Raw genomic sequence first — 72,089 nt, 5'->3', positions numbered from 1 at the left:
GAGAAGGCGGAAGGAAGCGGGGCACGGCTCACCTAGGGTGCCGAGGAGAGGAACCCGTCGTGGAGGAAGAAGGGCTCGATGGAGAGGTGCTGCAGAAGGGCTACAGTAGTGGAAGAATAGAACGAAGTCGAGGTCGCCGATGTAGTCGATCCCGTCGTCCGATCTTGCCGGGAATGGAACTCCTACTGCCTCCGCTTGCTCCTGGACTGGTCGGGGAAGAAGACGGGGCGCTGCACTGCTGGCGACGAGATCACGAGGAGCCTGCCATGGCGGTGGCTCTGCTCGGGAACGCACCCGACATCGCCAGGGAGGAGAGGAGGGGGAAAACGGGATGCCCTAGGGTTGGAGAGGGCGACGAGCTCCTTAAATGGCCTCGGGCCGCGTGCTTGGAGCCGCAAGATCGAGAGGGGGGAGGATGTGTGGCTGTGCTATGGTCGTACAGGAGGGTGACGACAACAAGGAGGAAGACGGTCGCCGAGCGGGGTGCGCATGAGAGGAGAGGAGGAAATGGGCCTGAGGGAAGGAGGAAGCCCACCCACTGGCGCGAGACACGAAAGGAAATAATCAAGGGTTTTCCTATTTTGTAATTAAACCAAACAGAAAGCAAAAAACCCAGTGCTCCACAGTGTTTGGAAAAATAAAACTAAGGCACATAGGGCATAAGGGAATTCTGCCCTATTTGTTAAAAATAAAACCCATATTTTTAGAGCAAATAATTTAAATGCAAAAACAGAAAACCTATGTTGTTTTTATATTTAAACTCTCAATCATTTAAGTTTTGAAAACCCCAAAATAGTACCCCTCAAACACAAGATAAAACTACAAAAGGAACAACATTTTTAAAACAGGTTTGGAGCAAGTTAAACATGAGCTCAAATAAATGAAGAAGAAGGGGTTTGAAACCTAATTTGAAAACTATCAAAGTTTGAAACCCAAGGTTTGCAATCACCACATCATCACCCACACATATCACATGCACTCATCATGGACCCAACAACAACAACACAAAGGAGAATACACGAATGCAATGAATGGCATGATGCAAAGGTGACCACATGGAATGACAACATGAAATGATAACTCCATAGCATTGACATCATGACCCAAATAGGAAAGGGTTCCACAAAAGGCAAGGGTTACATCTGGGGCATTACATGTCATGTGTATTGCTATTCTTTTTTCGGACCACCAAGATGTATGTGACATGGAAGAGTAACCCATGATCCTAATCGATTGTGCATTTGCATTCAAACGCATATTTTAAATAATGCACAAATTTAGGGGGGGCTCTTGATTTTTACATACTTCTCCAAGCATCGATGCTAATCATTGATTATATCTTTTGTCGAACCTTTGATCTATATGTTGTCATCAATTACCCAAAAGCGGGAGATTAAAAGCACAATTGCTCCCTAGGGTGGTTTTGATAATTGATCACAACATATGCATCATTGGACTAATGTGTTTTCCAAGTATATTTGGGAAAAGTTCAAAAGATGCTATAGCTTAAGGTTTATGTGGAGATGCCCCCGGATGCAAGAAATGAATAATATTGGCTAAAGCTTCAAGCTAGGAGACTCTTCATTTTATATTTGTGAGAAATCACTTTTGAGTCCATAGGAAAGCCGATACTATTAAAAGGGGGTGAGGTAGTAAAATGAACTAATTCACCACAAAGCCGATGCTCAAAGTTAGCCACCAAAACACTGAGTAATTTTCCCACATATCCACTATGTCAAGTTCCACATATACAAATTCGATGTCACCAACATTGCCACATCGGACCCATGGAGTTTGAACCTAAGACAGAACCCTAGCCATCCCCACAAAATCGGTACAACCGAAACTGCATCGGTGCTACCGATTTTGGGTGACCAACAGTCTATTGCCAAGATACACAAAGTCGGAATTTCCGAGTTTGAGTATCGGTGCCACCGAGTTTGGCCATCTGACTATTAGTCACCTTTTCGGTGCCACTGAGTTCTATATATCGGTCTCATCGAGATTCAAAAGTTCACACCTTTGATCTAATAGGTAGCACCGAGTTGTCCACTTCGGTGTCACCGAGTTTGCACTTTTGTGTTTAATGGTGGGATTTTGGATGATGCCTATATATACCCCTTCACCCACCTCTCATTTGTGGGAGAAGCACTCGGAACACACACTTCATTTCCAAATCCATTTTCTGAGAGAGAACTACCTACTCATGTGTTGATACCAAGATAGTCAAATCCAATCGTTTACAACTTAATCTCTAGCCTCCTCAAACTGCTTTCCACGATATCAACCTCTCCTACCCATTCATATCCTGTCAGAGAGAGATTTATGTTCAAGAGACTATCTTTAGAAGCACAAGACAAAGGATTTCATTGATCTACCCCATTTATTACCTTTTGGAGGGTGGTGCCTCCCAGATTGGTTAGGCGTCACTTGGGAGCCTCCTACTTCGTGTTGTGGAGTAAGGCTAGTCATCCATGGACGTAAGCCGTGGGGGGACAGACAAGGTCGTTCTTTGTGGACCCTCTGTGGGTGAAGCCCTCCGTGGATTCTCGCAGCCGTTACCCTCCGTGGGTTGAAGTCTCCACTAACATGAACATACGATAGGGCCACCTATCAGAACCATGCCAAAAATCACCGTGTCAACCTCATGCGTTTGATCTCTTTACCTTACTCCTCTATTTTAGACTTGTATGTTTTACTTTCCGTTGCAATACTATTAGAACTCCACGTGTAAAATTTCTATAACTGTCGTAGCTGTCACTCAAGTAAAATTGAGAAAAGTTAAAAAAATCTATCTTGTCAAGTAGTCTAATCACCCCCGTCTAGACATACTTTCGATCCTAAACAAGGCTCAAGAGTTCCTAGCCTCAGCCTTCTGGCGGGTTGCGCCTCATCCTTAGCGCGTCAATGTACTCGCGGGACCTCCAACACGTAGAAGGGGGAAACATGCGCCAGGTGACCGTCGCTCGGTCACTGCACAAAGGAACTAGGCACCAAGGACCCCAGGTACAAGCGCAAGCCCTTCATTGGTGTTGTATTCTGATGATCTCCTATCAATGGACAGTCAAGAGTAGTTGTGCATTTGTATTCATCGATGCATATTATTCTTGTGGTCCCTCAAATAATTCTAATTCAGAATATCTAGGATAAACAAACTCCAGTACCTTATCCATTTCTCGGATTAGGTCGAAGTAGTTGTATCCTGCAGATTGAAATGACAATCTAGATTTTGTTTTGTTCTACCTTGGAGTGTTACTGCAGGGACCCCGACTCATAAGTCGAAATCAATAAATGAATGTGTACAGTGATGACAGAGATCAATGCTCACTGAACGCGCGTTAATTGAAGAACAAGAGTCTTACGTCCATTATGTACCGTTTTACGCCATTACGACCATTTCGGTCAAGTTTTCATAAGTAGGGTCGGGAAGGCAAATCATCAACTCGCAGCCGAATTCTTCGACGAAAGCTTGGACACAAGCCATCTACATTAACATAGAGGCGTTTGACTCGGAAGCGTCCTAGCTCGCATGTTCGTGACCAACATACTCTTCATCATATGAGGTTCTTTCATTTCTGGACAATTAAATAACTAGTGGCAAGCCAATGAGTACTTTGAATGTACTCGTAAGCAAATGTTTTGGACAAGGTAAAACAATGTATGGTTTAACAGTAAGTATGTAGTTTGGTGAAGAGCTAGTTTTGAATGCAATATCATGCCCTACCATTTTTAAAGTATGCACAACAGGTTATCAATATCCATATGAACACGTTACACATATCAATATAACAGGGTATGAACAAATCCAGTTTAATAATCTCATCAAGTCATCCGCCTTAGCTCAAGTACCACTTAGTCACACACACGCCAAGTTTTGCGAAAACATTTAGACATAGTTTAAGAAGGACTTCTGATGTGTCGTTGACCGTGGACATGGCTATTCGAATAGTTTTACACTCTACATAGATTGTACACTTTGCCCACAAGACTCAGGGAACTTGCATGTCATCCATGACTCATTGTACCTTACATACCCGAGGTAAGCACCCGAACGATGCCTTTCCCTTGATGATACTAAAAAAGAGTCCATTCATTGGGCCACTTCCTCATGATGTAAATAACAAGTACCATCCAAGAGGGGACACAACGGTGTTCCCGGTGTTTGTAAAAACATCAACGATCGCCCTACCTGGCACGACCTCGTATTGCAAGAGTGACTATGTCCCTCTCGCCACAAGTAATGCAGGCTCTTTGCTACCATCAACCAAAGTAATCAACAAAGCCATTCCCCATAAAGGGGTATCGTGGTTGTACATGTAAGGTTTGGACAATCACAAAGTCTTAAATCTAATTCATTTTTGGAACACACACACAAGTTACTCCGGTACACCACTTCTTTCTCAAGCGGTTACCTAGCTCATCTTCTCCCTGAGGCATTAGCGTCACCCGATGAGGTTTTCGAGAACTCTTTGAAAATACTTTCCTTACCTCATCATGCAAATCCCCATCCCACTTGCGTAGTAACTACTTTAGCAGCATATCTACTTCCCAACCACAAAACTATAAATGGAAAGTGGAGTCATGGCAATGCAATTGTAAATGAGGAATATATCGAAGATAACCCACCAAGGTGGTCACAATATCATCATTGTTGTCCTAGTGGGACCCAGGGGAACATGGACCGCTTGTTGTCGGCCTTGAATCCGACCCATGGGTCGGCCAAGGTAGACACCCCTACCTGGGACGCTCCAGAGGAAGCTGCCATGCAAGGGGTGTGCCTTGTCAGGCCGCCTTTTGAGGCGCCTCCCGCAGGGCGACCTCGCGATGCCTGGCTCGCGGTACCCGCCGTCCGACCTCCCGCTCATTACTTGGGTAGTAGACCCCCTAGGAGGAAGGTAACACAGGCTGTACTAGCAGACGCGGCCTGGTAAGATTTACGTTCTTATGATTGAGGGGCGGAGGCTGCTGCTCATGCGAGGGTAGGTCGCAGGGGTTACCATTTCGGTGATAGAGGATCAGAATGGATTGGTGTTGTAGGACGGAGGTTATCACCGATCCCATAGGAGCATCACGAAACTACATTATCAAGCGAAGACCACCTTTAGTCAGGATAGGCCTGGCTCCTGTCCCCCTTCGAATTGCTGCTCTGTAGCACCCTTTCCTGCCGATATTTTCGGGGAAGAGGACCAAGCAACTACAAAGGGATCGAGCATTACTTCCCCAACGCCCCGTGTACTGGAGTCTCAAACTCCTCCTTTTCCAAGGGAACCAAATTACAAGCAGGAGTAGGATTTTGAACCATCGGCGGCCCGAATCTGGGTAGCTCATGTGTCCTCATCGTTTCCCGTGAGGAGGAGTGGGTTCACCATCAACCTTGTTGTGTTTGTCATCGTGTTGTAGGTCACAAGCCAAGCCCCCCAATGTTCGAACCTCGTTCTTGGAGAAGCTCGTGGATGCTGATCCAGACTCTAACATTTGGCGCTCTCGATAGGGGACCTTGCGGTCTTCGCGCCCTCGACATCGACACGAGAATCGACATGGAAGAAGCCGCCGCCTGCCGGGAGTGTGCCGCGTGCTGAGCTGCTGCCAGGGCACTTGTGGCACCCGCCACCCATGGCTTCCCGGGGCGGAGCACTTGGGCCGCCTTGGAGCCTATTGGGGAGTGGATAGCGTCCTCCGTCCACCCATTCGTGAACGAGTAGGAACGTGGCCAGTCTGCCACCATCTCCTCTCTCGTGCGCCACGACCCTTCTACTTCGTGCGCCAGAATGCTCATGGCACATGTGCTTCTGTGCTACCGCCCCGCCAATGTTGCGCATCACCGAGCTCGTCGATGTTGCACGCACCGCTTCGAGCCACCACGATTAGGTGCCCTCCCGCTCCATGCTCCATCCACCGTAGTGCACCGACCAATCCGAGCACGAGGCTCCTCCTCATCCTCCATCGCACATGACAGAGCTGCCCCATGGGTTGTCGGTGCCAACAGGCAACGATGACAGTTGCCAGATCATCCACCGTGCGCCCCACGATGCGCTTGTGGACCATGAGAAGGCACGCGACCTCAACAATTGCATTCTCCAGGACGTCGCCGTGACTGGGAGCCAGAAACGCGTGCCCTCGATGGAGGCGTATCCAACATCAGGGGCTACCTGTCCCTCGCCTCCGAGCTATGCCGCGTGATGTGGCCCGACTAGTTCAAGTCAGAGATTCCTCATTGCTTTGATGGCAACGCCAACCCCATGGAGTTCCTCTTGATCTACACCATGAACATCTAGGCCGTGAGGGGAGACGACCGGGTCATGGAAAACTTGTTCCCCATGGCCCTCAAGGACGCTGCTCGTGCATGGTTCCTGAATCTCCTCACTCATCCATCTCTTCATGGGAGGACATGTGCAAGCAGTTCGTCGCCAACTTCATGGGCACAAGCGACCGCCCCATCACGTTCAACAACAAGCTGGCCGTGCGCCAGTGCCTCAACGAGCTCCTTCACAAGTTCGTCCAACGCTTCAGGAAAGTGCGCAACAGGATCCCGAGAGCCTATGATGTAGAAATCGTCTCCGCCTTCACCATCTATGTCATCGACAAAAAGATGTGCGATAAGATCTCTGTCAAGGACGAGTTGGAGTCTGCATGAGAGATTTTCATCCACACCAACGCTGCGCCAAGGCCAAAGAGGGACATATTTTCATCCACAACGACCCTAACGCTGAACTTGGCGCCCGAAGTCCAATGGCAAGGACCCCAAGAGTAAGGGCCCTACCGTCTTTGCGACAGAGCTGGACTTCAAGCGTGGCCATGACTGCAGCAATGTCAAGAAGCATGACCATCCTTTTTTACATACCACAACGTGAACTCCCACAACACTAAAGACAACTACGAACTCGAGATGCTTTGTGAGGGCCACAGTGAGCGGTGTGGCAGCCACAAGGAGCTCGACAAGGGCTGTGGTGGCAGCAACGGAGGTGTTCACTGGGTTAACAACAACAACAACAACCGCCAGGGCTCGCAGAACCAGCTGCGGCAGGGTGACCGTCAGGCCAATGCCGCCAGCCACGTGCAAACAACTCCCCTCCCGCTGAGAATGTTAGGGGCTACCAAGAACCCTAGAGGGTGGCCTACATCCTTGGATGGCCTAGACCCCTACATCCAACCGCCACTTCAAGCATTTCTTTCATGAGGTAAACGCGTCCATCCCGGTGTTCGGGTCCACCAGCCACCACAAGTGGTCCAGCTCCCCGTCGCTTTTGATGTCAGCGACCACTCCAAGTCCATGAAGGTTGTGGTTGGAATCCCCCTGCTAAGCACTCCCACCATCAGTATCATGTCCATCACCAAGACATTCATCGACGGTGGGGTGGGGCTCAACGTACTCTTTGTGGTGACCCTCGAGACGCTTCAGGTGCCCTATGAGCGCATGATGCCCACCAGGACTTTCTTCGGCGACATCGACGACTCCACCATTCCCCTACGGCAGGTGTGCCTTCACGTCACCTTTGGCACCCCACCAGAACTACCGCATGGAGTTCATCGACTTTGATGTATCACACATTGGCCTATCCTACGACGCCATCTTGGGCTACCCAATGCTCTACAAGTTAATGGTCATGACCCACCAAGCCAACAGCCTCATCAAGGTGCCCGGCTACGATGGCACTATCATCGTCCGCTGTAGCGAGAATGACGCGGTGCACAACCTCGATCACGCCTACAAGGCCGCCGACACCACTTACCCCACCGAGTAGGACATCCTTGGGTCTCCCGAAGAGGTGCCCGCAAATAAGAAGCCCCCATCTCTCTCAGGAGCGGATTGGGCTCGAGAGGTTGTCGTCAGAAAGGTACAGAGCAAGCCCCTCTCGCACCATTGGCAGTTCTCCCTCCCTCAAATAGGAAGGTGTGCTCGTCACCTCCCTACGACCAAGCTCGGGTGCATCATCATGGATGGCGCAAGGCATGCCCGTCTTGTCGAGGGAGGTGATCGAGCACAACTTAGCCGTGCACCAGAGAGGCAAGCCCCAAGATGTCGGAATGGCCCATGAAGCACCCTGCCCCCACGTGGATCGTCAACACCACACCCATCTCCATGACGCACGGCGGCAGGCCCATCTGCATCGACTTCATCTCCCTCAACATGGCTCTTCTCGCGAGGCTCGTCTCTCCTCCATCTCCACTCATGGTAATGCCCCTAGCCATGGCGAAAGGCACATTCATCTTGGTGAGGCTGGCACACATGATATGTCTCAAACGTATCTATAATTTTTGATGGTTTCATGTTGTTATCTTGTCAACTTTGGATGTTTTGCGTACCTTTTATATATTTTTTGGGACTAACTTATTAATTCAGTGCCAAGTGCCAGTTCCTGTTTTTCTGTGTTTTTGACTCTTTTCGGATCTGATTTTGGAACGGAGTCCAAACGGAATAAAATCCCCAAAATAAATTTTTCCCGAACGGAAGAAGATCAAGGAACTTTAGGGCCAAGGCAGGAGAGCCACAGGGGGCCCACAAGCCCTGTAGCCGCCACCAGGGGGCGGGGGCTACCAGGCTTGTGGACTCCCTGGCGCCCCCCTGACCTAGCTCCTTCGCCTATATATTCCCTAAAATACAGAAAAAATAGGGGAATCCACGAAAACACTTTTCCGCCGCCGCAAGCTTTCGTTTCCGTGAGATCTCATGTGGAGACCCTTCCCGGTGCCCTGCCGGAGGGGACTTTGGAGTTGGAGGGCTTCTACATCAACATCATCGCCCCTCCAATGACTCGTGGGTAGTTCACTTCAGACCTATGGGTCCGTAGTTAGTAGCTAGATGGCTTCTTCTCTCTCTTGGATCTTCAATACAAAGTTCTCCATGATCTTCACGGAGATCTATCCGATGTAATCCTCTTTGGCGGTGTGTTTGTCGAGATCCGATGAATTGTGGATTTGTGATCAGATTCTCTACGATATATATTTGAGTCTTTGCTGATTTCTTATATGCATGATTTGATATCCTTGTAAGTATCTTCAAGTCTTGGGTTTTGTTTGGCCAACTAGATTTATGATTCTCGCAATGGGAGAAGTGCTTGGTTTTGGGTTCATACCGTGTGGTGACCTTTCCCAGTGACAGAAGGGGCATCAAGGCACGCATCGTGTTGTTGCCATCAAGGGTAACAATATGGGCTTTCATCGTAGATATGAGATTGTCCATCTACATCATGCCATCTTGCTTAAGGCGTTACTCTGTTCTCATGAACTTAATACACTAGATGCATGCTGGATAGCGGTCGACGTGTGGAGTAATAGTAGTAGATGCAGAAAATATCGGTCTACTTGTTTTGGACGTGATGCCTATAGATATAATCATTGCCATAGATAACGTCACGACTTTGCGCGGTTTTATCAATTGCTCGACAGTAATTCGTTCACACACTGTCAATTTGCTTTCATGAGAGAAGCCACTAGTGAACACTACGGCCCTCGGGTCTACTCACACCTATCGTTTCCACTTTTCCTTTTACTTTGCTTTGTTTCTTTTTGCTTTAAGTTCTCACTTGGGAAAAAATCTATAAGGTATTGACAACCCCTTCATAGCATTGGGTGCAAGCTCTTTGTGTTTGTGTAGGTACTTGTGACAATCCTTCACTGGATCGATACCTTGGTTCTCAAAACTGAGGGAAATACTTACCACCGCTTTGCTACATCACCCTATCCGCTTCGAGGGAACACCAACGCAAGGCTCCAAGGCCACGGGGGAATCCTTTGCATATTTGCCAAGGAAGTCCCTAAAGGCGTAGCCATAGCAGAAGGATTCCTGGTGCCGTTGCTGAGGAGTATCAAGACAAGAATAGTCTCCCGTCAGCACGCTTGTTTCTGGCGCCGTTGGAAGGTCTTTTGTTGCAGTAGCAGAAGTATTTCTGGCGTCGTTGTCGGGGAAGGAGAGATCTATCCATGTAGGTCTCACAAACTCATCTCTTGCATTTACGTTTTTTGCCAGTTGCCTCTCGTTTTCCTCTCCTCCACTTCACATTTGCCGTTTTCATTTGCCTTTCTCCTTTGCCGTTTTCTTTTGCCTTTTGCCTTTTTGCCGTTTTCCTTTGCCGGTTTTCTTTCTTGCTTGTGTGCTTGTTTGTTTGTTGAAGTCATCATGGCTGAAAACACCAAACTTTGCGACTTCTCGAGTACCAATAATAATGATTTTATTAGTACTCCGATTGCTCCCGCCACTAGTGCGGAATCGTATGAAATCAACGCAGCTTTGCTGAATCTTGTTATGAAAGAGCAATTCTCTGGCCTTCGTAGTGAAGATGCCACATCCCATCTCAATAGCTTCACTGAGCTTTGCGATATGCAAAAGAAAAGAGATGCGGATAATGACGTGATTAAGTTGAAGCTTTTTCCTTTCTCGTTGCGAGATCGCGCAAAAACTTGGTTTTCTTCTTTGCCTAAAAATAGTATCCATTCTTGGGACAAGTGCAAAGATGCTTACATATACAAGTATTTTCCGCCGGCTAAGATTATCTCCTTACGTAACGATATCATGAATTTCAATCAACTTGATCATGAACACGTTGCACAATCTTGGGAGAGGATGAAGTTAATGATTAGAAATTGTCCAGCTCATGGCTTGAATTTGTGGATGATTATACAAATCTTTTACGATGGCTTAAATTTTGCCTCTCGCAATATCTTGGACTCCGCCTCAGGTGGAACGTTCATGGAAATCACATTAGGAGACGCTACAAAACTCCTTGACAATATCATGACCAACTACTCTCAGTTGCACACTGAAAGGTCACTTGCTAGCAAAAAGGTACACGCTATAGAAGAAATTAACTCGCTTAGTGCTAAGATGGACGAGTTGATGAATTTGGTTGCTAGTAGAAATGCTCCTTTAGATCCTAATTACATGCCACTATCTTCCTTGATTGAGAGTAGCAACGCTAGTTTGGACGTTAATTTTGTTGGTAGGAACAATTTTGGCAACAACAATGCTTTTAGAGGAAACTATGTTCCTAGGCCTTTTGCTAGTAACTCCTATAACAATTATGGCAATTCCTACAACAACACTTATGGAAATCACAACAAATTACCCTCTAATTTAGAGAGTAATATCAAAGAGTTCATCTACTCTCAAAAGATTTTCAATGCGTCCATAGAGGAAAAACTACTCAAAATTGACGATTTGGCTAAGAGCTTTGATAGGATGTCTTGTGATATTGATGCTTTGATAGTTAGATGTGCTTCTCCAAAGGTCAACTTGGATGAAACTTTAAAAGCTATCCGTGTCTCCATGAATGAGAGCAAAGAAAGAACCGCCCAAATTCGCGCTAGGCATGAATGGTTTAAAAGGGTGCGTTCTAGTGATGTAGATCACGAAGATCTTAAAGTGCTTGGTGTGACTCCTCTTGAATATTTGTTTTCGCGTGTCAAAGCTATTGATGAAGGGGCTGGATATTAATCCACTTTGGTTGAAAAATGCCCCAATGATTCAGAGTCCACCTATCTTGATGATAAAGGTGTGGAGAGTGGAGTAGAAGAAATCAAAATTTTGGGTAGTAATGAAACTCCCACTTTGGATTTCAAGGAATTCAATTATGATAGTTGCTCCTTGTTTGAATGCATTTCTTCGATGCAATCCATTGCAAACTCTCCACATGCTTATAGCCAAAACAAAGCCTTTACCGCTCATATCGTAGATGCTATGATGAAATCTCTTGAAGAGAAGCTCAAACTAGAAGTCTCTATACCTAGAGAACTTCATGATGAGTGGTAACGTACTATCAAAATCAAAATAAAAACTATGAATGCAATGCTTTCTGTGATTTGGGTGCTAGTGTTTCCGCGATTCCAAAGTATTTATGTGATATTCTTGGTTTTCATGAGATTGAAGAGTATTCTCTTAATTTGCATCTTGCGGATTCTACTGTCAAGAAACCCATGGGAAGGATCGATGATGCTCTTATTGTTGCAAATAAGAACTATGTACCCGTGGATTTCATTGTACTTGACATAGATTGCAATCCTTCATGTCCCATTATTCCTGGTAGACCCTTCCTAAGGAGTATTGGTGCTATCATCGATATGAAGGAAGCGAATATTAGATTTCAATTTCCTCTAAAGAAGGGCATTGAGCACTTTCCTAGAAAGAAAATAAGATTGCCTTATGACTCTATGATGAGGGCTACTTATGGTTTGAGCACCAAAGATGACTATACGTGATTCCTTCACCTTTTGCCTAGCTAAGGGCGTTAAACAATAGCGCTTGTTGGGAGGGAACCCAACAAATCTATCCTTTTACTTTATGTTTTGTGTTTTTCGCACTTTCATAATTCTGTTATGATTGTGTTTTTTTGTGTTTCATTTTGCGTTTGTGCCAAGCAAAACCTTTATGATTAGTCTTGGGGATGATCGTTTGGTCATGCTGGAAAAGACAGAAACTTTCTGCTCACGAAACGAATTTTCAATTTTTTTCTGTAAGAGCTTTTGAGTTGATTCTTTTTTCTGCTGATTTCTACGCAAATTCTTCAGACTAGCGTAATTATTCAGAAGTTTTGAAGTACCATAAGTATACGAAGTATACAGATTGCTACAGACTGGTGTGCCGTTAACAGATTCTGTTTTTGTTGAGTTGGTTGCTTATTTTGATGAAACTATTGATAGTATCGGGGGGTATTAGCCATGGAAGAGTGAAAAAATAGTAACCCAACATCAACATAAGTAGAATTTAAGTTTGCTACAGTACCTAAGGAAGTGGTGGTTTGCTTTCTTATACTAATGTTATCACGAGTTTCTGTTTAAGTTTTGTGTTGTGAAGTTTTTAAGTTTTGGGTGAAGTTCTTATGGACAAAAAGATAAAGAGTGGCAAGATCTCAAGCTTGGGGATGCCCAAGGCACCCCAAGATGATTCAAGGATGCCGTAAAATCCTAAGCTTGGGGATGCCCTGGGAAGGCATCCCCTCTCTCGTCTTCAATCCATCGGTAACGTTACTTGGGGCTATATTTTTATTCACCACATGTTATGTGTTTTGCTTAGAGCATCTTGTATCATAGGAGTCTTTTATTTTTGTTGTGTCACAATCATCCTTTCTGCACACCTAGAGAGAGAGACATGCACTCACCGTGATTTTGTCGAGCTTCACTTATATCCTTTGGTAGACAATTTAGCTCATATGTGCTTCACTTATATCTTTTGAGCTAGTTGATTTTGCTCTATGTGCTTCACTTATATCTTTTAGAGCACGGCGGTGCGTGGTTTGATAGTTGATCTATGCTCTGAAAGTAGTCTCAAAAGGGGTAGTTAGCCAAAGGGATATGAAAACTTCCACCTTCATGTGCATTGAATAGTTAGAGAAGTTTGATTCATCTCAATTAGTTTTGAGTTGTGGTTGTGGTAATATTGAAGTTATGCTAGTAAGGTGTTGTGGATCTAGAAATACTTGTGTTGAAGTTAGTGATTCCCGTAGCATGCACGTATGGCGAACCGCTATGTGATGAAGTCTGAGCATGATTAGTCTATTGATTGTCATCCTTTGTGTGGCGGTCGGGATCGCGCGATGGTTTATACCTACCAACCCTTCCCCTAGGAGTATGCGTTGAATGCTTTGTTTCGATTACTACTAAAACTTTTGCAACAAGTATATGCGTTCTTCATGACTAATGTTGAGTCCACGGTTTATATGCACTTTCACCTTCCACCATCACTATCTTCTTTGTGCCGTTCAACTTTCGCCGGTGCACAAAACCCACCATTAGCCTCCCTCAAAACAGCCACCATACCTACCTACTATGGCCTTTTCAAAGTCATTCTGAGATATAATGCCATGCAACTACCACCATGACATGTGCCACCACGTCTACATTGCCATTGCATGATCATAAGATAGCTAGCATGATGTTTCCATTAAGGTCTATGCCATGCTAGATCATTGTCACGGTACACTACCGAAGGCATTCCATCTAGAGTCATCGTTGTTCTAAGTTTTGAGTTGTAAGTGTGATGATCATCATTGATGGAGCATTGTCCCATGTTAGGAAATAAAAGAGGCCAGCGAAGACCATATACAAAAAGAGGCCAAAGATGCCCACCAAAATAAAAAAAATAAGAAAAAGAGGCCAAAGAGCCCACCAAAAAAAATGAGAGAAAAAGAGAGAAGGGACAATGCTACTATCCTTCCACACTTGTGCTTATTAAGCACCATGATCTTCATGATTGACAGTCTCCCGTTTTGTCACCACCATATAGCTAGTGGGAAATTTTCATTATATAACTTGGCTTGTATATTCCAATGATAGGCTTCCACAAATTTTCCTTAGGTCTTCGTGAGCAAGCAAGTTGGACGCACGCCCACTAGTATTCTTTAAGAGCTTTCACATACTCTTAGCTCTAGTGCATCATTTGTATGGCATTCCCTACTCATTCACATTGATATCTATTGATGAGCATCTCCACAGCTCATTGATATGCCTATTTAATGTGACCTTCTTCTCCTTGTTTGTCTTGCAACCTCCACCACACTCCACACCACTTATAGTGCTAAAACAATGGCTCACGCTCATGTATTGCGTGAGAGTTGAAAAGGTTTGAGAAAGTAAATGTGTGAAAACAATTACTTGGCCAATACCGGGGTTGTGCATGATTTAAATTCGTTGTGCAATGATGATAGAGCATAGCCAGACTATATGCTTCTGTAGGGATAACTTTCTTTCAGCCTTGTTATTTTGAAAGTTCATGATTACCTTACTAGTTTGCTTGAAGTATTATTGTTTCCACGTCAATAGCAAACTATTGTTTTGAATCTAATGGATCTGAACATTCACATCACATAAGAGGAGTAACAAAGGACATCTATGCTAGGTAGCATGAAAGCATCAAAAATTCATTCTTTATCACTTCCCTACTCGAGGACGAGCAGGAGTTAAGCTTGGGGATGCTTGATACGTCTCAAACGTATCTATAATTTTTGATGGTTTCATGTTGTTATCTTGTCAACTTTGGATGTTTTATGTACCTTTTATATCTTTTTGGGACTAACTTATTAATTCAGTACCAAGTGCCAGTTCCTGTTTTTTTGTGTTTTTGACTCTTTTCAGATCTGATTTTGGAACGGAGTCCAAACGGAATAAAATCCCCGAAATAAATTTTCCCGAACGGAAGAAGATCAGGGGACTTGAGGACCAAGGCAGGAGAGCCACCGGGGGCCCACAAGCCCTATAGCCGCCACCAGTGGGCGGCGGCTACCAGGCTTGTGGCCTCCCTGGCGCCCCCTGACCTAGCTCCTTCGCCAATATATTCCCTGAAATACAGAAAAAATAGGGTAATCCACGAAAATACTTTTCCGCCGCCGCAAGCTTCCGTTTCCGCGAGATCTCATCTGGAGACCCTTCCCGGTGCCCTGCCGGAGGAGACTTTTGGAGTTGGAGGGCTTCTACATCAACATCATAGCCCCTCCAATGACTCGTGAGTAGTTCACTTCAGATCTATGGGTCCGTAGTTAGTAGCTAGATGTGTTCTTCTCTCTCTTGGATCTTCAATACAAAGTTCTCCATGATCTTCATCGAGATCTATCAGATGTAATCCTCTTTGGCAGTGTGTTTGTCGAGATCTGATGAATTGTGGATTTGTGATCAGATTATCTATGATATATATTTGAGTCTTTGCTGATTTCTTATATGCATGATTTGATATCCTTGGAAGTCTCTCCGAGTCTTGGGTTTTGTTTGGCCAACTAGATCTATGATTCTTGCAATGGGAGAAGTGCTTGGTTTTGGGTTCATACCGTGTGGTGACCTTTCCCAGTGACAGAAGGGGCAGCAAGGCACGCATCGTGTTGTTTCCATCAAGGGTAACAAGATGGGCTTTTATCGTAGATATGAGATTGTCCATCTACATCATGTCATCTTGCTTAAGGCGTTACTCTGTTCTCATGAACTTAATACACTAGATGCATGCTGGATAGCGGTCGACGTGTGGAGTAATAGTAGTAGATGCAGAAAGTATCGGTCTACTTGTTTTGGACGTGATGCCTATAGATATAATCATTGCCATAGATGACGTCACGACTTTGCGCGGTTCTATCAATTGCTCGACAGTAATTCGTTCCCCCACCGTTTACTTGCTTTCATGAGAGAAGCCACTAGTGAACACTACGGCCCCCCGGGTCTATTCACACCTATCGTTTCCACTTTCACTTTTACTTTGCTTTGTTTCTTTTTTGCTTTCAGTTCTCACTAGGCAAACAATCTATAAGGGATTGACAACCCCTTCATAGCGTTGGGTGCAAGCTCTTTGTGTTTGTGCGGGTACTTGTGACAATCCTTCACTGGATCGATACCTTGGTTCTCAAAACTAAGCGAAATACTTACCACCGCTGTGCTACATCACCCTTTCCGCTTCGAGGGAACACCAACGCAAGGCTCCAAGGCCACGGGGAAATCCTTTGCATATTTTCCAAGGAAGTCCCTAAAGGCGTAGCCGTAGCAGAAGGATTCCTGGTGCCGTTGCGGAGGAGGATCAACACAAGAATCGTCTCCTGTCAGCACGCTTCTTTCTGGCGCCGTTGGAAGGTCTTTTGTTGTAGTAGCATCCCACATCTTGGATCTGGTGAACAATGGCCAACCGGCCCATCGCGGCCCTAAGAATGATAATGGAGGGTGTTCTGGTATGAAACGCATGCCCTCCATCACCATAAGTTTTGTCCATGTTCCACGGATATGAGTGGGACGGAGATGTACACGCTCCAGGGCTCTCTCTACCCCTGCTGCCCTAGGCACGTGAGAGCGCCTTCCCACTCTTGTGGAAGCCCCGTGCTCAGCGCTGGCAGATACCTCATTCTTAGACATGGCAGACTTTTGGACAATGAGGGCGCTTATCAGCTGCACAAACCATAGTCAGACCCATGTCCAACACAGCAACATTTCTGTCACCATTTGAGGGGTCATTTCAGCTACATAAACCTCAAGCTAACCCGTGTCGGTCACGATAACATTTTTGTCACCATTTGAGGGCGCTTTTCAGCTGCGTAAACCTCAGGTTGATCTATGTCTGTCATGGCAGCATGTCTATCATCCTTTGATGGCGCTTTTCATCTGTACAAAACCTCATGCTGGCCCGCATTGAATGAGGCAACATGTATCTTTCTGTTATGTAATGAACCTACTTCATGCATTGGTAAAGTTCACTTCTTTCACAATTCTGCATGCTCGCGGCTGAGAAGGCCTCCGGAAGGGCGTGCGCTCGTTCTCTCCCCCGTGTATGTCACGCGAGCGGTGACTAGGCATGGTGCATGTGCTCGGGTCACTTCTTGTAACAGTTCAAAAGCCAAGCGACTGAGCTCTGGCTCATGGGCATGCTCCCATGTATGTCACCTCCCCAAGTCCTTGGTGCCTTTGTCCCCTTGCGTGACACCCACATGTGACCTCGTAAGTGTGCCCATTGAACTCCTTGCAAAACTCATAAGTTTCTCTGGTGCAGGAGATCGAAGGCTTCATGTGCTCCACCTCAGGAGGCCCTATGGAAAACACCCAACTGGCAAAACGCTTCACCAGCTATGTTTGAACGCACCCCTCGGGTCCCTTCCGTCTCGTTTCCTTCTCAAGGCATTCTGGTTTGCTTGGCACAAGTCGTCTGCGCGTCAAGGGGGGACTCTGAGCACCATGCCTCAGGGTCTCTCACCAGCCCTAAGAGACCTACACACTTTGAACTTGTTGATCCCTTGCTCCAAGCATCCCAACTATGGTGTAGCTTTCCTCAAGATCTAGGTCCCAGCAACGCAGGGCACAAAAGCGACGTAAAAAGGGAATAAGGGCCTTGAGAGGAAAGCTAAATGGATAAACCATTAGGTACTTAATAAAGAAGTATCATAAAGACTTCTTCCCATTCCCGCAGGGCCGTGCCTACTTCATTATAGGGGTGAGCCAGGAAAAAGCTAGGTGCACTAGTCATGGTTGTCGCTGCTCTCACCATCATTGCAGGTGGATCGTTATCGTTGTTGCTGGCCTTGGCCACGAAGGGTTACCGCTCAACGAAGTCAGCCATGTGCTCCTTCGTGGCCTCATCGAGGCCACCAAGGAGTTCCTCCAGAATGGAGTTCACCACTCGCATGAAGGTTGTCAAAGAGTCGCGTTGTGGCTTGGCTCAGCAGCTTACGACACGTGTTCTCCACGACGTTGTCAGCATCCAGTAGCTGCTTCTAGAGAATGTCGACCCTGTCCTAGAGATGGCCCCTCTGTGTCGAGCTCGCGCTCCTTCGCTAGAAGGCACCCACCCTCTGCCTCCTGCATGGACGTGTAGGACGCTAGCTCCTGCTCTTGGGTTCCGACCTTTGCCTCGCGAGCGGCGATCTCTGCCTTGCGCTTCGAGAGGTCAGATTCACGGGACGTGAGTTAGTGTTCGTGAGCCACCGCGGCCTACTCCCGTGTTTGGAGCCGACTCTCCCACGAAGCAGATATCTCCTGGAGCGTCATCTCGTGGATTTTGGCTGACCCCAGTGTCACCTGGCCTCCAGAGCGTCTTTGAGGGCATCCGCAAGGGACACCCAGACCTGTTCGATGAGTCGTTCTTGTTGTGCCTAGGCCTCCTCGCCTGTTCTACGGTCGAGCTCCTTCGCCTCCCGAAGATGGTTCCACTCCTTCGCGTGGAGCCACCGCTCCATTGCAGAGAGCTCGACCTCCTTCGTGAGCTCGCCCTCGAGGGCGTCGGTGGCCGCCCTGACACTATTGGGTGCATCAGCCTAGCGGGAGGCACCGCTCTCCCGCAGCATTAGGGCTTGACTCGCCAGCATCATCGCGTCCTCCGCGAGCGCTGCAATGCGAAAGTGCCCGAGCTCAGATCCTTTCAGTAGCTCGGTTTGGTCACCACCAGCAGGGGCCTTGCTTGTTGTCCAGTGCACACGGCTCGAGGTCACCCTCTAGAGTCGGTGGTTCGCCCCATCCCCTCATGACGCCGGGGATGCCTCGAGGGCTGGGAGCTCGGGCCTGAAGTCAGCTCCCTTTTGAGACCCGACAGCTATTTCTGTTGAGGGTGTGGCACACTAAGAGCAAGTACAACAGTATAGCCAGCTGTTGGCTATAAACCATTGTCATGTCATCTATTACCCATCTTATTGCCAACATGTACAATAGTTCATTGTAAATGTGTATTACTTTTTTATTATATGATCTATCTTTCATACTCATAAAATGTCTAGGAGCACGTGCTAGAGCTGGCTCTTAGCTAAGAGCCCGTTTACCTTCTCTCTCCTCTTCTCTTTCCTCTAACTAACCAAAAATAGATTAGTTTATTCCTTATAGCCAGCTAACTCAGTTTTATTGTACTTTCTCTAAGGGGAGGCCGGCGCGTTGCTCCCCTCTTCCCCTGGCTCCACCCTCGTGGCTGGATCTTCGTGTGGAGGAGTCACCAATGCGGGTCCAGGGAGCATCGCTCCACTCGGGCAACCTGTCTTTGCCCACCCCTCTAGGAGCAAAAGAAAGATAAAGGGGTGATTGCACGAGGAGGGGCGATGGTGTGACCGCGTCCCCGCGCACATGCTTTAACTTCCGAGTAACGATTCCTAGGCGCCATGGGGAGGGGGTGCATTCTGCCCCCTTAAGCCTGCCATGTGCCGCCGCAAGGCATCACAATTCAATGGACATGTGTCCTTTTGTCCTTATAGGTGGTGGGTGCCCTCCACGGGACCGGAAGCTACTGTCGACCCACTGGTACCATGTTACCATGGCCCGCGTGTTGTTGGCTTTGAGGGCGACCCGTGGGCCGGCCCAGGTCAAACGACGCTACCCCGACCGCTCCGGAGGAAGCTGCCATACGAGGGGTTTGCCTCGTGAGGACGACTCTCAAGCCCCTCCTACGGGGCGACCTCGCACTCATCACGTGGGTAGCACACCCCCTAGGAGGAAGATAACAAAGGTCATGCCAGCAGGCATGGCTCGGGAAGACTTCCTTTCTAATGATTGACGGGCGGTGCCTACTGCTCCTCCGAGGGAAGGTCAGAGGGGTTACCATTTTGGTGAAAGAGGATCAGAACGGATTGGTGCTACAGGATGGAGGTCATCGTCGAGCCAACACATGTATCATGAAGACTACTTTAGCAGGTGAAGACGACCTATAGTCAGGATATGCCTGGCTCCTGGCCCCCTTGAAATTGCATCCCTATTGCCACCCTTTCCTTTCGATATTTTCAGTGGAGAGGACCAAGGCACTACAAAGGGGGAAGGGCCCCGTCCATGCAAGGGGGTCGAGTATTCTTTCCCTCAACACCTTGTGTACTAGAGGCTTAACCTCCTCATTTTCCAAGGCAACCAAATCACAAGCAAGAGTAGGGTTTTACACCATCAGCAACCCGAGCCTGGGTAGCTCATGTGTCCCCACGTTTTTGGTAAGGAGAAGTGGTTTCACCGTCAACCTTGTTGTGTTTGATGTCGTGTTGCGGGTGGCAAGCCAAGCCCCCCAAGTGTTTGAACCTCGGTCTTGGAGAAGCTCGTGGATGCATATCCCATACTCTGACAAAGTCTCTGAAGGCTTCACCAGCTTCTGCTTCAACTCCAAATACCTTGTGTACTTCATGAACTAACATCGGAAACAAGCACAATAAGCACACAACAAGGCAAAAAATATAAGTGTTCAAAAAATAGGAATTTTTTTCTTGAACACCTCTGGTCATAAGAAAAATACCTAAATTTTCTCTTCTAAATATGAATCAATAGGTATTTTTGAATATGCCAATAATGTGGAAAGGAAGGAAATGATGATCCTATAAGGACTACACATACTACACTTTTACAAAAATGAGTGAATGAACCCATTAAATAAGGAATGATTTTAGAAGTATTTAGGAATTGATTTCACTAGATTTGGAGTTTGTATGAATTTTATATGGGTTTTCTAAGTTGGCATAAGCGAGGATAGGGACCATTTATTACATCCAATAAAATCATAGCATGTAAAATGTTCACCATATATACATAAATAGAGCATGATAATCAAAGCACATACAAATTTGAATCAGTCTATTTGTATTTATAATGGGTGCTCTAGGAGTTTTGAAAAGTGGAATTTTTAATAAAAGGAATGACCAAAATATTGGTGGAGCAGAAAATGTTACAGTAAAAATTGTCCAATGCACATCATTGGGTCTGTCATGATTTTACAAACGCCTAGGATTTGAATCAACAAATTTGGAGTATGTTTGAATTTATTATGAATTTTTTAACTTATTTGGAAAAAGAAAAAGAGAAAATCTTATTTACCAAAATGGGCTAAATAACGCACTTAGCGCAACACATAAACTGGGTCGGTCGAGTGGCTTGGCCGAGCACGCGGAGTATAACGTGAGAAACCTACTCTGCGGAGTACACCTCCTTTGGGGGAAGCAGAGACAGCGAAGGTCGCGTCATCTTAAGTTCTTGTCCCGGTTGGCCAGCTCAGTACAGGCTGACCTATGGGGTCAGCAGCCCCACTAGTAGGGTCATCTCCCACCTCACGCGTGTATTGGTTGGAGATGTTGTGGAGGCACGGCCGAGCGTGCGCTGGCGCTCAGCCTGGAGGCACCGGCCACCTTTGTCGATGCCCAGCACACCATCGAACTCAGGGAGCCGCGTCACATCCATCCCAGTGTTGCGCGCCCGTAGGGGAGGGCCATAGTGGTGTCGTCTCAGTTGGACACGAAGGAGGCCGTCGGGCATTTCTAGCCTCGAGCGCACGGCTCCCCCAGGAGGAATGGTGACGACGGGAGCTTCATGGCGACGAAGTGAGGACACTAGAGCAGCCAGGGAACTAGGGCAAGCTTGGTAGGTTCGAATTTTGAACAGAGGCCGCTGGTGGGCCTCGAGCATGGAAGCAAATGGAGGGCACAGGAGGAGGAGTGGCTGGTCTGGGAGGATCATGATAGGGAGTCAGAGGGAAGGGCCACAACATGGGGGCTCGTGTGCGAGTCTTTAGGAGGGGGCAACCAGAGGGAGCTCCGGCCCGCCTGGGATGCTCTCGGGCACGGAGAGCACGCCCGTCAGAGCTACATTGGATCATTGCTGGCATCTTGCCACAGCCGGACATGAGCTAGAGGATAACGTTGAGTGGTCGATCACCATTACTGCAAATCAGTAGCATGGTCACCACACCAATGCGTGCCCAAGGCGACTTTTTGGTCACCCAAAGATGTCTAGCATGTGAGGCACAGGTACTTGGGTACACTGGTGAGGTTTGGATCCATATGGAGCTATGTAGGAGGTGTTTGTTACTGTCCTTGACATCTAGGGGTATGCAAGGGCCTTGATATTTACCAAGAGTAAATGGTAAGACAAATTGGTCCTGGTCATGAATTTCCAACTAATTTGAAGGATGTACCTAATCTAACTTTTGCAAACCCTATAAATAAATGGAAACATATTTTCTTAGATCTAGCTAAACTAAACTATTCTCCTTGATGCACCACTTGGTGTGGTGGCACCATTAGGCTATTAAAGCATGCCCACAAAGTTTGAAATCAAATGGATATACTTGACAATGAAAAGTTGATCAAGTTTGGATATTTAAAGAGAGGGTTTGGGGGCATTTTGGCGGATGAAACTACTTAGATTGAGATGAAACTTGGCAACATTATCACACATGGTATACGTGATATGATGGATTTTTTCTAGATTTGTTTGATAACATTTCTTATATAAATATTTCAAATAATTGAAATATTCATAAAGGGTTTTAGAGTGTTTTGTCCAATATTGTGAACATGACCATGTGTTGAATCTCACATATATGGACAATATATTTCCACTAAGTTTCCTAAATTTTCTCAAATAGTTTTGGAACATAAAAATAATTCTCCCCAACAAGAGACCATCTTTGGTCTTAGAAAAATGCATTTAAATAAAATATGAAAACAACTTATAAAATAATATTTTTTTGGTTTTGGGAAGTCCTATATATAATAGGATCCAAAGAAAATATTTGAGGAAAATTACTTTCCCTAATTTGAGGACTTGTAGTACAAACCACAATTCAGGGTTTTTTGAAAACCTTAATCAAATAAATGTTTTTTGAACATAATGTTTTACAAAAGTTGTTGTGTGTCCTATGCACATGTCATGGTCATTTGGCAAAGATTTCGATGAAGAAGATAGTTTTGGCGAGTACGAGGACTTTTCGGATTTAAAGCATAGCCAAGCAAACAAGAAAATAGTAATCAAGTCAAGCATCACAATCCTTGGAAAAAAATCTTGGTCCTGGTTTTCGAGCTATGTTAACTTAGTCAGGAGAGGAAAGACACATAGTGTGTCAGACCTACCCCCTTACAAGAATCTTGTTCCCGATATTCCTAGCATAGATGTTGAAGAGATGCAGAAATTCGGGTCTCAGGAAGCCTTCATGTCCCCATGTTGCTTCTTTTTTACGTGATTGCTCCATTGGACCTTGAAGTGCTTGATGATATAGCTTCGAGTGCGCTGCTTGGCCCCATATGAGAGTTGAATGGGGTTCTTGCAGTAAGCTAGGTCTGATTAAACGTCAAGCGCTTGCCTAATGAGGTTTGGGCAAAAGGTCTACCTTGTCATTGTATTTCTAAAGTCGGAATATGTGGAAAGATAGTGTGTTAGTGCATTGGTCTTAGGGTTTACCGTCGTTTGCTAGTGACATCATGATGTCTTATGCCAGACTAGAAGGATTATTGTCCTGGAGCGGCTTCTTGGTGGCATTTAATTGTTGGCTTCCCTAGAGCAGATGATCTATAGTTGTACATGGTCTTCAACTGTAAGGGTGTTTGAGGTGCTATCAGTGTACGGTTCTCATAGAGATCTTGTGCTTGAGTAAGTTGCCCTGGCACATTCTCCGATAAACTTGACTTGCTTCTTAGTTGTTTGTCTTTGTAATCATTATGTATTCCAGTGTTTCGTTTACTTGTCTCTTTGGATCCATTAGTGGCATAGGTTTGGGTTGAGTCCCGTTCCTAAGACTACACTTAGAGACTTGGTAACAAAATGGATTCTTTCATATGGGAAGGTTTTTGAGGGGTCCTGAATAAGTTGACTATCCAAAATTATAGAACAACCATTTAGTCACCATGGCTTGAGGTTCAGACAAGAGGGGAGGACTATCTTTGGCAAGGGGTTCACCATGATCCAGTCAGGGTGACGCCCATGATTGGACCAAGTGTTAAAGCATATATCTCCATATGTGGTTTTGGTAATTGATGACAATTCCTATGGACTAATGGTTGCCTTAAGTTATATTTATAGGATTTGTCCATAGGCACTTCTTGAAGTCCATCTGATGGGTTCAAGGAGTTTATATGATGACCAAGATGTTATTCAAGGTATTATCCAAAGAATGGTCATAGAGACACTAGGTTGATCAAGATCTCAGACAAAGAGTAAATTAAGATGATCAACACACAAAGCATATAAGATATACCGAGAGGGATCAAGTGATCCCATGGTATGGTAAGTATTGTCCATTACGTGTTTGTGTACTAACCCATGGTCTTTGTGAGACTCCTATGTGGGGGTTAGGTGTGCTTCCATTGGGCTTACGTGAAAATGAAGATCTCATACAACCCATGAAGGATGACGTCAAGTGGTGATCGTCATCAAGATTGTGGTGTGCAAGTTCAAGTGGAGCAGCACGAATATATCATTGAAACTATTGTCAATGATCATGTGTTGATAAGGACAAGCTCTTGTGCTAACAAGGACAAGATCAAGATAAGAATTCCTGAGCACTACATGCTTGATTCTTGTGGATGTTCACATGGTGGACAAATGAAGATGAATACATAAGCTAGGCTTTCCGCATTGTGTATGGGAGAGCTAGTTGAAGACTTCATCATGTCTTGCTTTCAACTTGAGCCAAGAAGGAACAACAACATCAAGCTCAAGTGAAAGGGCTAACTCAAAGGTATCAGTTCCTTTGACGTTAGTGGTGCGGAGTGATGATCAGCGAATAAAAGTATACACTCAAGTATGGATCATCAGTACCCTTTTATGATTCTTGGGTCCTTAGGGATCCCGCACTATTAAGAGGGGATCACAGGTTTTGCGATGAACTTGCTCAAACTACATCTCCACTGTTCTGCTCAGACCACATCACCACTGCTTTGCTGTTATCTGAAAACAGAACCAGTGCCTCGGACATCCGGCTTCCTCCGGACGTCCGAGGGCGGGACGACCGACTGCTTCGGAAATCCGGAATCCTATACCAGAGAAATCAGAGCCATATAACTCGGACTTCCGGCTCCCTCCGGACGTCCGAGGCCCGGATATCCGACCAGCTTCGGAATTCCGGAACTATGCACCAGAGAAACTTGAGCCATATAACTCGGACTTCCGGCTCCCTCCGGACGTCCAAGGGCCGGTCAAGGGTCGGACGACCGACCAGCTTCGGAAATATGGAGCCCTGCACCAGAAGAACATGAGCTCTATAACTCGGATTTCCGGCTCCCTCCGAACGTCCGAGGGCCGGACGTCCGTCCCGTTTCGGAAATACGGAACCTCCCACCAGAAGTAGTTGAGTCGAATAACTCAGATTTCCGGCCTTCTCCGGACGTCCGGTCGCTGTTCAATTCACAGTATTTTCAGTGATATCTACAGGCCTCGGACAACCGACCCTTGTCGGACGTCCGACCCCTCGCGGACGCCCGGACTTCCGGAAACTGTCGGACGTCCGGACCCTGTGTAACTTAAAGTGTCCCCAACGGCTGTTTTTCTCTCCCCACTATAAATACCCCCCTCCCACTTCGTGAGAGGATAGTCCAACACAGCCTTATCCTCATAAGAACACATTTCTACCTCACACACATTTTCTCACACCAAATCTTAGATCCCAAGAGCATTTGTGAGCCCCTTTGAGAGTTGTTCCAATCAAAAGATAGATCGTCTCCCTCTCCTCCTCTGAACCAAAGCTATTTGAGATTTGAGCAAGTTTTGAGCATTCCCCGTGATCTTGTTACTCTTGGAGGTTGGAGACTCCTAGGCGGTAGGAGTTCTTCGGAGAGGAATCAATCCGTGTGATTTCCCCCGGAAAAGTTTGTGAGGGTTTGGAAGCCACCTCAAAGGCTTACCACTAGTGGTTGAGAAACGCCTTGGTGGTGTTATATTAAATGGAGAATAGGGTGAGCCTTCGTGGCGTTGGTGTGCCTTCGTGGTAACATCCACCTCTCTAACGGTGACTAGCTTTCCTCCAAGGAAGTGAACATCGGATACATCTTCGGCTCAGTGACCTTGGTTATCCTTAACCCTAACTCCTTACTTGTGGTTTACTTGTGTTACTTGAGCATACATACATTGCATATTGTTTGTGTTCATTATATTGTGTTGGCTATTTCTTGTACAAGATTAATCATTCAAGCATACCTTCTATATCCACACGTTCACACTTGCAGCTTTTGATATATCGTGTGCTATAGTGTGATCTAGTATCTTGTTTCGTTCTCCTACTTGTCGTGTGATATAGCTCAAGTAAGTTTGTGTAACTTACTTGTGCTTGTTAGTAACTGTATTGTGTCCATCTTGGTAGATCGTGTTGTTGATAAATGTTGCAGTGCCTAGTGCATTTAGGATTTGTGCTTGACAAGTATCCTCTTAGTTTACTTCTGCATTAGGTTTAAGCCAAATCCGAAGAAGTTTTTAAATAGCCTATTCACCCCCCTCTAGGCGTCATCGAGGTCTTTTCAATTGGTATCAGAGCTAGGTCTCTCCTTAATTAGGTTTCACGACCTAGAGAGTATCGATGTCAACTATTGGAGTAGTGCACAACGGCACCTTTGACTTTGATGGCACAAATTTTACCCTATGGAGAATCCGTATGCTTCATCACTTTCGGGCCATGGGCCCAAATACTTTACGAATTGTTCTTGTAGGGATTGCCGACAAAAAGGATGATGCATCTTCATCTACTAATGAAATGTATCTCGATTGTGAGGCTTTTCTTGCCATTCATCGAACCGTAAGTCCTGAAGTGTTTAAGTCTATCTCGACTTGCAAGTCAGCTCATGAAGTTTGGACTAAACTTGAAGATATATATGGTGGGTCCAATCTTGATGAAGATGATATTATGATGAAGGAGTTGGTGCATGAGCTCCTCACTCTTTTCGATCATAAAGAGTCCACCACTACTTCCATATCCGATTGCTGGCACACCTCAGCATCTTCAATCTCACAAGGTAATGACATGGTGAGTGAAGAAATATATGTTGATGAAAATGTCATAGCCTCTATGGACATGAGCATATCTAGCACCACACATAGTGTAAATTATTGTGCTGATAGGTCATGCATTTCACCTAAAGATCCCTCGACAAATGTCTGTGGTGATATGCTTGCTCTCCCGTGTCCTCTTGATCAAAATATCTTGTTTCTCCCTAGTTGTTCTGTGACTAATCATTTAGGGGAAATCAAGAAATATGAAGTACCTTTGACTAATGAAGAATCTGATTCACCAAAAGAATCATCATCAACTCCTCCAGTTCACATGTGCCTCATGGCAAGAGGTAATAATGAGGTATCATCTTCCCTGTGCAATAACGATGATATTTGCGATGAGGATGATGATGATGACTTCACTGAAAATATCTATGTGATCAGTAAAATTCTTCATAAAGCTAAAAATAACGCTCTTCAAAGGTTCCAAGATGTTCTTGCTTACTTTGAAAATTGTAATGATTCACTTAATCATGAGCAAGATAAAAGTGAAAAACTTGAACATGAACTTGAGAATAGTCATCAAGCATGTAGAGACTTAAGATCTTCAAAAGGAGAGATTGAAGTTACTCATGATAAACTTAAAAGGGATTTTGAGGTCCTTCTCCTTGAATGCAAGAATGTCAAGGGAGAGCTCGTAAAAATCTCTAAGATCTATGAGGAGCTTCAATCTACTCATGAGAAGTCTCTAACCGCTACTTACTCCTCTCACATTGTTAATGATACTTGTACATCTAACCCTATCTCTTTTGAAGTATCAACATTGAAGGAGAATGTTGAGCTACGTGCTCAACTTGATTTACTAACTAGCAATTATGGGAAGTTGGAAGAAAACCATATAATGCTCACAAGCTCTCATGCCGATCTTCTAACATCCCATAATGTGCAAAAGTTAGCTCATGAGGCTATCATCACCAAGGTAACATCGAGTGAGCCTCATGTGGACAATGGCACTACCTCTAACCAAAGTACTATATTTCCATGTGATAGTCCTCGTAATTCGTCTACTCATAATGTTGCTACCTCGTGTGATGAATTACTTTCCTTGCCTTGTTGCTCTAACATTGAAGCTTACACTTCCTCTAGTACTTGCATTGATACTAACCGTGCAGAGGAAATCGAAGAGCTCAAGGCCCAAGTCACTTCTTTGAAGAAAGACTTGGAACAGTGTCATGAAGGGATGTCCACACTCAACAACGTCCTGTGTGAGCAAACATCTCCGAATGACAAAAATGATGTTGGAGTAAACTCAAACAAGAACAAGAGGGGCCTAGAACGAGTTAAGAATTCAGCCAAAATCATTTGCTTCAAGTGCAAAGTTAAACGACACCATGTTAGATCTTGCCCTTTGAAGACAAAGTCTCAAAGTCACAAGCAACAAGGGAAGCGGCCACAAACTCAATCACACACTCAGCTACAAGTTGAAGGAAGGCCTCTTCCCAAAAAGACCCAAGCCAACACTCCCCAAGGTGAGAAATCAACTGGGAAGAAAACAAAGGGTAGATGTTGCTACTTATGTCGTGAGAAGGGTCATGTCATTTAGTCTTGCACGAGAGGTAACTTATCCAACCCAATCACTATTGATGATATCTATTCCCTTGGGAAGGATAAGGTTGGCAATGTGTTTGCTAAGTTTGTTGGTACTCAAAATGGTGTCAAGAAAAGAACCATTTGGGTTGCCAAGCCTATTGTGATTAACCTCTTAGGACCCAACGTAGTTGGGGACCAACAAGCTCAAACTTGATCAATAGGTGACTATGGAGGACATTAGAGACTTGGATACATAATGAAGAATTAAGGGGTCTTCATTGTTCATATTATCTCAAGCCAAGTCATTTGGATTATCGAGTTTCTATCTTATATCCAATGTGCCTCCTTACGGTAACTTATACTTAAACTGTTTACATTGTTAGGTGCTTGCCCCTTTGCATGTTGTGGTTTTGTACCTTGCATGCGTTTGTATATGTTTTGCTTCCAACTTTCTTATCCTTAGTAATCGAGTATGGGTATGTTGGTTTGCATATCATGTACATGTGAATCTTGTATTGAGCCTTTTTGCATCTTGTTTATATTTTTTGTTGGCTCTTGTGAGAGATTAATGGATTATCCCATTGTGGGGAGTGATGTGCTTTGCACACCTCATAATCCTATAAATGTGTATACATGGGTAATACCACTTAGTTTTGATACTTCAAGATTATCTAGTTTCTATGTGGTATGTCTAACTCATGAGAAATTCAAATTCTATATGGTCCATTTAGTATCTCTTGTTGGTTTTAATTTGCCACTTGTTAATGTTGTTGGTTTATCACATTATGGGGGAGTAATATGCCATGTGCATATTACAAACCTAGAAAATGTGTACATTTGACGTGTTGCCACTTAGTATTGATATTGTAAATTATCTTGTTCCTAGGTGGCATGTTAGCTCTACAAGTGTCATTTTCTTGTGTTTTATGGGTAAAGATGATCTTGGATATATTTGTGATCTACCAATGAGTATCACTTCGAAAATACTTCTTGTCCTTGACAATTGGTATTCCCATCATGTGATAGGAATTGCTAATCATCTTTACATTGGATTTTGTGTTTCGTTTGTCTTCCTTGCCTCTTATGAATCTATTTTAACATATCTAGTGTTTTTATAGATATAGAGGAAGTGATGATCCCATCGTGTGCGTTTTGTATTTAAATGCAAATTCTATATAATGCATGTCCCTTGGGGGAGCTATCCTATTTTCTTTAGAACACTCTCTTTATTCACCCATCATAAAATCTTTTGATCCCCATCAAGTGTGTGTTGATGTGTGGCAAGTCTTTCTCTTTATGATGCTTTGTGCCATCATGAAAATTTGTCGAGGGCTTGGTTTGTTGGAACCTAGCTCTCTTTTGGAAACTAGATACCTCGTGTTTGTTTTCCTTCAATTGGTTTCTTGTTGCCTTCTATTTGGCATGTGTCAATGGATATCTCATTCCTTGAGGTATCTTTTAATTGATATCCTTCAAGTGATAGTTATTTTTGTTTTAGGATCTTATTATCACTTGATACCTTGTCTTTTGGTGACTTATCAACTTTGTGTTGAGTTGATTCTTGAGAGTCTTGAGCATGCGTATCTAGCTACTATATACAACTTCTTTTGCTTGCTTTCCTTCTTTGACCCAATATATAGGGGAAACTCCACCTTGTCATAAATTGGGTAAAGTGTGCATGAAATTCAAATTCATATCTATATGCACATATGTATGTGGAGTTTGTCCTATGTATTGCTGGTTTTCTAACTCTTTGGTCCCAATGAGTTTGGGCACCATTTTGTTTGTTTTGTTGTTCCAGGAACAACTGGAGATGCATTGGATGCTCGACTCACCTATAAGGAAGATGTTGAGACCATGTGATTATTGGATCCAAGTTAGGATGATCAAAGAACAACTATCTACTACATCAATCCAATGTTGTCTCGGTAACAAGTATCCACTTCATGCATTCTTTTCTTGCAAAGGACCCAACCTGTCTTTTCTTTTCCAGGTTGCATCATGGCATGAATCTCTTGATTCGTTCTTGTAGTACTTGTTTGCTTTCTCAAAGCATCCGAACGATGATGTCTTACTACTAGTTGGGATGTCTTTGATGTTCGTATGTTGGAAGTTCATATTGTACAATAAGAAAATATTAGGCCATGTGCTATATTTCCAAGCAAAAGATCTCATTGATATATTTATGACTTCCTTTTGGATATCTAGTTTGTTCCTTCTTGTAACCATTTCGTGTGTACATCCTTTTTTGTGGATATATATCATCATGATTGTCTTCTACTTAGAATCTTTTACACATGAGAGAAGTTACATCTCTAATTAATATCATCTTTTCTTTCACGATCATCATTGCATTTCCTTTTTCAGCTTTTGGTGGCATCGTGAAAGGTTTTATTTTGAGTGCGTATCTTATTTTCCTACATCCTGATGCACTCTTTGGCCGTGAAGATTATTTTTCCTCATGCTTGTCTTGATGAGGGTTTTGCCATTTCAATTAGTATCTCTCCTCTTCACAAGGTTCTTACTTTCTATCTTCACAATGGGTTGTCACAAGAGTTGGTTCTTATTTTGTTTATTAGTAAGCTTGTGAACCCATTTTATACTATGTGTGTGTGGGAATGATATGTCTTGCACTTTGTATCTCATTTCATCAAGACTATGTTGATGAGTAATGCTCATCCTTATCTTAGTCTTCTCAAGTGCTTTGCCATGACTCACACACATTACTTTGGTTGAGCCTATTCTTAAGCTGCTTCTTTTACATGTTGCTCAACCATTTGTTTTGTGTAATTGATATGCTTATTGTCTCATCTATCTTCTTGCACTCGTTGTGGGTTTTTATTAATTGTGGGGGAGCAACGATCCTATTTTGTGCACCTGTGTCAAATAAAAAAATCTCATATTAGTGCACAAATCATGGGGAGCTTCTCTAGTTTTTGATAAAGCACTATGTTGCCTTTATCATAATATCTTTTATTCATGTGGTTCGAAGGACCATATGATTGTTTGTTCCATCTGGAATCTTTTGATTGCTTGCCTCTATCTTTGTATGTCTTTGTGGCATACGATCCTTTTATTTGCACTCTTTGGGTCCTCAATATAGTTTGTTTTCCTCCAACTACTTATCATTGTATTTGTGTATTTTTCTGCACTCATTTGACACTTTTTGGAGGACCACCTACTATATTGGCATTCCAAACTTTTCGTCCATTTTGGCAATCGATGCCAATGGGGGAGAAGTTTAGAGAGTTTACTTTGGATATGTTTAGAGGGTTTTCTTTTATTGTGTTTGGTTATGCTTATTCCCTTATATAAACTCTCTTGAAGTGGTTTTCTTCAATTACCAAAATGGGGGAGATTGTTAGAGCATATATCTCCATATGTGGTTTTGTTAATTGATGACAATTCCAATGGACTAATGGTTGCCTTAAGTTATATTTATAGGATTTGTCCATAAGCACTTCTTGAAGTCCATCTGATGGGTTCAAGGAGTTTATATGATGACCAAGATGTTATTCAAGGTATTATCCAAAGAATGGTCATAGAGATACTAGGTTGATCAAGATCTCACACAAAGAGTAAATCAAGATGATGAACACACAAAGCATATAAGATATACCGAGAGGGATCAAGTGATCCCATGGTATGGTAAGCATTGTCCATTACGTGTTTGTGTACTAACCCATGGTCTTTGTGAGACTCCTATGTGGGGGTTAGGTGTGCTTCCATTGGGCTTACGTCAAAAGGAAGATCTCATACAACCCATGAAGGATGACGTCAAGTGGTGATCGTCATCAAAATTGTGGTGTGCAAGTTCAAGTGGAGTAGCACGAAAATATCATTGAAACTATTGTCAATGATCATGTGTTGATAAGGACAAGCTCTTGTGCTAACAAGGACAAGATCAAGATAAGCATTCTTGAGCACTACATGCTTGATTTTTGTGGATAAATGAAGATGAATACAAAAGCTAGGCTTTCCGCATTGTGTATGGGAGAGCTACTTGAAGACTTCATCATGTCTTGCTTTCAACTTGAGCCAAGAAGGAACAACAACATCAAGCTCAAGTGAAAGGGCTAACTCAAAGGTATCAGTTCCTTTGACGTTAGTGGTGCGGAGTGATGATCAGCGAATAAAAGTATACACTCAAGTATGGATCATCAGTACCCTTTTATGATTCTTGAGTCCTTAGGGATCCCGCACTATTAAGAGGGGATCACAGGTTTTGCGATGAACTTTCTGAAACTACATCTTCACTATTCTGCTCAGACCACATCTCCACTACTTCGTTGTGATCTGAAAACAGAACCAGTTCCTCGGACATCCGACTTCCTCCGAACGTCCGAGGGCCGGACGACCGACTGCTTCAGAAATCCGGAATCCTATACCAGAGAAATCACAGCCATATAACTTGGACTTCCGGCTCCCTCCGGACGTCCGAGGCCCGTATATCCCACCGGCTTCGGAATTCCGAAACTATGCACCAGAGAAACTTGAGCCATATAACTCGGACTTCTGGTTCCCTCCGGACGTCCGAGGGCCGGTCAAGGGTCGGACGACCGACCAGCTTCGGAAATCCGGAGCCCTGCACCAGAAGAACATGAGCTCTATAACTCGGATTTCCGGCTCCCTCCGGACGTCCGAGGGCCGGACGTCCGTCCCGTTTCAGAAATACGGAACCTCCCACCAGAAGTAGTTGAGTCGAATAACTCGGATTTCCGGCCTTCTCCGGACATCCGGTCGCTGTTCAATTCACAGTATTTTCAGTGATATCTACAAGCCTCGGACGACCGACCCGTGTCGGACGTCCAACCCCTCGCGGACGCCGGGACTTCCGGAAACTGTCGGACGTCCGGACCCTGTGTGACTTAAAGTGTCCCCAACGACTCTTTTTCTCTGCTCACTATAAATACCCCCCTCCCACTTCGTGAGAGGGTAGTCCAACACAGCCTTATCCTCATAAGAACACATTTCTACCTCACACACATTTTCTCACACCAAATCTTAGATCCCAAGAGCATTTGTGAGCCCCTTTGAGAGTTGTTCCAATCAAAAGATAGATCGTCTCCCTCTCCTCCTCTCAACCAAAGCTATTTGAGATTTGAGCAAGTTTTGAGCATTCCCCGTGATCTTGTTACTCTTGGAGGTTGGAGACTCCTAGGTGGTAGGATTTCTTCAGAGAGGAATCAATCCGTGTGATTTCCCCCAAAAAAGTTTGTGAGGGTTTGGAAGCGACCTCAAAGGATTACCACTAGTGGTTGAGAAACGCCTTCGTGGTGTTATCTCAACTTGAGAACAGGGTGAGCCTTCGTGGCGTTGGTGTGCCTTCGTGGTAACATCCACTTCTCTAAGGGCGACTAGCTTCCCTCCAAGGAAGTGAACATCGGGATACATCTTCGTCTGAGTGACCTTGGTTATCCTTAACCCTAACTCCTTACTTGTGGTTTACTTGTGTTACTTGAGCATACATACATTGCATATTGTTTGTGCTCATTATATTGTGTTGGTTATTTCTTGTACAAGATTAATCATTCAAGCATACCTTCTATATCCACACGTTCACACTTGCAGCTTTTGATATATCGTGTGCTATAGTGTGATCTAGTATCTTGTGTCGTTCTCCTACTTGTCGTGTGATATAGCTCAAGTAAGTTTGTCTAACTTACTTGTGCTTGTTAGTAACTGTATTGTGTCCATCTTGGTAGATCGTGTTGTTGATACACATTGCAGTGCCTAGTGCATTTAGGATTTGTGCTTGACAAGTATCCTCTTAGTTTATTTCCGCATTAGGTTTAAGCCAAATCCGAAGAAGTTTTTAAATAGCCTATTCACCCCCCCTCTAGGCGTCATCGATGTATTATCACCAAGAGAGTTTAGTAACAAAGTCAAGACAATCGTCCCAATCTATCACAGGCTCTAGAGGTGGTAGGGAAGTCATACTCATCTTACTTCATCCATCTGGTGGGGTGAATGGTGCTAACAACTTCTTAGTTTATCCCTAGTTAGGAACTGGATGGTGACTCACGAAACAATCAACTCTTCAATTCCTCTTTCTGTCCAAAGGTTCAACTTGCTTGATCATCGGTGCTGCTTGACATAGTCTAGCTAAGGTAGCTCACAAAGACTGGTGGTTGACTCCTCATGCTTCTTCTTCTTCATCGTGGTTTCCCAACCATGATGGTTCTTAATATTGCTTGGTTTAGAACACCTTCTGCTGGAGGAAGGATGATTTGAGGAGTCCATATTCTTCAAGGTAAAACCTTACACATGAGAAGTATGCCAATCGGTCATTCTCAAGCTTATCCAATTAGGACTAAGGTTTTTATTTCTCTCACTGGGTAAACAAGTATGCCATCCGTGAGGACAACGATGTATTTCTCCATGTATCACACAAACGCTTTGCTTATGGGACATGTGAGAGGAGCACACAGTTATTCTAGGGTTACTAGCCGAGGGTTTTATGGTCCATCATTATCTAGCTATTTTTGTCCTCCTTCCTTATGGACATGATTCGTGGTGGTTGAGGTGGAGTATTGGCCATAGTTTTTTGACTTAGATCTTGTCATACCTTAAGGGTTTCAAGGATATTAGGATGTGAGTGAGCATATATCATTTTATCGTTGAGTACAGTTCTTAGATACCAATAGTCCTACATGTCTCTCCAAAATAAATCATCTTATACCATTAAAAGAATTGTCTCATATAAGTCTTCTCCAAACATCACTCATGCTATTCATAACTTCATGGATTTCAAGAGGAGGACTAAACAAGAATCATGTATCACTACTATAACCATCTCACATGTATCCCTATGTAAAAATCCTCGACTCGAGCATACAAGCTACTAAGCTTGAATTAAAATACAAGAAATCTGAGTGCTTACTAACCTATCCAAGGTCCAAGGCACTGCATCTTTATGCTAAGGAAACATGTAATATACCAATCTGAGATCTTGTTTCCTTCCTACGAATCCTATTAAGTTCCCATCAATGCCATCAATCATTACATGATCCACTATTCCTGTAAATCCAATATTGACGGTGTTCCATGTTATCTTCTACAGTTCCTATAATTTTCAGATCCTTGAAAGTACTATCTTATCACAATATATCCACCATCTTCCATTATCATGTTTAAGTATACTATAATGCCAAATTCATATAGATCCTTGACTTAAACCTGACAACAATCCAAGTCACCAATTTATCTTCCACTGGGAAATATGGTATCATGATCGAGATCATCAAACTAAATTCAAATTAGTCTGAGCCATGTAGACTTACTTATTATCAATATTTGTTAGGATCACCTATATAAATCTAGTTCTCATGTACGACAAGAAATTCTTTTGGTTCTCCTAAGTCATTATTGTAACATTACCAATGTATTATCAATATATGTAGTACGGGTCAAATTATTACTCCAACTGGAATTCCAGCATGAGAGAACAATTTTCCTACTAAATCCAATTTAATGAAGGGAGAGGTAGGTTATGCTACACTATTAACTCGATCCACCAAGTTCACTTATCATCATGAAAGTCTCGTAATCCACCAAAGGGTCTTAGCTATATCCTTAAGACATTTAGGATGGCCACATCAAATTAGTTTAATACTAAACATGTGTCTTCAAAACGATCTTCCGTATGGCATCGCTAGATCAAGTGCCGGCTTAGGGATGTAATGTGTCTGTTCACTATGATCACTAGTTCCATAATGAACCAAGTATTAATCATAGGTGATTGAAGCTCAATGGATGTTCTAGCAAACCTGTGTATTAAACATGTGGTTAGAGGTTTGAGCTAGGGGTAACTTGTCAGGTCTATGTTTATCTAATGAAGGGTTTGCGCTCTTGAGGGAGAGGCATAGACCTACAGGTTACATCTGGGTGAGTAAGTTGTAGTCAAAAAACTTAAGTACTAGTTGTTTGTTGAGGTGGATCCTTGGTGCATCTTGCCTTGCTGGTATTGAGTTGCCGAGAAATGTGAAAGAGAAAAGTGTCATAGAGGGGATGCCTAAAAGGGGGTTCTATAGTGCAAGTGTGACCAGACAAGTGCCGAAAGGGACTAATACAAATGTTAAGATAAGGTAGGTGATATAATCCATACCTGTTGCCTAGGGAAAAAGTGCGACATATGAAAACACAAACAGATAAAAAACGCAACACTCCACATGGTTCCGTTTGAAGCGTCACACGGACTCGATTTCACATAGGGATTACACGGCTCATCCTACCCTAGGGGTTCACGGACTTAGTAATCATGCTATGCTTCATGTCCTGGAGAGAAGCCCCCTCAGTCATCTGGGTCTTCCTCGAGTGTCACTATGTCTCTCGTACTTGTTCATCGAAATGATCCAGGTTGAGCCTAAAGACTTCTTGAGAACTGCTCATGTAGTAAACTCGGGGGGTGAAGGTGGTTCCTCGTGGCCGCCATTGACTTGGTCTTCTGTTGTCTTCTTAATTTAGACGATCCCTTTTTTGCTTTCTAGGGCATCAAGGGTTCTAGGTAGGCAAGCCTTTATGTAATAACATTGACAATGCATGGTAGAGGTCCAAACTGTCGGTTCCGCTGGTGACAACATTAACACCAAGAGCGGGGATGAAGAGAATCGTATTCGAACTCACTATAGTGAGGCATACCAAATGATGAGGTTTGAATGAACCGGTGGTTGCCGATATAACAACGGTAAGTACATGGTTCTCTATTAGTGATATATATCATGATGTTACATGTCCTCGTCCTTATCTTTGTAGGACAAGGTTGCATCATCCTCAAGTAGTGTCTAGTGTGTCCCCATCTTCCAAGTCTAAACGTCTTCTTTCCTCGAGAAGGTATATCCTGTTGGTGTCGTCATGTTGTGGTGTCGGCATCATTGTGTTCAAAATATGTGGGCGAACGTCTCGAAGGTGTCTTCCTTCGAGGTTATCCACAAGGATTACAAGGAATCTAGTGGCCAGGGGCATAACTGTGTTAGCGTCTGCTTGCAAAGTTTTGAAGGAGGAGATGGGGAGAGCCAGAGAAAAATGGTGTAAGTGGTAAGGAAAAAATATTCAATTTCTTTGAAAATTCAGAAAAGGTAAAAAATATAGTAGTTTTGTAAGTGATTTTAAGGGTCTTGAAAAATTAGTCTTGTCCTAACTAACGTCCATGCTATAAGACTTCCTATACTCACGATGGCTCTGATACTAGTTTTGTGGGGACACCGACTCATAAGTCGAAGTCATCGAATGCACGTGTACAGTGATCCTAGATATCAATGCTCACTGAAAACACAGAAACTAAATAACAAGGGTCTTACATACATTGCATACCATTTTATGCCATTAGAACCATTTTGGTCTGGTCTTCATAGGTAAGGCATGGAAGGCCAATCATCAAATCGCAGCGGAATTCTTCACCAAAAGCATGGACACAATCCAGCTGCCTTTACCCTACAGGCATTCTGACTAGGAAGCATCTAGCTCGCATGTTCATCACCAAGGTACTCTTCATCATATTATGTTGTTTCATGCCAGGCCAATTAAATAACCAGCGGCAAGCCAATGATTACTTTGAATGTACCGGCAAGCAACCCATGTTTGGGACAAGGTAAAACAATGTATGATATGGATCTAAGTATGTAGTTTTGTGGAAAGCTAGTTTTGAATGCAATATTATGCCCAACCTATTTTGTAAATTATGCAACAAAAGGTTACTGATATCCATATGAACAGGTTACTTATAACAAAATAAAAGGGTCTGAACAACTCCAGTTTAATGATCTCATCAAGTCATCCGACTTAGGTCAAGTACATCTTTCTCACGCATACACCAAGTTTTATTAAAACATTTGGACATAGTTTAAGCAGGACCACCCATCTGTCCTTGACCATGGACACGGCTATTTGAATAGTTTTACACTTTGTAGAGGTTGTTCACTTAACCAACAAGACTCGGGGAACTTCCATCTCATCCACGACTCGTGGTATCTTAGGTACCGAGGTAAGCATCCCAACGATGTCTTTCACTTCACGATACTAAACAAGGATTCCACTTGTTGTCCCACATCCTCATGATGTACATCAGAAGTACCAGCCAAGAGGGGACACAATGTTCTGCCCGGTATCTTCAAAAAAAGCCATGGTCAATGTCGTGGTTTCGTCATGACAAATGTCCTTGTGAAAGTACTTAGTGGTGAGTCCACTTTTGCGGTGTGACGATTTAAAGGGGTTGATTGGGAATGAGAGGCGGATTTACCCAGGTTCGGCCCCTCCGATGGAGGTAAAAGCCTATGTCCTACTTGGTGTTTGTATTGATGGGATCTCGATTACAAGGGTGCGGAATCGCTAACCTAGCTCTCGAGAGTTTCTTACTTGATCTTTATAGCTTAGCAGTTCCCCTTTATACATAGGTAGAGGCCCCAAGCTTACAACAGAGTCCGGGTCGAATAACACCTTTGTCCTGCTACAAATCTACATTATCTTCCTTCCCAAGTTAGGAAACCTTCTAGCGCCTCTTGTCTTACATGTCTTTGAATCGTCGTCTTCTCGTGTTGGGTCGTTTGGTGGTCAGTAGGCTTAGTCCTTCGGCCCATCTTCTCCTGCTGAACTTGCAGCTTGACCCGCCTCCATAGGGTGTGTTAAATCTTGGGTTTATATCCCTCACATTAGGCCCCAGATTGACTTGAACTTGTTCACGTCAAGCTATTTTCAACAGTCAAATGTGTCGACGACAAATGTTGGGTCATTGACTCTTTCTTCGAGACTTGTCATCCTTTTAGTTTGTATCGTCATGATGTCGCCATGCCGACTCCTGTCATCTTAAGTCATCATAATTGGTCTTGCATGCATCCTTATTCCGGAAACCGAGGCGCCACCCCGTCAATGTTTTTACTACGGCTCCTCTATCCCCGCGCCTTGCAGCTGTCCCTTCAGGTATTATAAAATGGATGAAAATCATTCTTTTTCACTTTCCCCTATTCACCCCTTCTTCTTCCTCCTCCTAGTCGTGCCATTTCCATCATTTTGCCTTTGACAACCGTTCGCAATTGTTACGATCCCTTGCGGCTTCCTGGTTTCACTCGGGCCCCTTTGACATCTCCGTTGATCGACAATGTATGTTACTCCTTTTTTCCGCAAGTTCCTCGTCTAGATTATCCTGGGGTTTACCGGAGACCTCTAGGTATATTTTGTTAGTTCATCAACACTGCTACTTTTTCATGCTTCGGAACCTTTATTTCTATTGCAACAGGATAATAATCATAAATAGTTTCTTCTTCCTGGCAGTATAGTTCAGTTTCTCCCCAAAGCTTTCGTGATATAAATCGACTCCCCTGTCATGCCTCTAGGTTCTAATCAGTTTCCTTTTCCAAATATTTTCTAGATTCCTGATTGTCGCAAAGTTTGGTGGAACTTGTTCGCCTTATATCCCATAGAGCCTTTGCAAAAGAAAAACCTTTGGTTACAGGTGAAGCGCCTCCAAGGCTTCCAATTTTACCTTCTAGGTTACTTTAACCAGCCATATGAATAAGTTTCTGACTTAGACTTGTAGAACTTCCTCTCTTTGTGTTGTTTGATCTTTGCTCATAATATGGATAAATGTTCGTAACTTTGCCACTGATGTCCAAACAGGTCATTATGTCAAAGACTTCTACCTGTAATTGTGCGCCTTAACAAGTTTTAGAAGATCTGCTTCAGCAATATGTAAATCAAAGTTTATTGTCTACGTAAGAAATACTCGGATGGCAAGCTCCTGAGCGAGAAACAAGGCCGAATCCCAATGAAGGAGAGGTTGTGGTTTTCATGGATCATCTTTTCAGAGGCTTCTCGCCTCCCGGGTCAAAATTCTTTCCAGATGTACTTCATGATTTTCTCCTTCATCCACATGACTTGGCACCCAACTCCATATCAAATCTTTGCCAATTCCAAGTATTTTATGAGGTATATCTGCAGATGGAACCCATTGTTCCTCTTTTCTTGGAATTTTTCTATCTGAACCGCCAAACTGAGTGCATAGACGGGCTTAGCCAGGAATTGTGTGGAATCTTGATTCAAAGACATAGAACTCGTGTTTCCCCTCTGTTGCTTTGCCATGTCACCCTAAAGGGTGGAACAAGACTTGGATCTACTATAAAAACACAACCTCGTAGAATGAAAATCCTCTGCCACGTTACACAACAAGTCGCCTCCCAGTGGATTTTGAGCTTCCTGGCTAGATTTCTCAGGAAGAACGTGACAATTTTTCCTTTTTCTTTCAAACATTGGGGGCTGACAAATATGAGGGTGTGACCGGAGTAGACTTGACTCAATGTTGGGCATCTTGGATGATCCTTCTATTGAGTCGCCGAAACTCTCTTATGTACAAATACTCCGGTCGTGAAGATGACCCTCAAAGGTATAGCACAACCGTTTTGACGAAAGATGATGTAAGTAAGGTTGTGAAAAAGTTACTTGGGAAACCCAAGCCGTATGTGATCAAATTGGTTTGGAGCCTTTTAATGCTATCAACCTAGCTCCTCCAGTAAGAATCTTAACTCATCATCTGAGTACTTATGCAATACTTTCTTAAATTTTCTTGCGCACCTTTATTTCATTTGCCCGAATCTTGCAGGCTTCTTCTTTGTTTTTGAAGAGGAAAAGGAAAGTCCCGGATAGTATGCCAAAAGTTACTTCTATTATGAGGAGCAAAGTGGTCGTTACCACCTCAGCATTTCAAGATGAGTCTCCCTTCGCCAGTACATCTCATCAATCCGCTCCTCGACTACTCCAAGACAAGGTGCCATAAATTCCAACCTTTCTCGTCCATAGGATGGTCTTTTTAAACAACCCCTGAATCGTGCTGATTCGGATTATCAGGAATCACTTCCTTCATCTGGCGACTCTTCTTCCGCGAAGCTGCCGCCTTTCATTGCTTATCGAGGGTAAGATCCCTCATTTTTGGTGATATATGCCTACCTATAAAAAATTTTCTTTAAAGTTTACTCTATCTTCTTGTTTTCATAGAGCCAGGGCCAAGACACAAAAGGTTGGCAATTTTTCGGTTACTATTGAGCCGGAGGATTTAGATACGGCGGCTTCTGCAGGCACTGGGCAAGGTGACAATTGTCAGGAAGTTCCTGTTGATATATCTCAGCCTGAGGTTGAGAAAGATATTTCTTCGTCTCTGGGTGTCGAAGATGACCTAACAATCTCTAATTCTCCTTCCCAAGATATCCCTTGTGATACTGTAGCAAAAGTAACTATCCTTGAGTGAGACTACGCTGGTCCTAGGTCTTCTAATATTTTGGCAATGCTAACCACAAAAGAAGGAACCACCCCATCTAATAAGGGAAAAACTAAACTTTAACCTCTTCCCTTTGGTGTTGAAGAATTATACGTTGGTTATCTTGAGCGTCTTTATTCAAGCCATCAAATGGAAGGTGGCCTTGTGAGTTCGATAAAGATGAAGTGTGAGGTAAGATATGCACCTCATATGCACATATTCGTTGTAGCCCCCAATGGCTGGCTCATCTTGTTGAGATGAGTCAGGTCTTTATGAATTTTTGAAACATTGAACTCAACCTGTAGGACCCAAGGGCCGGCTCATATGTTTGAGATGAGTCGGGTGTGTATAACTTCTCTAGAAATTTGAGCTCATCTTTTTTGAGATGATTCAGGTATTTTATCCTCCATGTAAAATAAAAACAGATATACATTAGCCCCCAAGTGCCAAGCATATTATGTGAAATATGCTTGGGACTTGTCATCATAATCGTCATTCTATCCTTATTTGTAGGAAAACTTGAAATCTGCTGAATCGAAGATCTCAGACTTGACCAAGGCTCTTGGACTGGGACAACGCGCCCGAGCAGAGCTTGAAGAAAAACTTCGTCTAACCTTTGAGCAAACTGACAAAATCAAAGCCGGTATTGTGGGAGAGAGTGAATCTTTTGAGAATGAGAAAACTGCCTTAAAAACGCTCCACTGATGTTGAGAGCAGGCAGAAAGAATTGGCCAAGCTTAAAAAGCATATCGACCAGATGGCTCACGCTATCTTTGGTGAGTATTTGGGGAGCCTTTCAGTATTTTTCTCACCGACAGTAAATATTATGGGGCCTTACTATCTTTTTTGTTGCTTTGCATGTTTTCGTACACCCAATATCTAGGACAATTGCTTGCTAAACCTTAAAGCCATGTACATTTTGACCGAACAATTGTATACATGAAGCTTGTGCACCATAAAAGCTATTGCTGAAAATAAAGAACCGTCCATGCTCGTAAAAGATGTCTTGGCTTTTCTTTACATGATTCCAAGATAGATTTGAGAACTAAAAAGATCATCTGCTCTTGCTAGAGCCACTTATTCTTTGAGCCGTGCTTTTTCTTACTAATCTAATCTTCACCCGGTAGAGATGTTGAAAGGATTTTTGGAACAGAAAGCCGATGGATCACCTTTCAAAGAGGATGACTATCGCCAAAGCATCTCAGCAGCCCGAAAATTGTCAAGTCAGCTTGTAAGTGACATGTCTTTGAAGAGTTACCATCCTGCTTATAACTCACACAATGCTAAGGTTCAACCGCCTTAGTTTAAATCAGTTGGTCTAACTCCAGAGTGTCACAAACAAACCTTTGCTTCTAACGTCGATCCATCACCAATTTTTAATGAGGAAGTCATGTTTGAAGCCTTGGCCCATTGTAACTAGAATTTGGATGACCCCCAAATAGTAGAGCCGACGCTTCAAACAGAAGATCAGTCAAAGACATCTCAAGCCAAGGATGAAGACAAAGTTTAGTCTTTGAATATTGTAAAAAAATAAGTCACCATCAATTGGGCCTGTAGTGCCTTGTAATGTATTTGACCCGCCTTTGTGTGTTTTGCAAGCATACGATCCACATAGCTCGTATATGTTGTGTATTTCTTTAAACTGGGCCATCATTGCTCGTCCTTTATCCCACTTACTTGTTGAAGAAAGATCATATTTATGCTTATAAATCTGAAGTCATAACACCGATAAAACCCGGCTCAGCTAGACGTAGTTAAATAAACCAACTGTCGAAGTTCTAGTCTTGCTTCAATGAAGCAGGTATGATAACCCATGGTTTATCCTTGCTTTCAATATGCCGGCTCTCACGTAATATACCCTTGTTTTAACCTTGCTAATTCAGGGTCCATAATGCACTACTAAAAAAAGGGCTATTAGTGGCGCACCTACTTTGTCTATTAATGGCGCACTATAGGTGCACCATTATTATCATGCCACTACTAATAAATAGTAATGGCGCACCACCTGGTGCGCCATTACTATCCCCGACACTAATGGTGCACCACCTCGTGCGCCACTAGAGCGCAATTTGGTGCGCCACTACTATGAATATTAGGATTTTTTTTCTTTTCTGAAATTTGTACAGGTTACAAAATACATTATTGCACAGAATAAAAATAACACAACATATAAACAACAGATTTATCGAATACAATAGAAGATTAGTCTCCGAATACAATTCATCACATTAGTCTCCGAATTCAGAATAACGATCAAAGTTAGAACATTACAAGTCTCGAGACCGCGAATGGCGAGTTTGTCATCACATTACAAGTCGATATCTAAACTACCATCACATAGAAGAGGGTTGCGGTCACGATGAGCATCATCGCGATGAAACTGATCTTCATAAGGTTCCTCCTCCGCTCCCTCTCTCCCGCTAGATAGTGCGCGTATCTAGCTTCCGCCTCCGCCCTAGTGGTGTACCCTTTGTAACTATTACCGCTGAAATGGTGAACCTGTCTCCGACACTCCTCCCAATCGTCGTAGACTCCGGGAACCTCACCCTTGTACACGACATACGACGACATCTCTATGCACTAGACAAACAAAACGTTAGTAGCAATTCACAGATAATATATAAGAAATATATAAGTATGCAACCAAAGGATTGGAAGAGGAAAGCAACACATTAATAGCACGATTCATTGTCCTACTAATAAATAGCATCGACTACACATATAAGTTGATCGACTGTCCAAACTAAAGAGACATACAAGTTCATTAAAGTTTAATTACAACATAGCATCAGTACTTTCGACTCGACTCAGGGACCGGAGCGTGGATGAAACCACCGTCTTTCGTGATTGTCATGAATGTGCGGTCGTTGTCAGCCTGCATTTGTAGCGTTGTGTCAATTTCACTGTTGGACGGTTGACAGTTTAGGTAGAACTGCCGCGATCTAGCAAGGACATCTTGATAGATGATTTCCGCCAACTCTCCTCACTCTTTTCGACCATAAAGAGTCCACCACTACTTCCATATCCGATTGCTGGCACACCTCAGCATCTTCAATCTCACAAGGTAATGACATGGTGAGTGAATAAATATATGTTGATGAAAATGTCATAGCCTCTATGGACATGAGCATATCTAGCACCACACATAGTGTAAATTATTGTGCTGATAGGTCATGCATTTCACCTAAAGATCCCTCGACAAATATCTGTGGTGATATGCTTGCTCTCCCGTGTCCTCTTGATCAAAATATCTTGTTTCTCCCTAGTTGTTCTGTGACTAATCATTTAGGGGAAATCAAGAAATATGAAGTACCTTTGACTAATGAAGAATCTGATTCACCAAAAGAATCATCATCAACTCCTCCAGTTCACATGTGCCTCATGGCAAGAGGTAATAATGAGGTATCATCTTCCCTGTGCAATAACGATGGTATTTGCGATGAGGATGATGATGATGACTTCACTGAAAATATCTATGTGATCAGTAAAATTCTTCATAAAGCTAAAAATAACGCTCTTCAAAGGTTCCAAGGTGTTCTTGCTTACTTTGAAAATTGTAATGATTCAATTAATCATGAGCAAGCTAAAAGTAAAAAACTTGAACATGAACTTGAGAATAGTCATCAAGCATGTAGAGACTTAAGATCTTCAACAGGAGAGATTGAAGTTACTCATGATAAACTTAAAAGGGATTTTGAGGTCCTTCTCCTTGAATGCAAGAATGTCAAGGGAGAGCTCGTCAAAATCTCTAAGATCTATGAGGAGCTTCAATCTACTCATGAGAAGTCTCTAACCGCTACTTACTCCGCTCATATTGTTAATGATACTTGTACATCTAACCCTATCTCTTTTGAAGTATCAACATTGAAGGAGAATGTTGAGCTACGTGCTCAACTTGATTTACTAACTAGCAATTATGGGAAGTTGGAAGAAAACCATATAATGCTCACAAGCTCTCATGTCGATCTTCTAACATCCCATAATGTGCAAAAGTTAGCTCATGAGGCTATCATCACCAAGGTAACATCGAGTGAGCCTCATGTGGACAATGGCACTACTTCTAATCAAAGTACTATATTTCCATGTGATAGTCCTCGTAATTCGTCTACTCATAATGTTGCTACCTCGTGTGATGAATTACTTTCCGTGCCTTGTTGCTCTAACATTGAAGCTTACACTTCCTCTAGTACTTGCATTGATACTAACGTGCAGAGGAAATCGAAGAGCTCAAGGCCCAAGTCACTTCTTTGAAGAAAGACTTGGAACAGTGTCATGAAGGGATGTCCACACTCAACAACGTCTTGTGTGAGCAAACATCTCCGAATGACAAAAATGATGTTGGAGTAAACTCAAACAAGAACAAGAGGGGCCTAGAACGAGTTAAGAATTCAGCCAAAATCATTTGCTTCAAGTGCAAAGTTAAACGACACCATGTTAGATCTTGCCCTTTGAAGACGAAGTCTCAAAGTCACAAGCAACAAGGGAAGCGGCCACAAAATCAATCACACACTCAGCTACAAGTTGAAGGAAGGCCTCTTCCCAATAAGACCCAAGCCAACACACCCCAAGGTGAGAAATCAACTGGGAAGAAAACAAAGGGTAGATGTTGCTACTTATGTCGTGAGAAGGGTCACGTCATTTAGTCTTGCACGAGAGGTAACTTATCCAACCCAATCACTATTGATGATATCTATTCCCTTGGGAAGGATAAGGTTGGCAATGTGTTTTCTAAGTTTGTTGGTACTCAAAATGGTGTCAAGAAAAGAACCATTTGGGTTGCCAAGCCTATTGTGATTAAACTCTTAGGACCCAACGTAGTTGGGGACCAACAATCTCAAACTTGATCAATAGGTGACTATGGAGGACATTAGAGACTTGGATACATAATGAAGAATTAAGGGGTCTCAATTGTTCATAATATCTCAAGCCAAGTCATTTGGATTATCGAGTTTCTATCTTATATCCAATGTGCCTCCTTACGGTAACTTATACTTAAACTGTTTACATTGTTAGGTGCTTGCCCCTTTGCATGTTGTGGTTTTGTACCTTGCATGCGTTTGTATATGTTGTGCTTCCAACTTTCTTATCTTGAGTAATCGAGTATGGGTATGTTGGTTTGCATATCATGTACATGTGAATCTTGTATTGAGCCTTTTTGCATCTTGTTTATATTTTTTGTTGGCTCTTGTGAGAGATCAATGGATTATCCCATTGTGGGGTCTGATGTGCTTTGCACACCTCATAATCCTATAAATGTGTATACATGGGTAATACCACTTAGTTTTGATACTTCAAATTATCTAGTTTCTATGTGGTATGTCTAACTCATGAGAAATTCAAATTCTATATGGTCCATTTAGTATCTCTTGTTGGTTTTAATTTGCCACTTGTTAATGTTGTTGGTTTATCACATTATGGGGGACTAATATGCTATGTGCATATTACAAACCTAGAAAATGTGTACATTTGACGTGTTGCCACTTAGTATTGATATTGTAAATTATCTTGTTCCTAGGTGGCATGTTAGCTCTACAAGTGTCATTTGCTTGCGTTTTATGGGTAAAGATGATCTTGGATATATTTGTGATCTACCAATGAGCATCACTTCGAAAATACTTCTTGTCCTTGACAATTGGTATTCCCATCATGTGATAGGAATTGCTAATCATCTTTGCATTGGATTTTGTGTTTCGTTTGTCTTCCTTGCCTCTTATGAATCTATTTTAACATATCTAGTGTTTTTATAGATATAGAGGAAGTGATGATCCCATCGTGTGCGTTTTGTATTTAAATGCAAATTCTATATAATGCATGTCCCTTGGGGGAGCTATCCTATTTTCTTTAGAACACTCTCTTTATTCACCCATCATAAAATCTTTTGATCCCCATCAAGTGTGTGTTGATGGGTGGCAAGTCTTTCTCTTTATGATGCTTTGTGCCATCATGAAAATTTGTCGAGGGCTTGGTTTGTTGGAACCTAGCTCTCTTTTGGAAACTAGATACCTCGTGTTTGTTTTCCTTCAATTGGTTTCTTGTTGCCTTCTATTTGGCATGTGTCAATGGATATCTCATTCCTTGAGGTATCTTTTAATTGATATCCTTCAAGTGATAGTTCTTTTTGTTTTAGGATCTTATTATCACTTGAGACCTTGTCTTTTGGTGACTTATCAACTTTGTGTTGAGTTGATTCTTGAGAGTCTTGAGCATGCGTATCTAGCTACTATATACAACTTCTTTTGCTTGCTTTCCTTCTTTGACCCAATATATAGGGGAAACTCCACCTTGTCATAAATTGGGTAAAGTGTGCATGAAATTCAAATTCATATCTATATGCACATATGTATGTGGAGTTTGTCCTATGTATTGCTGGGTTTCTAACTCTTTGGTCCCAATGAGTATGGGCACCATTTTGTTTGTTTTGTTGTTCCAGGAACAACTGGAGATGCATTGGATGCTCGACTCACCTATAAGGAAGATGTTGAGACCATGTGATTATTGGAGCCAAGTTAGGATGATCAAAGAACAACTATCTACTACATCAATCCAATGTTGTCTCGGTAACAAGTATCCACTTCATGCATTCTTTTCTTGCAAAGGACCCAACCTGTCTTTTCTTTTCCAGGTTGCATCATGGCATGAATCTCTTGATTCGTTCTTGTAGTACTTGTTTGCTTTCTCAAAGCATCCGAACGATGATGTCTTACTACTAGTTGGGATGTCTTTGATGTTCGTATGTTGGAAGTTGATATTGTACAATAAGAAAATATTAGGCCATGTGCTATGTTTCCAAGCAAAAGATCTCATTGATATATTTATGACTTCCTTTTGGATATCTAGTTTGTTCCTTCTTGTAACCATTTCGTGTGTACATCCTTTTTTGTGGATATATATCATCATGATTATCTTCTACTTAGAATCTTTTACACATGAGAGAAGTTACATCTCTAATTAATATCATCTTTGCTTTCACGATCATCATTGCATTTCCTTTTTCAGCTTTTGGTGGCATCATGAAAGGTTTTATTTTGAGTGCGTATCTTATTTTCCTACATGTCTTTGAATCGTCGTCTTCTCGTGATGGGTCGTTTGGTGGCCAGTAGGCTAAGTCCTTCGGCCCATCTTCTCCTGCTGAACTTGCAGCTTGACCCGCCTCCATAGGGTGTGTTAAATCTTGGGTTTATATCCCTCACATTAGGCCCCAGATTGACTTGAACTTGTTCACGTCAAGCTATTTTCAACAGTCAAATGTGTCGACGACAAATGTTGGGTCATTGACTCTTTCTTCGAGACTTGTCATCCTTTTAGTTTGTATCGTCATGATGTCGCCATGCCGACTCCTGTCGTCCTAAGTCATCATAATTGGTCTTGCATGCATCCTTATTCCGGAAACCGAGGCGCCAACCCGTTAATGTTTTTACTACGGCTCCTCTATCCCCGCGCCTTGCAGCTGTCCCTTCAGGTATTATAAAATGGATGAAAATCATTCTTTTTCACTTTCCCCTATTCACCCCTTCTTCTTCCTCTGCCCCGAGCTCCTAGTCGTGCCATTTCCATCATTTTGCCTTTGACAACCGTTCGCAATTGTTACGATCCCTTGCGGCTTCCTGGTTTCACTCGGGCCCCTTTGACATCTCCGTTGATCGACAATGTATGTTACTCCTTTTTTCCGTAAGTTCCTCGTCTAGATTATCCTGGGGTTTACCGGAGACCTCTAGGTATATTTTGTTAGTTCATCAACACTGCTACTTTTTCATGCTTCGGAACCTTTATTTCTATTGCAACAGGATAATAATCATAAATAGTTTCTTCTTCCTGGCAGTATAGTTCAGTTTCTCCCCAAAGCTTTCGTGATATAGATTGACTCCCCTGTCATGCCTCTTGGTTCTAATCAGTTTCCTTTTCCAAATATTTTCTAGATTCCTGATTGTCGCAAAGTTTGGTGGAACTTGTTCGCCTTATATCCCATAGAGCCTTTGCAAAAGAAAAACCTTTGGTTACAGGTGAAGCGCCTCCAAGGCTTCCAATTTTACCTTCTAGGTTACTTTAACCCGCCATATGAATAAGTTTCTGACTTAGAGTTGTAGAACTTCCTCTCTTTGTGTTGTTTGATCTTTGCTCATAATATGGATAAATGTTCGTAACTTTGCCACTGATGTCCAAACAGGTCATTATGTCAAAGACTTCTACCAGTAATTGTGTGCCTTAACAAGTTTTAGAAGATCTGCTTCAGCAATATGTAAATCAAAGTTTTTGTCTACGTTAGAAATACTCGGATGGCAAGCTCCTGAGCGAGAAACAAGGCCGAATCCCAATGAAGGAGAGGTTGTGGTTTTCATGGATCATCTTTTCAGAGGCTTCTCGCCTCCCGGGTCAAAATTCTTTCCAGATGTACTTCATGATTTTCTCCTTCATCCACATGACTTGGCACCCAACTCCATATCAAATCTGTGCCAATTCCAAGTATTTTGTGAGGAATATCTGCAGATGGAACCCATTGTTCCTCTTTTCTTGGAATTTTTCTATCTGAACCGCCAAACTGAGTGCATAGACGGGCTTAGCCAGGAATTGTGTGGAATCTTGATTCAAAGACGTAGAACTGGTGTTTCCCCTCTGTTGCTTTGCCATGTCACCCTAAAGGGTGGAACAAGACTTGGATCTACTATAAAAACACAGCCTCGTAGAATGAAAATCCTCTGCCACGTTACACAACAAGTCGCCTCCCAGTGGATTTTGAGCTTCCTGGCTAGATTTCTCAGGAAGAACGTGACAAATTTTCCTTTTTCTTTCAAACATTGGGGGCTCACAAATATGAGGGTGTGACCGGCGTAGACTTGACTCATTGTTGGTCATCTTGGATGATCCTTCTATTGAGTCGCCGAAACTCTCTTATGTACAAATACTCCGGTCGTGAAGATGACCCTCAAAGGTATAGCACAACCGTTTTGACGAAAGATGATGTAAGTAAGGTTGTGAAAAAGTTACTTGGGAAACCCAAGCCGTATGTGATCAAATTGGTTTGGAGCCTTTTAATGCTATCAACCTAGCTCCTCCAGTAAGAATCTTAACTCATCATCTGAGTACTTATGCAATAATTTCTTAAATTTTCTTGCGCACCTTTATTTAATTTGCCCGAATCTTTCAGGGTTCTTCTTTGTTTTTGAAGAGGAAAAGGAAAGTCCCGGATAGTATGCCAAAAGTTACTTCTATTATGAGGAGCAAAGTGGTCGTTACCACCTCAGCATTTCAAGATGAGTCTCCCTTCGCCAGTACATCTCATCAATCAGCTCCTCGACTACTCCAAGACAAGGTGCCACAAATTCCAACCTTTCTCGTCCATAGGATGGTCTTTTTAAACAACCCCTGAATCGTGCTGATTCGGATTATCAGGAATCACTTCCTTCATCTGGCGACTCTTCTTCCGCGAAGCTGCCGCCTTTCATTGCTTATCGAGGGTAAGCTCCCTCATTTTTGGTGATATATGCCTACCTATAAAATTTTTTCTTTAAAGTTTACTCTACCTTCTTGTTTTCATAGAACCAGGGCCAAGACACAAAAGGTTGGCAATTTTTCGGTTACAATTGAGCCGGAGGATTTAGATACGGCGGCTTCTGCAGGCACTGGGCAAGGTGACAATTGTCAGGAAGTTCCTGTTGATATATCTCAGCCTGAGGTTGAGAAAGATATTTCTTCGTCTCTGGGTGTCGAAGATGACCTAACAATCTCTAATTCTCCTTCCCAAGATATCCCTTGTGATACTGTAGCAAAAGTAACTATCCTTGAGTGAGACTACGCTGGTCCTAGGTCTTCTAATATTTTGGCAATGCTAACCACAAAAGAAGGAACCACCCCATCTAATAAGGGAAAAACTAAACTTTAACCTCTTCCCTTTGGTGTTGAAGAATTATACGTTGGTTATCTTGAGCGTCTTTATTCAAGCCATCAAATGGAAGGTGGCCTTGTGAGTTCGATAAAGATGAAGTGTGAGGTAAGATATGCACCTCATATGCACATATTCGTTGTAGCCCCCAATGGATGGCTCATCTTGTTGAGATGAGTCAGGTCTTTATGAATTTTTGAAACATTGAACTCAACCTGTAGGACCCAAGGGCCGGCTCATATGTTTGAGATGAGTCGGGTGTGTATAACTTCTCTAGAAATTTGAGCTCATCTTTTTTGAGATGATTCAGGTATTTTATCCTCCATGTAAAATAAAAACAGATATACATTAGCCCCCAAGTGCCAAGCATATTATGTGAAATCTGCTTGGGACTTGTCATCATAATCGTCATTCTATCCTTATTTGTAGGAAAACTTGAAATCTGCTGAATCGAAGATCTCAGACTTGACCAAGGCTCTTGGACTGGGACAACGCGCCCGAGCAGAGCTTGAAGAAAAACTTCGTCTAACCTTTGAGCAAACTGACAAAATCAAAGCCGGTATTGTGGGAGAGAGTGAATCTTTTGAGAATGAGAAAACTGCCTTAAAAATGCTCCACTGATGTTGAGAGCAGGCAGAAAGAATTGGCCAAGCTTAAAAAGCATATCGACCAGATGGCTCACGCTATCTTTGGTGAGTATTTGGGGAGCCTTTCAGCATTTTTCTCACCGAAAGTAAATATTATGGGGCCTTACTATCTTTTTTGTTGCTTTGCATGTTTTCGTACATCCAATATCTAGGACAATTGCTTGCTAAACCTTAAAGCCATGTACGTTTTGACCGAACAATTGTATACATGAAGCTTGTGCACCATAAAAGCTATTGCTGAAAATAAAGAACCGTCCATGCTCGTAAAAGATGTCTTGGCTTTTCTTAACATGATTCCAAGATAGATTTGAGAACTAAAAAGATCATCTGCTCTTGCTAGAGCCACTTATTCTTTGAGCCGTGCTTTTGCTTACTAATCTAATCTTCACCCGGTAGAGATGTTGAAAGGATTTTTGGAACAGAAAGCCGATGGATCACCTTTCAAAGAGGATGACTATCGCCAAAGCGTCTCAGCAGCCCGAAAATTGTCGAGTCAGCTTGTAAGTGACATGTCTTTGAAGAGTTACCATCCTGCTAATAACTCACACAATGCTAAGGTTCAACCGCCTTAGTTTAAATCAGTTGGTCTAACTCCAGAGTGTCACAAACAAACCTTTGCTTCTAACGTCGATCCATCACCAATTTTTAATGAGGAAGTCATGTTTGAAGCATTGGCCCATTGTAACTAGAATTTGGATGACCCCCAAATAGTAGAGCCGACGCTTCAAACAGAAGATCAGTCAAAGACATCTCAAGCCAAGGATGAAGACAAAGTTTAGTCTTTGAATATTGTAAAAAAATAAGTCACCATCAATTGGGCCTGTAGTGCCTTGTAATGTATTTGACCCGCCTTTGTGTGTTTTGCAAACATACGATCCACATAGCTCGTATATGTTGTGTATTTCTTTAAACTGGGCCATCATTGCTCGTCCTTTATCCCACTTACTTGTTGAAGGAAGATCATATTTATGCTTAGAAATCTGAAGTCATAACACCGATAAAACCCGGCTCATCTAGACGTAGTTAAATAAACCAACTTTCGAAGTTCTAGTCTTGCTTCAATAAACAAGGTATGATAACCCATGGTTTATCCTTGCTTTCAATATGCCGGCTCTCACGTAATATACCCTTGTTTTAACCTTGCTAATTCAGGGTCCATAATGCACTTCTAAAAAAAGGGCTATTAGTGGCGCACCTACTTTGTCTATTAATGGCGCACTATAGGTGCACCATTATTATCATGCCACTACTAATAAATAGTAATGGCGCACCACCTGGTGCGCCATTGCTATCCCCGACACTAATGGCGCACCACCTCGTGCGCCACTAGAGCGCAATTTGGTGCGCCACTACTATGAATATTAGGATTTTTTTTTTCTTTTCTGAAATTTGTACAGGTTACAAAATACATTATAGCATAGAATAAAAATAACACAACATATAAACAGCAGATTTATTGAATACAATAGAAGATTAGTCTCTGAATACAATTCATCACATTAGTCTTCGAATTCAGAATAACGATCAAAGTTAGAACATTACAAGTCTCGAGACCGCGAATAGCGAGTTTGTCTTCACATTACAAGTCGATATCTAAACTACCATCACATAGAAGATGGTTGCGGTCACGATGAGCATCATCGCGATGAAACTGATCTTCATAAGGTTCCTCCTCCGCTCCCTCTCTCCCGCTAGATAGCGTGCGTATCTAGCTTCCGCCTCCGCCCTAGTGGTGTACCCATTGTAACTATTACCGCTGAAATGGTGAACCTGTCTCCGACACTCCTCCCAATCGTCGTAGACTCCGGGAACCTCACCCTTGTACACGACATACGACGACATCTCTATGCACTAGACAAACAAAACGTTAGTAGCAATTCACAGATAATATATAAGAAATATATAAGTATGCAACCAAAGGATTGGAAGAGGAAAGAAACACATTAATAGCACGATTAATTGTCCTACTAATAAATAGCATCGACTACACATATAAGTTGAACGACTGTCCAAACTAAAGAGACATACAAGTTCATTAAAGTTTAATTACAACATAGCATTAGTACTTTTGACTCGACTCAGGGACTGGAGCATGGATGAAACCACCGTCTTTCGTGATTGTCATGAATGTGCGGTCGTTGTCAGCCTGCATTTGTAGCGTTGTGTCAATTTCACTGTTGGACGGTTGACAGTTTAGGTAGAACTGTCGCGATCTAGCAAGGACATCTTGATAGATGATTTCCGCCAACTCCTACTGGATGCGAAAGAATTCTATTCTGATGTCCTCGTCCTGGAGTGCCAACAAGCGTGCGGCCCATTCTTTGAGATCATTTGGTAGCATATGGTGATGCTGGTCCCGTACGATCGCCCACATGTGATGGAGGGTGTAGTAGGCATCCTTCTGACTGCCAGGAGGCTGCTTGACGCAGGGGAACGTCGTTACGTGGGTGAACACGTGTTTGCCATACCTAAGAATTGGCCTCCTGAAGGTGCCTCCAGATTTGGTGTAGCCGGGGAAGACATCATCAAGAACTTTCTTGATATTTGTGTAGTCTTTCTTCGACTGACGGTCCGAGTCGAAATACATGGCCATGGAATATTTCGGGCTTAAGAGGATGAGTGTGCAATGTGTGTCACTTCACAAAACACGGAATGTTAGAAAAAAAGAACGATCGAAATCTAAGAAATCATATGTTACGGGGCGATGAGGGGATGACTTACTCAGAAAAGTAAGGCACGAGGAAGTTATCCTTATCTGTGTTCGCCAGAATGACGCCTTCGAGGTATGAACTCGTGACTTGCCGGTCCCCAGCGCAATCCAAGATCTTGGCACGCATGTAGAAGGGGTCGACTATCACGATGTCCCGGGTCTTGTCTCTAATGATCCGCATCTCCATACTGAGCGAAAATAGCTGAATGAAGGTGTAGTGCAACGAATAAAGGTTAAGCATAGCGAAGATGTCATGAAACTGCACGACGATCATATGCCCGATGGTGCTATCGACAAAGCCCTTGCCCTCTCGCAGCTTGGCCTCGAAAACCGGGTATGTCACATCGTTCTTGGAGAGACGCCGCTTCTCCATATAAAGAACAGCGTCATGCAGACTGCGCATAGCACCAGTTGCAGCATTGAGCAGATTAGTCGGTAGCATCAGCCTACCCGCCACATGCACCCTACTCTCAATATCCTTAGATATTGGTGCCCTGTCCTGAGCACGGATCGTACTCGGTGCCGGTTGGCTCGCACCCTTGTTAGTTTTTCTTTTCCGTCCCTTCTGCTTCTTCTGCTGTAATGGGATCGAGTTCTGCTCAGAGACCACCTTCTTGAGTGTGTTGGGCCTGATAATATTTTGCACCTCGGCTATTTGAGTCTCGGTGAAGGCGGGAGCTGGAGGCATCTCCTGAGAACTGAACAGATGACGCCTGTTGAAATTGGGTTTCTCCACGGTACCAGCTAGATCGCCATCGTCTTTTGCAGGGTTGGGTTCTTGAGAAGGAGGCCTGAACAATTCATCACCGTACCCATGTTCGTTGATGTACTTATCGACGTTGGAAATTGTATCGTCATCGTCGTCCAGATCTTGTGCCATATGCATGTTTGGATCAGCTGACGGCGGTAGCGTTGCGGCGGTCTTGCCATGGCTTGGCGCCGGCACGACTGGCGGTGTTGTCTGTGGGGTGGTGTCCCCCACCCCCAAACGAATCTGGCTCTTCGGCCAAAGCATGGACCAGTTTAAGCAGGCGCTGAGGGTCATCACATCATCTTCGTCGGCCCTAGCGGGTCGAAACAGAGGTACTTCCTCTTCATGCACATCCAGGGGGAAGGTTGTACATCCACACAAACACAGGCCAGGTGCTATGTGTGCTTCTCTGGCTGCCAAATGGATTGACTCCATCTATGCTCGCGCCCAGCATGATGTTCCTTGGATCGTCCCCAAATTCTGGGTGTTCGAAGTTCAACGCTTGCCACTAGCCTGCATCCTTAGGGTGACTCAGCATCTTGTCTTTTTTATTTATCTCTGGATCATTTCTGTCATCTTCTAGCTTCTTCTCCTCCCTATCCGCATGCCAACGCATGAGCTCTGCTTGATTAGGGTCCGCTAAATACCGCTGCACACGAGGAGTGATCGGAAAGTACCACACCACTTTTTGAGGAGCTTTCTTCCTCTTCTTGTATCGAGTGATGCCGCACACCGGACATATGGTAGACTCTGCGTGCTCGTCCCAATAAATGATGCAAACTTTCATGCACACATGGTATTTCACGTGCGGTAAATCCAGAGGACACACAATTTTCTTCGCCTCCTCGAAACTGGTCGGGCACTTGTTCCCCATGGGAAGACGTTTGTGCCAGAATGACATGTCGAAGCATGTGTCGGTCATTTTGTGTTTTACCTTCATCTCCAGAGTTATGAGCGTTATTTTCAGGCGGGTATCCTTGGGCCTGCATCCTTCATACAATGGAGTAACCGTGTCTATCTCCAGTTGATCCAGCTTGGCTTTCTCTCGGGCGGCTGCTCTTGCATTACTCGTCTGCTTCAGAAGCAGCTCTTGAATATGAGAGTCCTGCACCCAGCCCATAGATGGTCCACCGTCGTCTGCTCTGGCATCTAAATCTTCAAGATCATGCCCTTTGTCTTGATCTTCCTCATCATCATGTCCGGCATCTTCTACATGATGTCTGTGTCCTGCATCTATTTCGTGATCATGTCCTGGAGATTCTTCGTCTTCTCGCCCGCCCTCACCGCTATTGTCTTGCAACCCTTCCTTATTTCTTGCCCGACCCCCATGGACGACTTCATAATAATCTTCATCACCTTGCCACCGATAGCCATCCATGAAACCACGCAAGAGCAGCTCGTCCCGCACCTGTTTGGAATCCGGGTCCATAAGGCTCTTCGGCTTACATCTTCGACACAGACATCTTATCTCCGTCTCGTTCTTTTGAAGCATCTCGGCCTTCGCGGAGCTCAAAAACCTATTCACGATGCCTTCTGTCATCTTGCGGACAATGGTCGCCTGCAGGGTAGAGCAAAACGATATTTTAGAACGAAAAAACAATTTGTCATGACTTTGCCTAAAAATAATACCAAAAAGAATGCATAGTGCCAATTTCTCGCCAAAACAGAAATGAATCGACATTCCTGCAAAATATTGTCAACTAACGCATTTCCAATACCGGTACCTACAAACACAAACATATGCAACACCACAAACATACGTAGATCTTGGCCATAAAAAGTGTGTACACGTTGGAGGGAGAAAAAAGTAGATCTAGAACATAAAGAAAGCTTTCCCCTTACTTACCTATCAAAAAAAGGAAATTTAACCACTTAATTTGGGTGAATCTATGGTACAAATGAGGTGAGGAGGAGGAGGCAGCCAAGACCAACAAGGTTGGTAGAGGTGGAGAGAATGAAGTGGGGGGGGAAAGTGAGTGTGAAGTGGCTGTCAAAAATATCTACTGCTCCGAGGTTACTAATGGCGCACCCACAAAGAATGCGCCATTAGTAACCAGGGTTACTAATGGAGCACCTCATAAGAATGCGCCATTAGTAGTTGTGAAAAAAACTAAAAAAAATTTGTTAGTAGTGGCGCACCATCGATGTGGTGCGCCATTACTAGTTAAAACTAGTAATGGCGCACTTTCCATGGTGCGCCACTGATAAGTGTAGGAAAGGGTGTGGGGCCAGGACAAAGATAGTAATGGCGCACCACACACAAGGTTCGTCATTAGTAATATGGACAGTAATGGCGCACCTATATCGGGTGCGCCACTGCTATATAGAAGTGGCGCACCACATACATGGTGCGCCATTAATGTCCATATTAGCTATAGCCCTTTTTCTAGTAGTGATGGACTGACTAGCCAAGAGTACATGGAGTCACCTTTTTCGGAGTCTCCAAAGCATACCAGCAGGTTTAACCATTTTGTGGCGTCTTTGCCGATCAAGAGGCTAAGAAAGCTAAACTTGTTGAGTAAGAAGCCCTGAAGTGACCGATGATCAATACAAAGGCTTGGCATATGATTGCATAAGACAATGCTATTACTCCTAAACAACCTTGAGACTAGTGGTCCCCACATAAGCCAGCTTAATTCCTACGGATCACGATGATATTGTCTTGGAGACAGCGTAGGCTGTGTCCACTTAAGAGCTGGACCTGGTTGGCCAGCTCTGTAGAGGCTCACTAGTGGGGGTCTCCGACCCCACTAGGAGGGTTGTCTCCCTCCTCCCGCCTATGACGGCTGGAGAGGCTATGGAGGTAGGAGCAAGCGCGTTGGTGCTTGCTCCAATGGCATCGGCTACCTCTAGCAATGCCCACCACATCGACGAAGTACGGGACCTGCGTCGCATCCATCTCGATGTTTCGTGCCCGCAGGGGCAGGACACAACGGCGTCGACTTAGATGGCCATGGAGGAGGCTATCGGTCATTTCTTTCCTCGAGCACATGGTGCCTTGGGGAGGAATGGAGATGAGGGGAGCTTCATGGCGGTGCTGTGAGAACATCGGAGTAGTGAGGGGATGAGGGGGAGCTTCGCGAGTTCAAATTTTGAGCAAAGGTCACCGGCGGGCCTCAGTCATGGAAGAGAATGGATGGAAGCAGAGAAGTGGATGGTCTGGGAGGTTTATGAGAGGGAGAGAGAGGGAAGGGCCACAATAGGAGGCTCGTTGGTGCGTATTTAGGCGGGGATGACCACATGGAGCTCTTTCCCACCTCGGATGTTCTAGGGCGTGGAGAGAACATGCATAATAGTTACATTGGATCATTGTTGGAGTTTGGGAGGGGTGTAGGAGATCAAGGAGGATCCCCTGGCGTGTGTGGGCATCCTCCCGCAGTCGGACACGAGCTACACAAAAACGTCAAGAGGCGCATCTCCGTTGTTGCATGTCAGCAGCATGGTCACCACGCCAATACATGTCTAGGGCCACTTTTTGGTCGGCCAAAGATGTCTAGCGTACTTGGGGTAGAAATAGGGAGAAAAGGAGGTGCACTATTAGATATATAAAAATTGGGAAAGAAAACACTAAATTCTTTCATGCAATGGCCTCTTAGAGGTAGAAATGGAATTCAATTACAAGTCTCACCTTGTTAGATGGTGTTGTGGTTTTTGAACACTCCCACATGGAAGGTGTTATCTCGTCTAGTTTTAAAGGTATAATGGGCCCATCTAGAGGTATTAATATGTTCTTTGATCTAGCTAGTTTGCTCCCTCAAGTGGAGGGATTCGAAGTGCTAACTGAATCCATTCATATTGAGGAGTTAGATGAAATGGTTAAGCATATGTGTGTTGTCCAAGCCCCTAGGCCTGATGGTTCTAATGGTATTTTTTAAGAAGTGGTGTACAATCATTTGCAAAGAATGTTCTAGCATAGGTGTTCTATGATGGGTCAGCTATGTTGAAGAATATCAATGGATCATACATTACTCTCACCCCTAAAAAGTAGTCCCCTCAAATTGTAGGTGAGTGTATGCCTATTTGGCTCAATAGGATGGGATTTAAGTTCCTTGCCAAAATTTCTGCAAATAGGTTTCAAAAACTTATCATGAGTTGCATTCATAAAAATAAGTATGGCTTCATTAAGTCCGGACAATCCAGGACAGTATTGGGTGGGCTCTTGAGTATTTGCAACAGTGTCATGAATCAAAGAGGCCAATGCTTATACTGAAGTTAGATTTTGAGAAATATTTTGATGCAATTAAGCACGAGGCCATTTAGAAATTATGAGATATAATGGTTTTAACTCCAAGTGGATTGGATGTATTAAGGAGTTAGTTTCAACTAGGACATCCTTTGTCCTATTAAATGGTGAGCCTGAGAAGTAGTTTCAATGTAAAAAGGGAGTGAGACAAGGAGCTCATGTTTCTCCAATATTATTTGTATTGGCAACTGATCTATTATAATTAGTGGTTAATGATATTCATCAAAAGGGGGAGTTGGAACTGCCAATCCCATGCCTTGATAAGGATTGCCCCATACTCCAATATTCATAAGGTACATTAATTATCCTCCCTGGTAAGGGGGCTCAAATGATTGCCCTGAAGAAAATGTTGCACACCTTTTCAGAGTCCACACAACATGACATTAATTATCACAAGCCCTCTTGTGTGGACCACAACTCATAAGTCTGATCACTAAATGCATGTGTACAGTGATCGCAGAGATCAATGCTCACTCAACACACAGAAACTAAGTAACAAGAGTCTTACATCCATTGCGTGTCATTTTACACTGTTTTACAACACGGTACCATTCGAACCATCACACAGACTTGACTTCACATGATTGATGTAAGACTCTTGTTATTCAGTTTCTGTGTGTTTAGTGCACATAGATCTCTAGGATCACCGTGCACGTATATTCAGTGATCACGACTGATGAGTCGGGGGTCCCCACAGAGCTGGTATCGGATCCATGTCGACTGTAGTAAGCCCTTAGTTAGCATGGACGTTAGTTAGGAGAAACTATTTTTCCAGACCTTCCAAACCACTTACAAAACCTTTACATTTCTCACATCTCCTAAATTTTCATACAGGGAAAAGGTTTTTGCCTTAGTAGTTCCACCCTTATTATCTTCACTCTCCTCATCTACTTTTTCAAAACATGCAAACAATCGCTAGCACCCATATGCCCCTAACCACAAGATTCCTCGAAATCCTGGTGGGTAAATTGAAAGGAAGTAACATTGCCAATCAATCACCCACATACATGGAAGACAATGTTGGCAACACTACGACAAGACGACACAAGCATAAGCTACTTCTCGAGGAATGCTGACATTGTGACTCAGAAGATGGTGACAGCCTCGACACTGTCCAAGAGTGATTAAACCTTGGCCTACGACGATCAGGATGTAGGATATGCAATATCATGATTTGCATCGCTAGTAGAGCGACCCTGTCCTTATCGTTGTTGTGTCAACAACCTCCACTGGATGGGGACCTCGCCATTTGGTCCGCCTCACCATAGTGAGTAGGAAAACGGTCCTCTTCATCCCCTAATCTTGGTGTTGGTATTCTCATCAACATAACCGATGGGTCAGAACTCTATCATGACTTGTCCATGTTGTTTCATAAAGGATTGTCCACTTTGAACTCTCGACGCCTAGGGAGATAAGAAGATAATGATGTGGTTGCAAAGACAACAGTAGACCGTGTGAATGATAACCATGAGGAACCACCTTTGTCGGCAGCTCACCAGATGAGAAGTTCTCAAGGACTCTTTCCAGCACAACCCGAATCGTTTCAACATATAACCACAAGAAATATAGTGAGATCTGAAGAATACCCGGAAGACCGAGCGGACTCCTCCCCAAGAAACGACGCAAGCACGACTACTGAGCCTGGGAACGCCTAGGGTAGGATAGGTCGTATATCCCCTATGCAAAGTCGAGACTGTGTGTTCCTTGTTTTTGCTTGTTCGTGCTTTGAGATCAGTCGCACTTTTTCCCTAGGCAACAAGTACGTGGCTATATCAACTAAAGTGAACGTTGCATGGGAAACAAAAAATTTCATACCTCTTGCCCGACACCAGCTCGCCTCCAAAACGCCTCTAGCACGCGTGCTCTCCATGCCCGAGGGCATCCGAGGCCACCCAAACTCCCTCATCGGTTGCCTCTCCATTTAAGACCCCCCCCTCCGCTCCCCTTGCTCCCATTGGCTCTCTCTCCATCCCGTGTAACCCCCAAAGCTTCCCATTCTCTCTCTTGACCTCCCCATCGACGACAATGACGGAAGCTTGATCGACGGCCCTTCTTCAAATTGGAGCCCCCATCGCCCCTCCTCTCCTTATGTCCGCAACAAGGTGCCCGGGGCAACCCCTGTAGCTTCCCATCAGCCTATAGCCTCCTCTGGTTAACTGTGTCGCTCTGCCCATGCCTGTCGACACGGCCCTCCGCCGGCCGCCGTCGGCAGTGCTCCCCCATCGGTCCATGCATCCGTTCGGTGCAGGGATGGATGCGTCGTGGCCTCCCGTGCCCGAGGATGGCTTCGGCTGCGCTGGAGGTGGCCGGAGTCGTCATTATAGGTGTCGGTGCCTCTCGGTTAACCCTCACCTGCCTGAGCGGGAGGTGCGAGAAGAACCTGACGGGCGGGCCCCGTATGTAAGCCACCCGCCGGCCAGGGCCTCTCTTAAGATGAGGCGGCTTCCACTCGGTGCGCGTGCCCACACAGGAAGCATACTCAACATAGTACATCTTTGATTTGGCACCTCTGCCCCGACTCAGGTGCTAGGCCGGCCTAGCAGCTACGTAACACCGAGAGCACTATATAGCCTGGTTGCCTTGGTAATTCCTCTTTTTCTTTTCTTTTTTCCATAGGAACTATTCAATCCTTAATAAATTCAAATAAACTCCAAAACCATCGATTTAAATTCCTACAAACTCCTAAAATCACCACCTATCCATATGTGTACATTGCACATTTTTCCAAGAAGCTTTTCTGTAGTATTAATATTAAAAAAAATTGAATATATGAAACTCCACCTTTGTAAATTCTTGTAGCACTCAAATAAACTCCAAATGGAGTGATTCCAATTTCTAGAGACTTAGAACATCATGCACTATTTTTCTAGAATTGGTCAACATTTTTCTCTGCCATATTTCTGTTGCATCAAATAAATAACACCTATTTCCATTTATTCCATGTTAGAAAATCCGTAGGAAATTCAAACCAAATCCAAATCCAGTGATACCACTTCCTAAATGTTTCTAAAATCATTCCCTGTTAAATGAGTGCGTCCACTCATTTTTAGCAGAATATTTTATGTAGACTTGTTGTGGGGCGAGTAATGCCTCCGTTTCCACCATTCAAAAATCTTTGGTGATCGAAATCCCGTAGAACAACGTTAGTCATTTTTATTATGACCAGAGATGTCTGATAGAAATAAAACTCCTATTTATAAAGCACTTTATGTTTCTTCTTGTTGTGTGGCTTATCGTTGTTGTTACCGATGGTAGTTGGCGAATTAAACGGAGTACTCGGAGTTGGACCGGAAGACCTCGAAGACCCTGGAGACCTATTTGAGCAAGGCAATCAGCCCTTTGCCCATGCCTAAGAAACTTTTACTTGGACGTCATATGATGCCTTACTTATGCATATATTCCTGTTGAATCAGAGACCCCCCTTGTTGGTTTGTCCTCGAAGGACACCTCGATGAAACCTGCATTTGGGCATGACCCTACCACCTATGAGGGTTGTTCATATGGGATGTAGTCATTTTCTAGTAGTTTCTATGCAAGAAGGGATGGGAATATGCATGATAACAATGAAGGGTGTGTTACAAACGGTTTTCAAAAAACCCCGTTCGGTGCCACTAATGCCCGAGAGTGATGGTGTTGAGATGGATGTCCACATGAGAAGGAAGTGGTGTACCAAGAAAGGTTTTGTGTTTGTGGTTTCAGAAATGGTATAAGATTTAAGATTTGTCGACCATCCCAAACGTACATGTGCGACCACAGTACCCCCTATGGGACGGGGATTTGTTGATTACCTTGGTCGATACTAGCAGAAATCCCGCATTACTAGTGGTGGGAGTGATGTGGTCACTCTTGTGATGGGGTCTTGCGAGGTAGGGAGACCATGCTGTTTTTACAGGTTTTGGGCACACCGTTGCGTGGCCTCATCGATGATATGATCTAGAGTGAGGTTCGTATGATGTACATCATGAGGGATAGCCCCAATGAGTGGACTCTCCGTTTAGTGTCGCCATGGGAAAGGAATTGTTAGGGTGATTACCTCAAGTATGTTACATACCACGATTCATGGATGCCATGGAAGTTCCCCGAGTCTTGTGGGTAAAATGCGCAACCTCTATAGAGTGTAAAACTATTCGAATAGCTGTGTCCACGGTCAAGGATAGTTGGGTGGTGCTGCTTAAACTACGTCCAGTCATTTTCGCATAAACCAAGTGTTTGGGGGTGTATGAGGAAAGGATGATGACATGGGTAAAATATGATGCTCGAGCTAAGTCACATGACTTGGCATGATTGGAGGAACATGGGATGTTCGACCCTTAGTTGATATTGATATATGTAACCTGTTCACTTGGTTACCGCTATGCATTGTGATTCATGTCACCCGAGAATTTGATCATGTTATTACTCTAGGGAAAAACCTACTTTTCGTAAAAATCAGCATACTAGTTTTTTGTCATACTTCATTATTCGCTTGTTCCATATCCTGGGTTGCTAGCAAGTACATTCTAAGTACTCATTGGCTTACCACTGATTATTTTATTGACCAGGTATGTGAGAACTGGAGATGTGAACAATACCTTGGTGACATTTCTGCGAGCTAGGACCCTTCCCAGTCAGAATGCCTATAGGTTAAGGCTCATGGCGTGGGTTCACGCTTTCAACCAGGCTTCCCTTTACTAATCGAGTTTGGTGTGTCGGCCTTCGAGGCCCTATCTATGTAAGACTTGACCTCAATGGTCCTTATTTCTATCAGACGGTCGGTATGGATGTAAGACTTTTGTTATTCAGTTTATGTGCGTTCAGTGAGCATTGATATCTAGAATCTCTGAGCATGTACATTCAGTGATCACGACTTATAGGTCGAGGTCCCCATAGTATACACACATGTATTTGAGTTTCCAATCAATACAATTCTAGCATGGATAATAAACGATTATCATAAATAAGGAAATATAATAATAACCACTTTATTATTGCCTCTAGGGCATATTTCCAACATCAGCTACCTCATATTACTCTTCATGTTTGGCCTTTTCGGCACTTGTTTGATCACATTTGCACTGTACCACCCCCTTAGGCACTCCCTTCTATGCTACTTCCCCTTCTCCCCCATCTCGTTAAATGAAGACTAGCAAGATAATATGCACCAAGGATCCACCTCGATGGACCACGAGCACTGAAGAATTTGACTACAATGTTCTCAACCCGACGCAACACCATAGAGATATGCTTTTCTCTCAAGATTTAGAATCCTCCCTAGACCGACCCATACCTCACAAGCTGCCCCAGCACAAACCTCTGATATCATGTTTAACACATGGCTTTTCTAGAGCACCCGTTGAGCTTCAATAAGCCCTGCTTAGCACTTGGCTCGTTATGAAACCAGTGATCATAGTGAACAAACATCTTTCATTCTTAAGCTAGCACTTGAACCTTGATGTGATAGGAAGAGATGTTCTAAGGATATATGATTTGTAAACAGTGATTTGATGTGAGTATACTTGGTGTCTTGAGGATGTAGCTAAGTGTGACAGCCCGAGACCGGCGTTCGAGAAGATTCCCCTTCTATTCCGTTTCCGTCGTGTGTTTATTTTTATTTGTCGCATCATCATCGCATCATGCGCATCACTCGCATTGCATCGCCATCTCGTTGCCGCCAGTTTTCAAACTTGCATCCGTTAGTAGTTGCCGGTTCTCTCCGTTCTCGTCGTTGCCTGTGTTTAGCCCGCGGCACCGCGAAAATGTTGTTTTAAAAGTGTGCGTAAAACTTTCTCTGATTGAGTTGGAACTTGACGTTCGGTCTTATTTAGATATGGGTAGGCTCCCTGTAAAATTTCGTCGTAATCGGAGTCCGTCTGGTACCGGAACGGTCGACCCTAGCGGCACTGTATTCGGTCTATTGTCTGACGTTTGTCCGTGTTTTAAAATACGTTGTCGGGTGCCTCGTTTCCCTCTCTTCTCCAGATAACCTACTCTACACGGCCGCTTAGCCCGTCCCACGTTCGGAATTGTTCGATCCCGACCGCGCGGTTGAAACCTAGACCCCCATCGTTATAAAAAGGACCCCATGCTATTTTTAGCAGCCCCATTCTCTCCTCCTCGATTTCCGTGCAAACCCTAGTCTCCCACAGCCACCTCCCTCCTCTCTCCTCAGCCCCAGCCGCCACGGGCCCCGCGAGCCCAGATCAAGCCAGCCGGGCCCGGATCACCTGAGTCGCCGTCGGCTCCTCGCAGAGCTCCTACGGCCTCCGAGCCGCAGCCCCGAGGTGCCCCGTCGTGCCTCCCCGCCGTCAGCCACCTTGCACCATCGCCGCGCCAGCCTTCGAAGCCGGCCACCGTCGTGAGCCGCCCGCGCGTCCCCATATCCCCAAGGAGCCACGCCGAAGCGCCTCCCGCCGCCAGCCCTTCGCGCCGCCGCCGCCTCAGGCCCGATCGGCCAGATCTGGACGCTGGGTGTCCTCCCCTGTCGCGCCCCTCCCCGGAGGTCGTCGGCTTCGCCGTCGAGACGGCCTACGCCACCACCGGCCCCTGCCTCCTAGATCGAGGCGAGATCGGGAGCACCGCCAACCGCCCCCGCGTTGACCTGCCGCTCGCCTCTCATGGAGCCCCCGTGGGCCGGCCTGCCATCCCGCGGCCAGCGCCAGCGCCTCCTCATGGGCCACAGTGCCTCGCCCTGGCCCAGTCTGCCTCGCCTCTGCCACCTCCGCCTCCACATCGCCTCGGCCACCTCCGCCTCTCCCTCCTCGGCCGGGCCCAACTAGGGTGATAACCCCCTTGGCCCCTCTAATGTGCGCCCCGAGCGAGATTTAAATATATTGCGCTTGCCTGCTAGGCCCATATGTGAATTAGACCGGATAGTATATTTTAGGATTTTTCTGTGAATTAGTATTTCCAGAAAAATTGCTAGATTTTCAAACGTCCGTACCTTTTAAACCGTATGTCGGATCGCGATGTATTGTAGATGTAACTTGTGTAGTTTTTCGCGTAGATTACGATTTTGCAACTTGCATAAATGCTTGAAGTAGTTTGACCCGCCAAATGCCTAGTTTTGCATGTTGTCCCAATAGGAATTGTTCCGTATTTATTTTCCGTGCCTGTCCGGATTGCTCAAACCCCGTAGATAAAATTTTCATCTTTTTAGGGACCTCTTACCATGTATTTGTTGGAAACATGCCCTAGAGGCAATAATAAAATGGTTATTATCATATTTCCATGTTCATGATAATCGTCTATTGTTCATGCTATAATTGTATTAACAGGAAACAGTAATACATGTGTGAATAAATAGATCACAATGTGTCCCTAGCAAGCATGTAGTTGGCTAGCTCGTTAGTCAATAGATGATCATGGTTTCCTAGTCATGGGCATTAGATGTCGATGATAATGGGATCACATCATTGGGAGAATGATGTGATGGACAAGACCCAATCCTAAGCATATCACTAGATCGTATTGTTCGTATGCTAAAGCTTTTCTAATGTTAAGTGTCTTTTCCTTCGACTGTGAGATTGTGCAACTCCCGGATACTGTAGGAGTGCTTTGGGTGTATCAAACGTCACAACGTAACTGGGTGACTATAAAGGTGCACTACGGGTACCTCTGAAAGTCTCTATTGGTTTGGTATGAATCGAGATCGGGATTTGTCACTCCGCGTGACGGAGAAGTAACTCTGGGCCCACTCGGTAGAACATCATCATGAGCTCAATGTGACTAAGGAGTTAGTCACATGATGACGTGCTACGGAACGAGTAAAGAGACTTACCGGTAACGAGATTGAACAAGGTATAGGTATACCGACGATCGAATCTTGGGCAAGTCAGACAAAGGGAATTGTATACGGGATTGATTGAATCCTTGACAGCGTGGTTCATCCGATGAGATCATCGTGGAGCAAGTGGGAGCCATCATGGGTATCCAGACCCCGCTGATGGTTATTTGCTGGAGAGGTGTCTCGGTCATGTCTGTCTGTCTCCCGAACCCGTAGGGTCTACACACCTAAGGTTCGATGACGCTAGGGTTATAGGGAATTGTTATACGAGGTTATCGAAAGTTGTTTGGAGTCCCGGATGAGATCCCGAACGTCACGAGGAGCTCCGGAATGGTCCGGAGGTAAAGATTGATATATAGGAGGGATGTTTTCGGACACCGGAAGTGTTTCGGGCGTCACCGGTAGCGTACCGGGACCATCGGAAAGGGTTCCGGAGGTCCACCGGGAGGGGCCACCAGCCCCAAAAGGTGACATGGGCCAAAAGGTGGAAGGGAACCAGCGCATAGTGGGCTGGTGCGCCTCCCACCAGGGGCCCAAGGCGTAGGGGAGAGGGAAGGGGGGCAAACCCTAAGCCAGGTGGGCCTAAGGCCCACCAGGGGTGCGCCACACCCCTCCTCCCCTCCTGGGGGGCTGCCGCACCCCTTGGGGGTGGGAACCCTATGGGTTGCCCCTCCCTCTCCCCCTATATATAGTTGAGGTTTGGGGCTGTTTTGAGACACAGTTTTCCCTCTCCCTCGGCGCAGCCCTGCTCTTCTTTCTCCTTCTCTCTGCCGATGCTTGGCGAAGCCCTGCTGGGAGACCTCGTCTCTCCATCGACACCACGCCGTCGTGCTGCTGGAGATCTTCCCCAACCTCTCCCTCCTCCTTGCTGGATCAAGGTGCGGGAGACGTCACCGGGCTGCATGTGTGTTGAACGCGGAGCTGCCGTAGTTCGACACTAGATCGGAATCACACCGCGATCTGAATCGCCGCGAGTACGACTCCATCAACCGCGTTCTAGTAATGCTTCCGCTTAGCAATCTTCAAAGGTATGAATATGCACTCAACCCTCTCTCGTTGCTGGTCTCTCCATAGGAAGATCTGAATGTGGCGTAGAATTTTTTTAATTTATGCTACGTTACCCTACAGTGGCATCCGAGCCAGGTTTTCTGTGCGTAGATTCTATGCACGAGTAGAACACAAAAGCTTGTGGGCGATGATTTGTCAATTGCTTGCTGCTACTAGTCTTATTCTTTTCCAGCGGTATTGTGGGATGAAGTGGCCCGGACCGACATTACACGTACGCTTACGTGAGACTGGTTCCACCGACAGACATGCACACCGTGCATAAAGGTGGCTAGCGGGTGTGTGTCTCTCCTACTCTAGTCGGATTGGATTTCATGAAAAGGGTCCTTATGAAGGGTAAATAGCTTTGTCATATCATTATTGCGGCTGTCACGTAGGTAAGAAAGCGTTCTTGCTAGAAACCCAAATCAGCCACGTAAAACTTGCAACAACAATTAGAGGATGTCGAACTTGTTTTTGTAGGTTTGACATGTGATGTTATATGGCCAAAGTTGTGATGTTGCATGTATGACGTATGAGATGATCATGTTATTGTAATAGGTTTCACGACTTGCATGTCGATGAGTATGACAACCGGCAGGAGCCATAGGAGTTGTCTTAATTTATTGTATGAGATGCAACGCCATGTGCTTACTACTTTTACTTCATTGCTAACGGTTAGCTATAGTAGTAGTGACAGTAGTAGTTGGCGTGACGACTTCACGGAGACACGTTGATGGAGATCATGGTGTCACGCCGGTGATGATGATGATCATGCGATGCCTGAAGATGGAGATCAAAAGAGCAAAGATGATAATGGCCATATCATGTCACTATATGATTGCATTGTGATGTTTATCATATTTTTCATCTTATTGCTTAGAACGTAGCATAATAAGATGATCCCTCTTAAAATTTCGAGAACGTATTCCCCTAAGTGTGCACCATTGCGAAGGATTGTTGTCTCGAAGCACCACATGATGATCGGGTGTGATAGATTCTAACGTTCGCATACAACGGGTGTAAGCCAGATTTACACACGTGAAACACCTAGGTTGACTCGACGAGCTTAGCATGTACAGACATGACCTCGAATACAAGAGACCGAAAGGTCGAACATGAGTCGTATGGTTGAATACGATGAGCATGAAGTTTCTCACCATGGTGACTAGTCCGTCTCACGTGATGATCGGACACGGGTTAGTCAACATGGATCATGTATCACTTAGATGACTAGAGGGATGTCGATTTAAGTGGGAGTTCATACTTAATTTGATTAAATGAACTTAATTGTCATGAACTTAGTCTAAAATTTTTCTTTATAAATATTGTAGATGGCCAACGTCAACCTCAAATTCAATGCATTCCTAGAGAAAAACAAGTTGAAAGATGATGGTAGCAACTATGCGGACTGGGTTCGCAACTGGAAGCTCATCCTTGAAGCAGCTAAAAAGACTTATGTCCTTGATGCGCCGCTAGGTGACCCTCCCGCTCCCGCAGCAGCCCAGGACATTCTGAACGTTTGGCAAAAGCGGAGTGATGACTAATCTCTGGTTAGGTGTGGCATGTTATACAGTTTGGAAACGGGGCTCCAAAGGCGTTTTGAGCAACACGGTGCATATGAGATGTTCCAAGAGCTGAAGCTAGTTTTTCAAGCTCATGCCCGTGTCGAGAGATATGAAGTCTCCGACATGTTCTTTAGCTGTAAGATGGAGGAGAGCAGTTCTGTCAGTGAGCACATACTCAAAATATCTGGGTTACACGGTCGTGTGACTTCACTTGGAGTCGAACTTCCGGATGATGCTATAATTGACAGAATCCTCCAGTCTCTCCCACCAAGCTACAAAGGTTTTGTGCTGAACTACAACATGCAAGGGATGGAGAAAACCATTCCCGAGTTGTACTCGATGCTCAAGTCTGCAGAAGTAGAAATCAAGAAATAGCATCAAGTGTTGATGGTCAACAAGACCACTAGTTCCAAGAAGGGCAAGGGTAAGAAGAACTTCAAGAAAGACGGCAAAGCCGTTGCCGCACCTGGTAAGCCAGATACCGGGAAGAAGAAAAAGAATGGACCCAAGCCTGAGACTGAGTGCTTCTATTGCGAGGGAAAAGGCCACTGGAAGCGGAGCTGCCCCAAATACTTAGCGGACAAGAAGGCCGGCAACGTTAAAGGTATATGTGATATACATGTTATTGATGTGTACCTTACCAGCGCTCGTAGTAGCTCCTGGGTATTTGAGACCGGTGCTGTTGCTCACATTTGCAACTCAAAGTAGGAACTGCGGAATAAGCGAAGACTGGTCAAGGACGAGGTGACCATGCGCATCGGGAATGGCTCCAAGGTCGATGTGATCGCCGTCGGCACGCTACCTCTACATCTACCATCGGGATTAGTTTTAAACCTTAATAATTGTTATTTAGTACCAGCTTTGAGCATGAATATTGTATCAGGGTCTTGCTTAATGCAAGACGGCTACTCATTTAAGTCAGAGAATAATGGTTGTTCTATTTATATGAGTGATATGTTTTATGGTCATGCTCCGCTGGTGAATGGTTTATTCTTGATGAATATCGATCGTGATGTTACGCATATTCATAGTGTGAGTACCAAAGGATGTGAAGTTTATAATGATAGTCCCACATACTTGTGGCACTGCCGCCTTGGTCATATCGGTGTTAAGCGCATGAAGAAGCTCAATACTGATGGACTATTAGAGTCTCTTGACTTTGAGTCATTAGACACATGCGAACCGTGCCTCATGGGCAAGATGACTAAGACTCCATTCTCAGGAATAATGGAGAGAGCAACCGACTTATTGGAAATAATACATACTGATGTGTGTGGTCCAATGAACGTTGAAGCTCGCGGTGGCTATCGTTATGTTCTCACTCTCACCGATGATTTGAGTAGGTATGGGTATATCTACTTGATGAAGCACAAATCTGAGACGTTTGAAAAGTTCAAGGAATTTTAGAGTGAGGTCGAGAATCAACGTGACAGAAAAATTAAGTGTCTAAGATCTGATCGTGGAGGAGAATATTTGAGTCACGAATTTGGCACACACATAAGGAAGTGTGGAATCGTTTCACAACTGACGCCGCCTGGCACACCACAATGCAATGGAGTGTCTGAACGTC

Source organism: Hordeum vulgare, chromosome 2H (genome assembly GCF_904849725.1).
Source record: "Hordeum vulgare subsp. vulgare chromosome 2H, MorexV3_pseudomolecules_assembly, whole genome shotgun sequence".
NCBI lineage: Eukaryota > Viridiplantae > Streptophyta > Magnoliopsida > Poales > Poaceae > Hordeum > Hordeum vulgare.
Note: the sequence above shows the minus strand (reverse complement) of the source record.